Below are 72,089 nucleotides of genomic sequence, written 5' to 3' on the forward strand. Positions count from 1 at the left end.
TCATTTAAAAAACCCAACACCTATCCGTCAGCGCCCCTACAGAGTGCCCGAGCGGCTGGTGGAGCCCCTCAACCATGAAATCCAAACCATGCTGGATCTAGGAGTGATTGAACCCTCAAACAGTGAGTGGTGTAACCCCATTGTCCTCGTTCCTAAAAAAGACAACACAATAAGAGTATGTAATGACCTACGCAAAGTGAACGCCGTTTCTAAATTCGATGCTTATCCCATGCCACGTATTGATGAACTTCTTGAGAAGCTCGGCAAAGCTGTGTTCATCACCACCCTTGACCTGTGTAAGGGATACTGGCAAGTCCCTTTAGAGAAGGAGTCAAGGGAGTACACTGCCTTCCGTGGACCAAAGGGTCTCTATCATTACACGGTTATGCCGTTCGGACTACATGGAGCCCCCGCAACATTTCAGCGGCTAATGGATCGCGTTCTGCAGGGGTGTGGCCAGTTCTCTGCTGCCTATCTCGATGATGTGGTGGTTTTCAGCACTTCCTGGAAAGACCACCTCTCTCATCTGCGTCAAGTCCTGCTCCGGATCCGTTCTGCCGGGCTCACTCTTAACACCCAGAAATGTGAGTGGGCCAAAACTGAGGTGTGTTACCTAGGTTACCATCTTGGCAATGGGCAGATACGTCCTCAGGTGGACAAGGTGAAGGCAATCCAAGACAGTCCTAGACCGCGGACAAAGAAGCAGGTCCGGTCATTCTTGGGGCTTTCCGGGTGGTACAGAAGATTTGTTCCCCACTTCTCTACCATCACAGCTCCTCTTGTCAAGCTGACAACCAAAGCATCCTCTAATCCAGTCAAATGGACAGACACATGTGAAACTGCCTTCACGAATGTCAAAACTATTCTATGCTCTTCTCCGGTCTTACAAAGTCCTGACTTCAACCAGCGATTCCTTGTTCAAGTTGATGCCTCTGGTGTGGGCCTTGGAGCCGTCCTAGCCCAAGGAAAGGAGGGCGAGGAACAACCGCTTCTATATCTGAGCCGTAAACTGCATCCCAGAGAAACTAGGTACTCTGCCATTGAAAAGGAATGTCTTGCCATCAAGTGGGCATTGGACAGCCTACGTTATTACCTTCTGGGACGGACCTTCGATCTGGAAACGGACCACCGGGCATTGAGCTGGATCAACTCCATGAGGGATAAGAACTCCCGTGTCACCAGATGGTACTTGGCGTTACAGCCTTATTGTTTCAACGTTACACATCGAGCTGGCAAAAGTAACTTGCTAGCTGATTACCTGTCTCGTCTCCCTGGACTTGCTGTCGCTGGAGAGGAGGGAGGTAATGTGACAGTTTGACCCCACACTGTCACTGTTTGACCTTTGGACTTCCTCACAAACCGTGCACATTTGTTGGGAAGCTCAACATGGACACAAACATTCAATCTTGTTAGCCAGTGAAAAGCATGTGCTCAACAAACAAATTGTTACCTGTCACTCACCATGGCTCTGAACTATTGACCAAAAGAGTCAGGGTGGGGTTGAGGGCTTTATATAGGTGACCACACCTGCATTCACTAATTAGGCCAAATTTGGGTCGAACCATGATCTTCAAATGCTGGGTGTTACAGAAGGACACTGGACATTTAAAAGTTGTGTTGTCTAAGCCTGAATATACTGTGTACGAAAATGACTGCTCTACACATGCAAAAGTACCATGTGAATACTTTTTAGACATGTGATGGTTATTTATGGTGAAATTTACAAAATAACTGTTTTCTTAATTTCCCCTGTCAAATTGGTCCCAGCTAGTGGGCGGGGCTAAGGGCTATTTAAGTTGGAAAATGCCGTTTTTCTGACAGTCTGCTGTCGGTCACTGCCAGAGGAGGTTCTCTGTCCTGAGTAGGAGTTTCGGTCTCCATGCATTAAACATCTACTAAGATTGTGGGTGCTTTGTTTTTTCTGTCGTTGTTCACCTTTTGACACTTTTTGGGATTTCAATAAATGTTTGTAAACTCTCACCAACTGCGTGCCTTGCCATCCTTGATTTGAAAGTCTGGTTTGCAAAGGTTACATTACCTTCACCCGAGCCTGGGTGTGACAGGCTGTCTTGGTTGACAAGACTCTGCAGCATCGCGTGGACATCGGGGGCGGTACCTCTGGATTGGCAGACCGGGGTGGTGGTTCCTCTCTTTAAGAAGGGGAACCGGAGGGTGTGTTCTAACTATCGTGGGATCACACTCCTCAGCCGTCCCGGTAAGGTCTATTCAGGTGTACTGGAGAGGAGGCTACGCCGGATAGTCGAACCTCGGATTCAGGAGGAACAGTGTGGTTTTCGTCCTGGTCGTGGAACTGTGGACCAGCTCTATACTCTCGGCAGGGTCCTTGAGGGTGCATGGGAGTTTGCCCAACCAGTCTACATGTGTTTTGTGGACTTGGAGAAGGCATTCGACCGTGTCCCTCGGGAAGTACTGTGGGGAGTGCTCAGAGAGTATGGGGTATCGGACTGTCTGATTGTGGCAGTCCGCTCCCTGTATGCTCAGTGCCAGAGCTTGGTCCGCATTGCCGGCAGTAAGTCGGACACGTTTCCAGTGAGGGTTGGACTCCGCCAAGGCTGCCCTTTGTCACCGATTCTGTTCATAACTTTTATGGACAGAATTTCTAGGCACAGTCAAGGCGTTGAGGGGATCCGGTTTGGTGGCTGCAGGATTAGGTCTCTGCTTTTTGCAGATGATGTGGTCCTGATGGCTTCATCTGGCCAGGATCTTCAGCTCTCACTGGATCGGTTCGCAGCCGAGTGTGAAGCGACTGGGATGAGAATCAGCACCTCCAAGTCCGAGTCCATGGTTCTCGCCCGGAAAAGGGTGGAGTGCCATCTCCGGGTTGGGGAGGAGATCTTGCCCCAAGTGGAGGAGTTCAAGTACCTCGGTGTCTTGTTCACGAGTGAGGGAAGAGTGGATCGTGAGATCGACAGGCGGATCGGTGCGGCGTCTTCAGTAATGCGGACGATCCGTTGTGGTGAAGAAGGAGCTGAGCCAGAAGGCAAAGCTCTCAATTTACCGGTTGATCTACGTTCCCATCCTCACCTATGGTCATGAGCTTTGGGTTATGACCGAAAGGACAAGATCACGGGTACAAGCGGCCGAAATGAGTTTCCTCCGCCGGGTGGCGGGGCTCTCCCTTAGAGATAGGGTGAGAAGCTCTGCCATCCGGGGGGAGCTCAAAGTAAAGCTGCTGCTCCTCCACATCGAGAGGAGCCAGATGAGGTGGTTCGGGCATCTGGTCAGGATGCCACCTGAACGCCTCCCTAGGGAGGTGTTTAGGGCACGTCCGACCGGTAGGAGGCCGCGGGGAAGACCCAGGACACGTTGGGAAGACTATGTCTCCCGGCTGGCCTGGGAACGCCTCGGGTCCCACAGGAAGAGCTGGACGAAGTGGCTGGGGAGAGGGAAGTCTGGGCTTCCCTGCTTAGGCTGCTGCCCCCGCGACCCGACCTCGGATAAGCGGAAGAAGATGGATGGATGAATGGATGGATGGAATTATGTGATAATGTTCATCAGTCAACGCATTGGTGTAAATTTTCAATACATCAAAATCTATTAAAAAAATATATATCTAAATTAAATTACAGGATTTTATTTATGTAGTTTGATCATTTTCCTCGACTGATGTACTAACATCATGTGGTTTATTTTGTACATATGTAGCATCATCTACAAAGATACAAAGAATTGCTATTGCAACATCCAGTGGACACATTTAGAACAGCAGTTTTTTTCATTCAAAAATGTCAGGTTCATTTTTAGACTTAGCAAACTCATCCCACAGGCCAAATAAAACCTGTTCGCGGGCCTGATCTGGCACTCGGGCCGTACGTGTGACACCCCTGCTCTATGCGCTTGTTTAGGGCCACATGATCATGTACTGAGCTTTTATAAAGATTTTTTTTTCTTTCATTTAATTCCATCAGTTATAAAATACGACGTCATATAAGGTAGGATCAAATACATTTTGCTGTCAACGTTAATAATATGTTTGTTTGTATCAAAATAGGAATGTGTAACACAGCCTTTACACACTCTTGCAAAAATTTAAAACGGTTCATTCCTTCTAGTGGTGGCAAACAATTAACTGTTTACTTAACACAGACGTCATAATGTCATCAAAACTCACATTCATGCATTAAAAACACCATCATTTGGTAACCAAGATGAGGTGATAGAAGAAAGATACAAATATTACCTGTATACATCATTTTGTTGGACAAAGTTTACGTTTCACTTTTGCACCACATAAGTGTGGTGCGTTCAAGGAACCATGATTCAAGTTTAAAACAGTTATCACTAGTTTTTAGAGACAGGGCAGACTAAACCCCCAGTTGATGCACTAATAATAATCTATCCATCCATCCATCCATCCATCCATCTTCTTCCGCTTATCCGAGGTTGTGTTGCAGGGGCAGCAGCCTAAGCAAGGAAGCCCAGACTTCCCTCTCCCCAGCCACTTCGTCCAGCTCCTCCCGGGGGATCTCGAGGCGTTCCCAAGCCAGTCAGGAGACATAGTCTTACCAACATATCCTGGGTCTTCCCCGTGGCCTCCTACCTGTCGGACGTGCCCGAAACACCTCCCTAGGAAGGCGTTCGGGTGGCATCCTGACCAGATGCCTGAACCACCTCATCTGGCTCCTCTCGATGTGGAGGACCAGCGGCTTTACTTTGAGCTCTCCCCGGATGACAGAGCTTCTCACCCTATCTCTAAGGGAGAGCCCCGCCACCCGGCGGAGGAAACTCATTTTGGCCGCTTGTTCCCGTGATCTTGTCCTTTCGGTCATAACCCAAAGCTCATGACCATAGGTGAGGATGGGAACGTAGATCGACCGGTAAATTGAGAGCTTTGCCTTCCGGCTCAGCTCCTTCTTCACCACAACAAATCGATACAGCGTCCGCATTACTGAAGACGTCGCACCGATCCGCCTGTCGATCGCACGATCCGCTCTTCCCCACTTGTAAACAAGACTCCGAGGTACTTGAACTCCTCCACTTGGGGCAAGATCTCCTCCCCAACCCGGAGATGGCACTCCACCCTTTTCCGGGCGAGAACCATGGACTCGGACTTGGAGGTGCTGATTCTCATCCCAGTCGCTTCACACTCAGCTGTGAACCGATCCAGTAAGAGCTGAAGATCCTGGCCAGATGAAGCCATTAGGACCACATCATCTGCAAAAAGCAGAGACCTAATCCTGCAGCCACCAAACCGGATCCCCTCAACGCCTTGACTGCGCCTTGAAATTCTGTCCATGAACGTTATGAACAGCATCGGTGACAAAGGGCAGCCTTGGCGAAGTCCAACCCTCACTGGAAACGAGTCCGACTTACTGCCGGCAATGCGGACCAAGCTCTGACACTGATCATATCTTATTATGATTTTAATCATCTACTAATAGTAATCCTACATTAATCAGGTGTTCTCTATTTTAAACTACGAAGAAAAGAGAAACTTGACAGATTCACAATAATATTTAAAGGGGAACCTTATCACAATTTCAGAAGGGTTAAAACCATTCAAAATCAGTTCCCAGTGGCTTATTTTATTTTTCGAAGTTTTTTTCAAAATTTTACCCATCACGCAATATCCCTAAAAAAAGCTTCAAAGTGCCTGATTTTAACCATCGTTATATACACCCGTCCATTTTCCTGTGACGTCACATAGTGATGCCAATACAAACAAACATGGCGGAAAGAACAGCAAGGTATAGCGATATTAACTCGGATTCAAACTCGGATTTCAGCGGCTTAAGCGATTCAACAGATTACGCATGTTTTGAAACGGATGGTTGTAGTGTGGAGGCAGGTAGCGAAAACGAAATTGAAGAAGAAACTGAAGCTATTGAGCCATATCGGTTTGAACCGTATGCAAGCGAAACCGACGAAAACGACACGACAGCCAGCGACACGGGAGAAAGCGAGGACGAATTAGGCGATTGCCTTCTAACCAACGATTGGTATGTGTTTGTTTGGCATTAAAGGAAACTAACAACTATGAACTAGGTTTACAGCATATGAAATACATTTGGCAACAACATGCACTTTGAGAGTGTAGACAGCCCAGTTTTCATCAATTAATATATTCTGTAGACATACCCTCATCCGCTCTCTTTTCCTGAAAGCTGATCTGTCCAATCCAGTTGGAAATGCATCTGCTTTGAGTGTCGCAGGATATCCACACATTCTTGCCATCTCTGTCGTAGCATAGCTTTCGTCTGTAAAGTGTGCGGAAAAAACGTCCAATTTCTTGCCACTTTCGCATCTTTGGGCCACTGGTGCAACTTGAATCCGTCCCTGTTCGTGTTGTTACACCCTCCGACAACACACCGACGAGGCATGATGTCTCCAAGGTACGGAAAACAGTCGAAAAAAGGGAAAATAACAGAGCTGATTTGACTCGGTGTTTGTAATGTGTTTGAGAAAATGGCGGATTGCTTCCCGATGTGACGTCACGTTGTGACGTCATCGCTCCGAGAGCGAATAATAGAAAGGCGTTTAATTCGCCAAAATTCACCCATTTAGAGTTCGGAAATCGGTTAAAAAAATATATGGTCTTTTTTCTGCAACATCAAGGTATATATTGACGCTTACATAGGTCTGGTGATAATGTTCCCCTTTAAGTGAATAATGGCAGGTTATATGATTCACATTTAGATACTTATCATAAAACAGTGATATTAATGACCACAATGGGGTCAGAAACCACATTTTGTTTAGGGTCACACAACATCCATGTTGACAAACATGAACTGAGACAAGCAAAGTCACGACAGGCGACGTCTAACAGAGTTGCAAATGGTAGATGTATTTATGTTGTGTGCAGAAGAAGCTGCAGTGAGGTAGTTGACTTGTTCCTTGTTGGCCTACGCACTCGGAGTGAAAACATGCCGCCGCCTCCTCCTCGGCTTTGTACATGAGCGCCTTCCTTTGTGGCGCTGTGCTCAAGTAGCTGGCTTTGTACAAGGGCAAACAAGCTGCAGACCACGAAGAGTGGCATTCATTTGTCTTCTCCCTCCTCTGCGGAACACTGCAGCGTGTATCATTGCACACAAATACCCACCTCGTGGTGATACATGGCAGATAAGACAGGTGGTTTTATGAAGGGTGGTAAATATGTTTGGCCCTTTCCATGATCATATCTTGGAGTAAATGCTGCTGCAAATGCAAATGTGTCCACTAACTCATGCATTACGGCGACATGTGTGCTGTGGTCTGGTCATTAGCGCACGTTCCGTGATGCGAAAAGATTGTTATTGCTACTTAAGCTGGCAAATCACAACACATCCTACCTTGGTGTGGTTGGCCGTGTATATCACATTTTGATATCACTTCGATACTGCACTAAGAAAATCCAGGGCCGGAATCGTCGATATTAGTACAGTTTTACTTACATTTTTCAATATCAGTGAAGGAATTTGTGACTTTCCTGTTAATTTCTTTCTCACATAGGCGCCAATGCCAAGGAACGCATGAGGGATTGATGACGACTTTCGTTGTTTTACTTAATTTTTGATTAATCAATTCTGGTGCTAATTTAGTGACACATTTGATTCATTTTCCATACTATCCATCCATCCATTTTCTACCGCTTATTCCCTTTGGGGTCACGGGGGGCGCTGGAGCCTATCTCAAGAGTCAGAATTACAAACATGGTTGTATTAAGCCCGCTAACAAATTCACGACCTATTCTTCATGACTTTGACCACTCTGTCCTTAAACGAATGAATGCATACTTACTCAACACCATACATGTCGCGCTAAGGGTGGCAGTATGAACAACGCCAACACTGTCATAAACATGTGCCATATAGTGAAACCCCATTAAACAACAATTACAAACACATTTTGGAAGAATATTTAAACACTACAGAACAAATTCCCAGAGTTCCCTGCAGCACCAACTCTTCCGGGACACTACAATATAAACAAACGCCATTGGTGGATCTACACCTAACATCCACTGTAATGATACCACATTTTGATTGATTTATTGAGACTTTTATTAGTAGATTGCACAGTACAGTACATATTCCGTACAATTGACCACTAAATGGTAACACCCGAATAAGTTTTTCAACTTGTTTAAGTCGGGGTCCACTTAAATCAATTCATGGTACACATATATACTATCATCATAATGCAGTCATCACACAAGTTAATCATCAGAGTATATACATTGAATTATTTACATTATTTACATTATTTACAATCCGGGGTGTGGGATGTGGAGGGGGAGGTTAGGTTTGGTTGATATCAGCACTTCGGTCATCAACAATTGCATCATCAGAGAAATGGACATTGAAACCGTGTAGGTCTGACTTGGTAGGATATGTACAGCAAGTAGTGGACATAGAGAGAGAGATCAGAAAGCATAAGAACAAGTATATACATTTGATTATTTACAATCCGGGGAGGTGGGATGTGGAAGCTCATGACCATAGGTTAGTTTAGGGTTGCAGTTGCCTGGAGGTGTTCTTTTAGTGCGGTTTTGAAGGAGGATAGAGATGCCCTTTCTTTTACACCTGTTGGGAGTGCATTCCATATTGATGTGGCATAGAAAGAGAATGAGTTAAGACCTTTGTTAGATCGGAATCTGGGTTTAACGTGGTGTTGTGGTTATGGCGGTCATTTACATTATGGAAGTAGTTTGACATGTTCTTCGGTATCAGGGAGGTGTAGCGGATTTTATAGACAAGACTCAGTGTAAGTTGATTTACTCTGTCCTCCACCCTGAGCCAGCCCACTTTGGAGAAGTGGGTAGGAGTGAGGTGTGATCTGGGGTGGAGGTCTAGAAGTAATCTGACTAGCTTGTTCTGGGATGTTTGGAGTCTAGATTTGAGGGTTTTGGAGGTGCTAGGGTACCAGGAGGTGCATGCGTAATCGAAAATTGGTTGAATGAGAGTTCCCGCTAGAACCCTCATGGTGCTTTTGTTGACAAGAGAGGAGATTCTGTAGAGAAATCTCGTTCGTTGGTTGACCTTTTTGATTACCTTGGTTGCCATTTTATCACAGGAAAGATTAGCCTCTAGAATGGAACCTAGGTAGGTGACCTCATCTTTCCTGGTGATAACAATGTCACCCACTTTTATAGTGAAGTCACTGACTTTCTTAAGGTTGATGTGGGACCCAAATAGGATGGATTCTGTTTTACCCAAGTGTATGGATAGCTTGTTGTCAGCGAGCCAGGTGCAAATTCTACAGAGTTCAGCACTGAGGATTTTCTCCACCTGTGACTTGTCCTTGCCGGATACCAGCAGGGCCGAGTCATCCGCAAACAGGAACAATTCACAGTCGCATGCTGATGACATGTCGTTTATGTATAGTAGGAACAGTAAAGGCCCTAATATACTGCTTTGGGGGACTCCACAGCTTACTGACAGGGGGGGGGGGACACACGGTGCCATTCACCTCTACCACCTGTTTCCTCCCCTCCAAGTAAGATTGCATCCAGCTCGATGAGGTTTTATCAAATCCGATTGCTCTGAGCTTATCCAGCAGTATGGCGTGGTCAACGGTGTCAAAGGCCTTCTGAAGGTCCAGCATGACCATGCCGCAGTATTTGCCCGCGTCCAACTCATGTTTGATGTGGTCGGTCAGATAGAGAAGGCATGTGTCAATATATATACGTACAATAGCGTATCTAGTCGATAATACTATGATTACATCAATATTTTTTAACATCCCGAAATCTTTTTTCATTTTTTTAAATGTATATTATGTTTATAAACTCAGAAAATATGTCCCTGGACACATGAGGACTTTGAATATGACCAATGTATGATCCTGTAACTACTTGGTATCGGATTGATACCCAAATTTGTGGTATCATCAAAAACTAATATAAAGTATCAAACAACAGAAGAATAAATGATTATTACATTTTAACAGAAGTGTAGATAGAACATGTTGAAACAGAAAATAAGCAGATATTAACAGTAAATGAACAAGTAGATTAATAATTAATTTTCAACCACTTGTCCCTCATAATGTTGACAAAATAATAGAATGATAAATGACACAATATGTTACTGCATATGTCAGCAGCTAAATTAGGAGCCTTTGTTTGTTTACTTACTAATAAACGATCGGCGCCTAAGGTGGTTGCCCATGAATATACGCTGAATAAAACATATGACAAATATTTGGGGCAAACCAAAAAAATTATATTTAGGAACTTATATAATGACACTACTGCATTGAGAGTAAACATACACAGTACGAGTGTTGCATTAGCTCTGTGGTGACTCCTGCAGCATCAAAAGAGAACTGACTACTGTGCATTGTACAGGTAAAAGCCAGTAAATTAGAATATTTTGAAAAACTTGATTTATTTCAGTAATTGCATTCAAAAGGTGTAACTTGTACATTATATTTATTCATTGCACACAGACTGATGCATTCAAATGTTTATTTCATTTAATTTTGATGATTTGAAGTGGCAACAAATGAAAATCCAAAATTCCGTGTGTCACAAAATTAGAATATCACTTAAGGCTAATACAAAAAAGGGATTTTTAGAAATGTTGGCCAACTGAAAAGTATGAAAATGAAAAATATGAGCATGTACAATACTCAATACTTGGTTGGAGCTCCTTTTGCCTCAATTACTGCGTTAATGCGGCGTGGCATGGAGTCGATGAGTTTCTGGCACTGCTCAGGTGTTATGAGAGCCCAGGTTGCTCTGATAGTGGCCTTCAACTCTTCTGCGTTTTTGGGTCTGGCATTCTGCATCTTCCTTTTCACAATACCCCACAGATTTTCTATGGGGCTAAGGTCAGGGGAGTTGGCGGGCCAATTTAGAACAGAAATACCATGGTCCGTAAACCAGGCACGGGTAGATTTTGCGCTGTGTGCAGGCGCCAAGTCCTGTTGGAACTTGAAATCTCCATCTCCATAGAGCAGGTCAGCAGCAGGAAGCATGAAGTGCTCTAAAACTTGCTGGTAGACGGCTGCGTTGACCCTGGATCTCAGGAAACAGAGTGGACCGACACCAGCAGATGACATGGCACCCCAAACCATCACTGATGGTGGAAACTTTACACTAGACTTCAGGCAACGTGGATCCTGTGCCTCTCCTGTCTTCCTCCAGACTCTGGGACCTCGATTTCCAAAGGAAATGCAAAATTTGCATGGTTGGGTGATGGTTTGGGGTGCCATGTCATCTGTTGGTGTCGGTCCACTCTGTTTCCTGAGATCCAGGGTCAACGCAGCCGTCTACCAGCACGTTTTAGAGCACTTCATGCTTCCTGCTGCTGACCTGCTCTATGGAGATGGAGATTTCAAGTTCCAACAGGACTTGGCGCCTGCACACAGCGCAAAATCTACCCGTGCCTGGTTTACGGACCATGGTATTTCTGTTCTAAATTGGCCCGCCAACTCCCCTGACCTTAGCCCCATAGAAAATCTGTGGGGTATTGTGAAAAGGAAGATGCAGAATGCCAGACCCAAAAACGCAGAAGAGTTGAAGGCCACTATCAGAGCAACCTGGGCTCTCATAACACCTGAGCAGTGCCAGAAACTCATCGACTCCATGCCACGCCGCATTAACGCAGTAATTGAGGCAAAAGGAGCTCCAACCAAGTATTGAGTATTGTACATGCTCATATTTTTCATTTTCATACTTTTCAGTTGGCCAACATTTCTAAAAATCCCTTTTTTGTATTAGCCTTAAGTAATATTCTAATTTTGTGACACACGGAATTTTGGATTTTCATTTGTTGCCACTTCAAATCATCAAAATTAAATGAAATAAACATTTGAATGCATCAGTCTGTGTGCAATGAATAAATATAATGTACAAGTTACACCTTTTGAATGCAATTACTGAAATAAATCAAGTTTTTCAAAATATTCTAATTTACTGGCTTTTACCTGTATATATACATACATATATATATATATACATATATATATACATACATATATATATATATATATATATATATATATATATATACATACATATATATATATATATATACATATATATATATATATATATATGTATATATATATATATATATATATACATACATATATACATATATATATATATATATATATATATATATATGTATATATATATATATATATACATACATATATACATATATATATATACATACATATATATATATATATATATATATATATATACATACATATATATACATATATATATATATATACATATATATATATATATATATATATATATATATACATATATATATATATATATATATACATACATATATATACATATATATATATATATATACATATATATATATATATATATATATATATACATATATATATATATATATATATATATATATATATATATATATATATATATATATATATATATATATATATATATATATATATATATATATATATATATACAAACATATATATATATATACCGGTACATACATATATATATATATACATACATATATATATACATACATATATACATATATATACATATATATATACATATATATATATATATATATATATATATATATACATATATATATATATACATATATATATATATATATATATATATATATATATATATATATACATATATATATATATACATATATATACATATATATATATATATATATATATATATATACATATATATATATACATATATATATACATATATATATATACATATATATACATATATATATATACATATATATATATATATGTATATATACATATATATATACATTAGAGATGCGCGGATAGGCAATTTATCTCATCCGCAACCGCGTCAGAAAGTCGTCATCCATCCGCCATCCACCCGCCATCCACCCGATGTAACGTTTGATCAAAACTGCATCCGCCCGCCATCCGCCCGTTGTTATATATCTAATATTAATTTTAAAAAAAAAAAAAGGGTGAAAACTACGCGAATTGCACCTTGTGCAGACAAAATTTTTCGATCGGACACGGAGGAATTAGCGATGTAAAAGACCACGTTGGGACAAAAAAACACAAGTCTAATGCCGTTGCTAGCGATACAAGTGGAAAACTTTCAACGTTTTTCGTCGCCCAAACAGATTCTTTGGATGTGATAAATGCCGAAGTTTTATTTACGGAGGCAATAATTGAGCATGGACTTCCAATCGCACTGGCTGATCACATGGGACAGTTAATAATGTAATGCAACCTTTAAAAATCATTACGCGGTGATCGCGATCCCAAAAATAAACTTTTCTTGCATGATAATGTCCAGAAAATTTCGCTTTATATTACTATAGAGTCCTTTTAACGAATGAGTTTGATGGTTTATCACAAACCTTAAATGAAATTCCATGGCCACCGTCCTGCTCTCTATATCAACCAGGGTGAGCCCCACCCCTTTCATGAGCGCACTGTGCGCGGAGTGACCCCTGTTACGCGCCCCCGGCAACAGGGGTGGCAAGCAGGTAAGCTGCGCGGGCGGAGCGCGCGGAGTGACCCATGTTACGAGCCCCCGGCCACGGGGGTGGCGGGCAGGTAAGCTGCTTACCTGCTGCGCGTGACGCCGGCCGCGGCGAAAGCGGACGAGGCGGGGTGTCGGTGCGGTGGGCGCGGTAGTGACCCTGGACGTGCGTCGGGCCCTTCTCGCGGATCGCCTCAGCTACGGCTCCCGGTGGGGCCCTCTCAGGGGAAGGGGCCTCGGTCCCGGACCCCGGCGAGGCGTCCCTTCTCCGCTCCGTAAAAGTGTCCATCTCTTTTCTTTTTTCTTCTTCTGTTGTGGCATATGCAGCAGGTGCCTGCTCGTTTTTCGTATGTGGGTAACAACATTTAACTATGTATATATATTTCCGAATTGGTTTAACTGCCACCCGCAAAAAAAAAAAAAAAAAAAAAAAAAATCTAATTAATCCGCCCGACCCGACCCGCGAGCGGATAAAATCTTATTTTTTTTAATTTCATCCGCCCGATCCGCGGATAATCCGCGGACTCCGCGGTTGTGTCCGCAAACCGCGCATCTCTAATATACATATATATATATATATACATATATATATATATATAACGAACATTGGACACAAATTCCTCAACCTGATTGACAAACACTTTCCCAAAGACAACAACCTAAGAAAAGTATTCAACAAGAACAACATCAAATTGAGCTACAGCTGCATGAACAATATACGACAAATCATCTCAAACCACAACAAAACAATTGCAAATGAGCCGTCGACCCCCAGTCAGAACGACTCCAAAACCAACAAAGCATGTAACTGTCGAAAGAAACCTGATTGCCCCCTCAACGGGGGGTGCTTACAAACATCAGTTGTCTACCAATCTAAGGTAATACGCAAGGACATTAACACATCCGACACATATGTAGGATTAACCGAGGGTGAATTCAAAACCAGATGGAACAACCACAAGGCTTCTTTCAGGAACAAAAACCTGCGAAATACCACAGAACTCAGCAAACACATTTGGGACCTCAAAGACAATAATGTTGAATATTCAATAACATGGCAAATTCTTGCATCCAGCACACCTTACAATAGTGGTAATAAAAGATGCAACCTATGCTTGAAAGAGAAACTGTTTATTATTTACCGTCCAGACCTGTCATCCCTCAACAAGCGCAGCGAAATTGTAACAACATGCCGCCATAGACGGAAACACCTCCTAGGTAACACATGAGCCAATCACCACGCCCCTAGGCCAGCCTGTACCCACCCACTCTGTGCCCTATATAAACCATGGTATGCGAATGCTCCCATTAAAATCTCCTGACGATTGAGGGTACCCCCCCTCATGAAACAGGCCTGTAGAGATGAAATAGTCTTGTGATTTTTTTCCCCACACATACATATATATATATATATATATATATATATATATATATATGTGTGTATATACATCCTATCTTGACAATTGTATTGTACCATATGTCCCGGCAAGAAATCTGCGTTCAAAGAACTCCGGCTTATTAGTGATTCCCAGAGCCCAAAAAAAGTCTGCGGGCTATAGAGCGTTTTCTATTGGGGCTCCAGTACTCTGGAATGCCCTCCCGGTAACAATTAGAGATGCTGCCTCAGTAGAAGCATTTAAGTCTCATCTTAAAACTCATTTGTATACTCTAGCCTTTAAATAGACCCCCTTTTTAGACCAGTTGATCTGCCGTTTCTTTTCTTTTCTGCTCTGCCCTCCTCTTCCTTGTATATATATGTATACATATATATATATATATATATATATATATATATATATATATATATATATATATATGTATATATATATATATATGTATATATATATATATATATATATATATATACATACACATATATATATACATATATATATACATATATATATATATACATATATATATATACACACATATATATATATATATACATACATACATATACATATATAATAATCACAATATATACATATACACATGTATATATATACAGTATATACACACATATGTATATATATATTATATATATATACACACATATATATATATACATATATATACACATTATACATATATATATATTGTACACATATGTGTATATATATTATATATACATATAAATATAATATAGATATATAATATATATATATACATATATATATATATAAATAAATGTCCTAATTGTGTAAAATAAGAACATGGATTCAGTTGAGCGTCACTGAGCAAACAGGTGGTAAATGCTGCCACCTTGCGGAAGAAAAGCAACAAGACACCCAATAACAGCTTTTCATGCACTTCTTTAATATATCAGTTTTTCATATTCACAACAAATACATTAAGCTCTTTCTCCTTATAATACAGCCTTGAATATTCCAGGGTTTTATTTTTTTTGTCCTTCAAGTGTGCCTTTCAAAAAAACAAAAAAAACAAAAAAAAAACTTTCATTCGGACATTTGTGTTTACATGTAAGTCTCCATGCCTTCCTAGCAAACTGACAATATTTTTTCTTTAGTATGTACACTATTTACAAGTGAGAGGAATGACGTAAACAAGCAACAAAAAGGAAGGAAGTTGGACATGAAAGTTTTCTGTTATATGAAATGTACTTCATTTGTTAAGGTGCATGCGTAGAAAAAAACACAAATCCAGAACAATAATAATAATTATAATAAACATAACTGTGGCAAGCGGAGAGCATTGGAGGTCACTTTTTAAGCAATTTATAAGCAGTTGAAATAGGAAAACAAATCCTTCATGACCAAGAGTGTGTCTTGTACTTCAATATGTACGCTACATATAGTACTTAGTTCATACATACATTTCAAATCCGTCACAATATGTATCGCTTCTTCACCTTCTGCTTTGTACATTTTTAAAATGGCGACTATTGAGGGCACTCAAAATGCTGAGTAAGCACAGAAACAAAGCATTCCATAATTACTCCTGCACTTTGTGTACTTATTTACCATTAGAGCAGGGGTGTCCAAAGTGCGGCCGGGAGCCAATTGTGGACCTCAGCTAATTTTTAAGTGGCCCGCGGTACATTCTAAACATACGATTCGAAAGACAAAAACAAAAAAAAACATTAAAAAGTGGAATAAGAAGCATGCAAGTGAAATGTATCGAGACACAGTTGAATGTTGACACTAATAACACAAAGTTGCAAAGCAGGATATTATTTTCTGTAAAAAAAAGGCGTTGCTGAAAAAATAATAATACATCAAAATCAGTGTTGGAATGCATTATTAACCTATTGACCTGCCTCTAATTACTTCACCTCAAATATTCCACTTTGAAATATTTTTTGGGGAAAATGTGTAATTTTATGTTCGGCATAATAAAAAAAAAACATTCTATGACAAAACTAACAAAAGATCCATAAAAAACAAATTTAAAACAAAACAAAAACCTAATAATCGACGGATAGATCTGAAGTTGATTTAGAATAAATAAAATAAAGAATAACTAATGATTTATTTTTAACACTTTAACAAATTTCAGTGGGACTTTTTTTAAACTGCTAATGCTTAAAAAACAATGTTGAATCAAAATCAGTGCTGTAAACTCATCACCCTCAATAGTCGCCATCTGGTAGCTAAAATCCGCACATCGAGGAACCAGAATACTTACTGAAATGTACATTAGGAAGTATTTGACTTGAGACACACCCCTGATTTTTTAAAGTGTGGTAGGAGTCCCACTGGTAGTACTTAGAACACCCTTTTTTATTATAAAAAACAAACAAAAAAGAAATATTGGACATACACATAATGGAGTGATTGCACACATACAAATAACTAAATATTTGCTTCAATTGAATTAAAAATGAAATGTTTCAAATCTCAGTACAAGTCACAAATTCCAAGATCAACGTGATGGTCAGCAGAGGTAGCAAAAAAACGGTGTTACTAGCAAAGCTAAATATTACTTTGTGTAAAAAGTTGAAAATGATACAAACTCAGCCTTCTAATTAGCAGCTCCGAACAATCTATTCAATAAAATTCTCTCTGCACTATATATATATATATATATATATAAATATATATATATATATATATATATATATATATATATATATATATATATATATATATGACAATGAAGCCTGTTTTTAGTCAAGTCTTTTCATAAAATTACACAGTTCAGTGTGAGTTTATGTATACAATAAAGTCCTTCTGAAAATAGCCTAAAATTCATTTGAAGGTTTAACCGGCTTATAGTAAAAAAAAACAAATATCTTCATCGGCTCTGAAATGTCAGGACCATGTCAAGTAACTCCACCTGTCCTTCATAAATGAATATTGTCCAGATGTTCAGTGACTGGATCATATTTAGACAACATAAAGATAATGTAGAGATGTACAGTATATATCAAGTAGTGCAACCTGAACATCTCAAAGTGTTTGTAAGCGATTTAAAAAGTCTCCCGCACGTCTATTTAGCTTCTTCAACCATTTTGCTGGAAAGCCTAAATGTTCTGACTACATAGAGGATCATTAGGGATGCTCCAAAAAAATCCATCACATCCGAATCACGATTGTTATTATTCTGATTTTAAATTTGCTGTTTCATAACTTTCAAAAATTGATTGTGGGAAAAAAAAACTTTTTTTCTTTTAAATAAAAATACATTTTTGTAAAATGTTTTTAGGCCATCTCTTACACCCCGTAATTGATTCTAACCCTAATCAGGATTCTTATTTATTACGATTCTAAATTGATTCATTATTTTCAATCTATTCTGAAACGAATCGTCACCCCAAAAATCGGAATCAAATCAAATCAGGAGTTGTTGCAAGACTCCCATCCCTAATGATCATGGTGTCAGCGTCAATGAGACACTTTGATGCTATGTGCAAACATGAACATGTACATGTACTGTATGGGTTACTGAGACAGCGAAAATATAAAGCTGCTTGTTCAGTGAGTTTAGCGGGAGAGAATTTGTCGCATTAGAGTATTGTTTATGAAATGATCAATGCCATATGCTGTTTTTGGGCTCCATTTCAGGGAGTGTAGTTGGAATCGGTACGTTCAGCTTTCAGCTACGTAGACATGCGTTTGTTGATCCCGACCAATTACCATAGCAACACAGACAGAACCCAGCAGCCAAACCACAGTGTGCGGTTTTAAAAGGTTATGTTCAACCAGCATAATGAAATGTCCCCAAAGTAGCACAATAGAATGATGTAGTTAAGCAACGTCACTGCATCTAATTTAAAACATGTACAGTAGGTCCAGATTTTGGGGACAACAACGCTATGCTAATTTTTTTGGACTATGAATCAGCAACATAATGTAAAAGGAGCCTTCATGAACGCTTTTCAACAACACAACTAATTCAGTGAAATCCACTGTATTGTCTAAATTGTTCTACAAGAGCGTGTGTCCTCGAGATTTAGCAAGAAAGCTTCATGGTAAAGTAAAAGATGTCTGAATGTAAAAAAAAAAAAAGAAAACCTAAGTATCACAGGTCTGTACAGAAAAAGGCAAAAAAAAAGACAACAAAAGGGAGTAACACCGCATCTTGGAGCTGGACAAGGGACAAGGCCCAGCAATGTCAACGCCTTGACTCAAAGAGAACCAATGATGATTCTAATCTATTTCCTTGTGGCCCAAATAATGTGTTGGATATGCTTTGTTGGACATTTTGCGCCACGCTCACTTTATAACCCCTTTTTTTAATCTGTCTGCAAGCGGTTTGTTTGTAGCGGCGTTCCATTTTCCGATTGCAAATAAATCCATGCCCCCCACCCCCAAAACATACTTTGTTTAAATACATCTCTTAGAGTCGTCATCGATATTTTTTTTCCTGACACGGTCGAAAATAATCTTCATAAGCATTACGTCGATTCACCCGGTCACAACATGAGGTAAACCTGCACACTTGCCGACGGAATTCAAACTACACGAAAAAGGGCGAGTAGCGCTTTACTTAATATCTAAATAAGTGTTTCCCACTCGCTGGGACGTCACGAGGCAGCCAGAGAAAAGAAGCATTCGAAACTGCGTGCTAGCCCTCGCCAAAATGCGTGAACCGTATGATTTGACACCTTACCATTGTTCACCACGGGTATCCAACATAGTGACATGTATAAGTCATCATAGGTGACACATGCACTAGGTGTGGGCTGACCGATCCAAAAAGATCAGTGTCTGATCCATACCACGGTGATAATATTTTCCAGTTCTCTCTATGTTTATTTTCACGATAGTGTCTCGTTGTTGACCTATTGTTGATAGTTCATTTTTTGAGGAAATGTCAAATAAAAAAGAATCAGTAACTGCAATTCTGGCCGTGTATTTACTTAGTATTGGATCGATACCACAGTTGGCAGTATCGCTACTGTGCAGGTTAGGCTACGGATTTGTTGCAATGATGCTGCGTAAGTGTAGTGTACACAGGCCGAGGGGAGAAAAACTCACACGGGTTGCTCTTCTCCACAAGAACAATGCCTGCTTGCTCCTCAAGTCTTTAAAAAAATCCAGAGGCAAAAAAAAAATAAATAAATAAAAAATCAAAGGGACAAGATTTTTCCACACCTCTCATGCTCAATAACTGCTTCCAGTTTAAAATGGAATGTGGATCATTTGTGTAGCTTCCATCGCAGGAAAAAAAGCAGCTTTTGTTGGCAAATCAGCTCACTAATGATTGCCCTTCAAAAAGGCATCAGCATAAAAAATGGTGGCAAAAAAACAGCTGCTGATGGAAAACAAAAACCTGAAATTCCTAATTTATGTTGAAGCATGACAAATTTGTATCCATATATATATATATTTATAAAAAAATCTATCTTTCAAGTCAAGGCTGGGAGGTAATCCCACTTCTTGACTCGACGCAGGAACGACGTCGAGCCAGGCCTGACAGAGGGCTCCCTCTACAGGCCTCCTTACGTCCCACGGCCCGAAGGATGGCGTGCCTTCTCTTCCTCGCCCGCACAGGAAATGAAGGGCGGAGCCTCTACCTTCCAAAGCTCCTCACCGCATCACATCCGTCTCCTTGGGCAGGCTGGTCGACCAGGGGAAGTATGCCCCGCCTTTTTCTCCAAACGGGATGGATATCTTCGTGCTTCGTCTTCAAGTATCTTTTTGTGTGTGTTTCTACGTGTTTTTTTCCTAATTCTGGTTGCCTGTCACTTTGGCTAATTTGCCGACTAGACAGCGTTGAGGTGTAAGGAATCCCGTCATTAGGTCGATAGAGGAAGAAAACGGCACATTCTTTTAAGACTATATAGTTTTTTTCCAGTGATGAATTAAATCCACCGCGAAGAGCAGTGACGGCGGATGGAGTGGTGGCGCACAGCACTTACTTAAATGCTGAAAACTCTCCTAGAAAATTGAAAAAAAAAATGCCATGTAAGCACCTTTGTGAGTAATGCAATCGTTTCACAATGTCTTTTCTTTGCTTTTTATTTGACCCACCGTAGCCTCCTGCCTGGATGGGGGTTTTGGGCGAGGCGCAGGCATATAAACTGAAGTCCTCCGTCTGAAAGCCTGCTCGGTTTAGCGAAGGCTCTGAGGCGCTGCGGTGGATTTTGGGTAACGAGCGAGCCAGCAGCTCAATGGACGCAAGGATCTGAAAATGTTCAAAGTCAGTATTATTCAAATGACATTTTATATTTTAGCAGGAATAGCCTTCCGCCCGAATTCTTCTGGGATAGGCTTCAGCCCGCCGCGACCCCGAAAGTGACAAGCGGTAGAAAATGGATGGATAGTATAGTAGAACTCGCTGCACACTCCTAGGGCCTAAGTCGGGCATTACATGTGCTCCTTTTGTGATAATTCAGTATGATGGGTAGCAGTCTGAAATTTTTCCTTTTCATTACAACATTGTTAGAATAGGATATACCGTATTTTCCGCACTATAAGGCGCACCTAAAAACCACAAATTTTCTCAAAAGCTGACAGTGCGCCTTATAATCCGGTGCGCCTTATATATGGGTTAATATTAATATTAATTTTCATAATGTTTAGGTCTCGCAACTACGGTAAACAGCCGCCATCTTTTTTCCCCGTAGAAGAAGCGCGCGGTGCATGCTGGGATATGTGACGTTTCATTTCCATTTGTGTGTTTATGTAAAGACCCCAAAATGGCTCCTATTAAGTGTGTTGTCTGTCTAATTATAAATAATGCAGACGAGGCATGTTAACTGAGTTCTCAACGTTTACTCACAGCGTGCTCATAACCACACTCTAACTGCCAGCACATACAACAACGCTTCTCAGGGCTACCGCGCATGCTCGTCACTATCGTTGCATGCTGGGTAGTGTAGTTCTTATATTTTCTAGCTCATAACATCACATTAAGAGACACGCTTACGCGCTTAATTCAATACTCGCCGTCATTCCGGGTGGATTGACAAAAGACCTCCAGCCGCTAGATATTGGTGTCAACAGGGCATTCGAAGCTAGACTGCTTACTGCGTGGGAACAATGGATGACCGAAGGCGAACACACCTTCACTAAGACAGGGAGACAGCGAGACGGAGCCGGCCATTTTGGATCCCACATTCGCCCAACTTTTCAATTCGGACACCGAAAGAGAAGAATTCGAGGGATTTATGAATGAAGAATAACTTCAGAAAGTGAGCGTTATGTTTATTTTGTGTGTTGTGACATTAACGTTCGAGCAACATTATGTTGCTATTGCTCTGCACTATTTTGAATTTTACTATGTTTGTGATTGCACATTTGCGTACATTTTGGGAGTGAACAGAGTTGTTAGAACGCTGGTTTTTAATATATTATTAAAGTTTGACTGACCTATCTGACTGTTTTTTTGATATTCCTTTAGCGCAGTTAGATGCGGCTTACAACACGGGGCGCGGCTTATAGGTGGACAAAGTTTTGAAATATGCCGTTCATTGAAGGCGCGGCTTATAACCCAGGGCGCCTTATGGTGCGGAAAATACGGTACAAATAAAGTTGACGTCATCTTTCCCTCTATCACCATTGACTTCCATTATAACTGCTATTCCTGGTATATTACCATGCTTTTTTATATTACTATGCTTTTTTATTGACGACCAAATGAATGTCATTATTTCCAAATAAAAACAAAAAAATATTGTTTTGGTGTGATTGCACCCCTTAACCACCAATTGGTGCCAAAAAAAACAATGCATAATTCTCAGAGCATTGATGAGCGTAAATGTGTTAAACAGCCATTAAACCGCTGAAATGCAGTGAAAAGATCCTGGGCAGTTATATATAACATGGCAGATATTTATAAAAGACTTGTGAAGTCAAACTTAAACAAGTCATGCCTGCTTTTTCTGTCATTCAACTTTCACTTACACTTTCATTCAATATTTTGCATTTTCCCATTATTAAAGAACTGCTTTTTTTTTTTTTTGACAAAACGATCATAAAACATAAAAAAATTTAAAATAATAAAAACTTTGTATCAATAGATATATCTTAAGTTGTTGAAACATTTCAAGCATTTGAAGTAACAAAAAAAAAAAATTCTGATTTATGACACTTACGAGTGAATCCTACAAGTGTGTTTGCAAAGTTAATCTTAAGCTTGCTCAAAGGTAAAATCAGTTGTGCCCTGGTCCACCTTGATTTTGTACACAATGCATCCGGAAAGTATTCTAAGCACTTTACTTTTTCCACATTTTGTTATGTTACAGCCTTATTCCAAAATGGGAATTTATTCAATTTAGTCCTCAAAATTCTACATAATATACTGCATAATGACAAGGTGAAAATGTTTTGTTTTTAATAGACATTTTTGCTAACTTATTAAAAAAAAAAATCACATGTATTCACAGACTTTACTCAATACTTTGCTGATGCGCCTTTGGTAGCAATTACAGCCTTAAGTATTTGTGAATATGATGCCACTAGCTTGGCACATCTGTCTTTGGGCAGTTTTGCCAATTAGTCTTTGCAGCACCTCTCAAGCTCCATCAGGTTGGATGGGAAGCGTCTAAGCGCAGCAATTTTCAGATCTCTTCAGATGTTCAAGCGGATTCAAGTCTGAGCCACTCAAATACATTTACAGAGCTGTCCTGAAGCCATTTCTTTGATATCTTAGCTGTGTGTTGGGGTCGTTGTCCTGCTGAAAGATGAACCGTCGCCCAAGTCTGAGTTCAAGAGAGCACTGGTGCAGGTTTTCATCTGGGATGTGTCTGTACATTGCTGCATTCACCTTTACCTCTATCCCGACTCGTCTCCCAATTCTTAACAGCATGAAGCTGATACCACAATTTTTCACTTTTGGAATGGTATTGGCCAGGTGATGAGTGGTGCCTGGTTTCCTCCAAAAATGACGCATGGCATTCACGCCAAAGACTTCAATCTTTATCTCATCAGACCAGAGAATTTTGTTTTTCAAGGACAGAGTCTTTTGGTTGTTGGCATACTTTTTACTAAGGAATGGCTTCTGTCTGTTCAATTTACCATACAGGCCTGATTGGTGGATTGCTACAGAGATGGTTGTCCTTCTGGAAGGTTCTCCTCTCTCCACAGAGAAATGCTGTAGCTCTGACAGAGTGACCATCAGGTTCTTAGTCACCTCCCTGACTAGGGCCTTTCACCCCCAAACGCTAAGTTTAGACAGCTGGCTAGCACTCGGAAGAGTCCTGGTAGTTCCAAACTTCTTCTATTTACAGATGATGAAGTCCACTGTGCTCATTGGGACCTCGAAGGCAGCAGATATTTTTCTGTACCCTTCCCCAGATTAGTGCCTCCAGACAATCCTGTGTCGGAGGTCTACAGATAATTCCTTCGACTTCATGCTCAGTTTGTGCTCTGCAATGCACTATCAAGTGTGGTACCTTATATACCGTCAGGCATGTACCTTGCCGAATCATGTCTAACCAACTGAATTTAACATAGGTGGACTACAATTAAGCTGTAGTAACATCTCAATGATGATCAGGTGAAACAGGATGCACCTCATCTCACTTTTGAGCTTCATGGCAAAGGCTGTGAATACTTAAGTAAATCTGATTTTAGTGTTTTATTTTTAATACACTTGCAAAAATGTCTAACACTGTCAATATGGGGTATTGTGTGTAGAATATTTAGGACACAAATTAATTTATTCCATTTTGGAATAAAGCTGTAACATTTGGAAAAAGTAATCGCTAAAGTCGACGTCAACATACCTGTATATGGTCGATTGCTTATGTTGACATAAAGTTTCTGCTAATATGCAAGCAATGGCTATTTTATTGACGTGAGTCAAGTTCAAGGGATATCGACAAAACATTTATGTGATTTTCTTTAAAACAAGAATGTATTAAGAGGTAAGAAGGAGGTGGTTTACTTTTCCCTTACCTGAGGAAAGAGTGGTCGTTCCTCCCTCTTCTTCTTCAAGCAGTCAGCCATTAGTCTCTTCATTGCCTTTGGGCAGTTGCTACGCACTTTGCTGAGGTCAGGGGACAGATAACATCGGCCCACCATAAATATGATCTGCAAGGGGGGTACAAAGCAATGGCATCAAGAGCTACTACACTTGTGTCCCTTTAACTCCAAGTCAATAATAATCACAATAATCATGAGAAGTAACCAAAGGCAAACTTTAGTATTGTCATGTATAAAGCGCAGAAAACCAAAATATCTCCACAAAACATACAAAACAAATGTCAAGCATGGAGAAGACAAGATGATAATGTTGTGGTTGGAAGTGTGTGAATGAAAAGCGTGTTTTAGTTTTGTCTTAGTCTTACAAACGTAATTGGATAAAAATAGCAGCAGTGTCATCAGTTGTGGAATGTTCTGGATAGCTCTTTATAACTTTAATCCAAAATGATGGAACGACAAACTTCTATCCACATAGCGAATACATAGCGGCCCAATTCAACTCCCTGATTTCAAATGTAAATGTGACAACAGCCAAGCTGGGATTGGACGTGTTCATCTGACCTGGTCTCTGTTGTTGATATTGGAGTAGGGCAGCGCTCCTGACATGAGCTCGTACAGCACAATGCCAAAAGCGTAAACGTCAGACTGGAAGCTGTAGGGGTTTTTGTCCTGCAGCCGGATGACCTCTGGAGCCTACGAGAGAGACACATTGGTTGTTACCCCAAATATTAAGGAATATTTATGGAGATTAAAATATATATATAGCCAATATTTAGAACTAATATTTGCAAAAAATAAAGTTTTCCAGTTTGAACGTTAAGTATCGTATCTTTGCAGTCTATTCAATTGACTATAGGTTAAAAAGTATTTGCAAACCATTGTATTTTGTTTTTATTTGCAATTTACACAACGCGCCAACTTCACTGGTTTGGGGTTTGTGTATATGTATATATATATATATATACCGTATTTTTCGGACTATAAGTCGCAGTTTTTTTCATAGTTTGGCCGGGCTCCAGTGCGACTTGTATGTTTTTTCCTTCTTTATTATGCATTTTCGGCAGGTGCGACTTATACTCCGGTGCGACTTATAGTCCGAAAAAAACGGTATATATATATATAAACACACATACATACACCTACTACAAAGCAGTTGTTCTTAAACTTTTTACACCAAGTAACACCTCAAAAATATTTTACTCTGCCGCATGTTTATTTCATACTTACTGTTCGCTATTACATCACTGTTTCTCCTAACTTATATTAGGAGGGCAATCCAGTCTCCCAGCGGCACCCAGGTAAATCAAGTAAATGTATTGGTTTTGTAGCTCCAGATCACAACAGCAGTAATTTAACAAAATGTATTACATAGAACAGGTGTCTACAAACTACAATTATCAGTCCAATGCACCAGTCTACACATCGACACATCTCTATACCCACTGTATATAATTCTAATAACTAATACAGTTCTAGTGTTGCTGTATACCATCACAGCAGGTACCTTTGCCGTACCCCACTTTATGAATCAATGCTCTAAAGATTACCATCCACAGTATGGAGCCAGACAGCTGTTCAAATTGGTGGGAGCCACTCCATCGGGACTTGACTGTGGCCAGGCCAAAGTCACCAATCTTCACTGTCAGATCCTCATGGAGGAAAATATCTGGGAAGGATGTAGTCAGGGAAAATGGTATTTATCATAACAATACGACATGTTCTGATGTAGCGGGGATGGATAAAAAAAAACTATTCTGAGATCTCTTTGACTGAATGGTCATGGAAGGGATACTGTTGCTCTTCAGATCGCGGTGGATGATGGACTTAGCGTGCAGGTAACTGAGGAGGAAAAAACAATATTTGTACCAGAAGGTGTATAGAATGTGGGTTTTTTTTAAAGGAGAAGTGCTCACTCCATGCCCTGAGCGGTCTGCCTGGCGATGTCGATGAGCTTGATCATTTCAAACTTGGTCTCGATGATGTGCAGGTGGTGGTACAGGCTGGAGCCTTCACACCACTGGGTGACGATGGCCAGCTGAGGCTTAGTGGTGTAGCCCATGAACAGCAGAATGTTTACATGACGCGTTTTCCTGATACACAAAACATAAAAATGTGGGTAGGGCATTTTTTCCTAACAACTAAAAAGTAGGATGCTGTGCTGTAGCTTTTTAGGTTACCTGAGGACTCCCACTTCATTCTTGAAGGCCTGTAGCTGCTGAGGTGTAGGAGCGGTGACATTCAACATTTTCACCGCCACATCACCTAAGAACATCAGGACATTGTTGGTGAGGATATTTCCACTCATTGTGTGGGACAATAAATTGCCATCAGACCACACAGAGCTCTGTCAAGATTGGCACTAAGTGGCCACAATTATTATGTGCGCTATTGGGATCCACTAGATGTAACATACATCGATACCTAGAATGGAGTGCCGACACCCACTCACCCAGAAAATAGGGGAAGAGTGAAAGATGACTTACTATGTGGGCAATGACAGACTGCATGCCAAATGGCGCACTTCCACACTTACCTATATGTATACTGCGTACTTAGTTCTTGAGAGCACATTTTGACAGTGGAATGGTCAACTCCAACTCCAACCCAACTCCAATGGTAATTGGACACTTTAACTCTGAGCTAACAGGTGCCATTATTTCCCATTACACTACATAAGCAAGATGGTGACTATTGGAAAGTAGCTTACCACCACCAGTTGTGAATGAATCATGGGTTCTCACTTCTCTGTGAAGCGCTTTGAGTGTATAGAAAAGTGCTATATACTGTAAATCTAATCCATTATTATTATTACTATTATCATTATTATTATTGGGGGTGCTCCAGAGCTGTGAATAGAAAGAGTATGGCCAACTCGGTTTCAGAGTTGGTCCCAAACATGGCGCCCTGTCGTCTCGTGAGGGGCTTTTGACCAATCATTTAGGAAATCGTCTGGCCACATTCTCTCTGATTGGTCAAAAGCCCCTCACGTGACTACAGGGCGCCATGTTTGCTTCCAACTTTGAAACCCAGTTGACCATACTCTCTATACACGGCTCTGGGGCGGTCATCGTCAAGCACTGCACACCCACCATTTTTGACTGTTTTGAATGCAAAATCCAGGCATTTCATTTTGCCATACTTCTCTGCGTAAACCCATGTATGCACTCAGAAGACTGAGTGTAAGTGCGGAAAGGGGGAATCAATATACAGTGTAGTGAAGTGAAGTGATTTATATTTATATAGCGCTTTTCTCTAGTGACTCAAAGTGCTTTACATAGTGAAACCCAATATCTAAGTTACATTTAAACCAGTGTGGATGGCACTGGGAGCAGGTGGGTAAAGTGTCTTGCCCAAGGACACAACGGCAGTGACTAGAATGGCGGAAGCGGGGATCAAACCTGCAACTCTCAAGTTGCTGGCACGGCCACTCTACCAACCGAGCTATACCGCCCCAATAGTATAATGCTGTGACTAGGGTTGTTTTGATCAGGGTCTTACGTTGCCTATTCAGATACTGATCATTCATGAGTGAGATCAGCCGATGTCAATACCAAGCACACGTAATTTCTCTTTTATTACATACAATTGTTTGAGCAAAACAAAGTGATTAGTAAACCATAACTAAACAAAGTCAAAAACTATTATCTACTACTACTAATCCAATGTTGTTTGCCCTCAAAGTCCTCCTGGGTCCAGGGAATTATTCCTTAAACTTAAACATTTACAAAAACCATTAAAAATTATTTTGACAAAAAAAATATAATCACTCTAACATTGATTACCGTATATAATGATAGTACCCTTGGTATCAAGACCAGCAATTTCTGGATAGAGCTGCCCTCTTACGTGTCATGTGAAGAATGCAGCACTGCTGAAACACCAACAGTCTTTGTTATATTATCCTCTCTCTAAACTTTTATGAATCCACCTTCTTGGTAATAGCTGCTTACTTTCTTCTGTAATGCAGTTACACTTACACTTCTTGACAATCCAATATTTACGTACTTCTTCTTCATCTGTTCACTACTTTCACTGCCACGGTTTGCTTCTCAGCCGCACTGCATTTTGACGTACTTCTCAGAGTGAACTTAAAAGACTCAGTATGGAAGTGCACAGATAGAGACACCCCCGTAGAATGCATTCTTTTATTACCGGTATATTATTATATTGTTGTCTGGAGAGGTTGCCATTACAGAGGTATGTCGACCATCATGTGTTTTTAGTCCACTCATGTTATGAAATAGGTAGCACATCTCAGTACTTTCCTATTTAGTCATTTGAGTGATCGAGGTGTATTTACACTGTGAGGTACAATGAAATGCAGTGCATTGTCAGTATCCGGATGTTGAACACAAAATGGCCAAGATGAAGCTTGCTGGACACTCAGCGTGTATAGAATACATAGTACAGTAGATCCCTGCCTTCTATGGGGGTCCGCTTCTGAACCCACATATGGCAAAAATGTGTGAGTAATTGAGACGCCCAAAATAATGACAATTTTTGACTCACAAATTGCTGTCCACTTTCCAAACTTGCCTGCAATTGCTCACTTGCAAACAGTACCGGTTCAAGCCATATATATGTCTCACTCACTTATTGTAAAGTATATAATGCCTAGGTACCCACCACTAATAAATAATTATGTAAGATAATCGATGAACGGAAAGATTTGTTAAGCTTTGGCAGCGTCAGAGAAAGTTATATGTATGTTTTACTTTTGCTTAGCCTCACACAGTCATGGTGCATTCAGGCATGGTCGAACAAAGTGCAACATCTCAACACTTAGAGAAAAAACATTATCAGTAAAGCCTAAATACAAACATAAAAATTGTGGGCTGGTACAGTACATAAATGCTGTAAATTGCACCTGTATTTTTATATATTATAAATTATTGCCGACCTAGGATAAATTAGATATGTTTTCTGTGGAAAAAAGCCTATTTTGGAGAAGAAACTATAAATAATAAACATCTTTATTAAAAATCTGCATTGTGAAAGTGTGGAGCCGCTTATAACATAGTAAGTGTAATGATGGAAGTATTCAATTTGAAACAGTCTGAGTTGAGTAAGACTAGCGCTCTCCTTTTTGCCTTGATTGCTGGAGGACACAATTCATAAGCAACTGACTGATTGAAATTTTAAATATCATCTGATATCCATCCATCCATCCATTTTCTACCGCTTATTCCCTTTGGGGTCGCGGGGGGGGCTGGAGCCTATCTCAGCTACAATCGAGCGAAAGGCGGGGTACACCCTGGACAAGTCGCCACCTCATCGCAGGGCCAACACAGATAGACAGACAACATTCACACTCACATCCACACACTAGGCCCAATTTAGTGTTGCCAATCAACCTATCCCCAGGTGCATGTCTTTGGAGGTGGGAGGAAGCCGGAGTACCCGGAGGGAACCCACGCAGTCACAGGGAGAACATGCAAACTCCACACAGAAAGATCCCGAGCCCGGGATTGAACCCAAGACTACTCAGGACCTTCGTATTGTGAGGCAGATGCACTAACCCCTCTTCCACCGTGCTGCCTGATATTAGAATGTTTAATTTAACAAAACAGTTAACATCCAACAGGTTCAGTGATATCTTAACAGTTATAGTGCAAAGTGTTATTTTTTTATACAGCTCTGTACTGGTTTTGTGCAAATGAAACCAATCTTGAGTTCAGGACTGGATTCTGTAAAATGCAAAGCATATTTACTGAACAAAACAACATCCATCCTACCATGCCACTTTCCCTTGAAGACCGTCCCAAAGGAGCCTGAGCCTATCCTCTGACCCAGAGTGATCTGACCCTCTGGGATTTCCCAGTCATCACTAGAGTCCCTCCTCCCCAGTGTTTTCTGTGGAACAGAACAGGGAGTTAGCACATGCACACTCAATCAAGAGAGGACATATTTTTGGTATTGTTGGCCGATTACCATCTTATTGCGGTCCTCAGATGACGAGGACGATTTACGCTCTCTCTGTGGGCACGGCGACTTCTGGGGAATCTTCACGCTGGTCAGAGAGCCAGGTAATGAAGCAGGGGGAGTGGCTGACAGTCCGGTGGTGGACCCTGACGGGGTGGGACGGGGGGTGGTGGTGAGAACAAACAAGAGAAGAAATTATGACAGGTTGGCAGACATCAGGTACAAAATAGCATTTTGACCTTTTGACTGTGTGTTTACATACAAGTGAAAGGAGAGGGCGCGCTTGATTGGATGGCAATATTCATAACTTCCCAAAATACACAAACCACCAAAATACACGCATACTGTACATACTTTACTGTTGTAGTTTATAATGTATAAAAACCCTAATATCAGATGTAATATATAATAGTAATTTTTAGCACGCACACACACACACACACACACACACACACACACACACACACACACACACACACACACACACACACACACACACACACACACACACACACACACACACACACACACACACACACACACACACACACACACACTGCTGTTTGTACATGGTAAGCATACCATATAAATGCAAACAATGCATCACGTTTTAAAGATAATATTTTTCTAACACTAAATTGCACAGAATGCAAGAAAAATTATATTTAAAATACAATCCACTAATAACAGTTTTTATACTTGACTGCCGGGGATTTTAACCCTCAGGGGAAATTTGATTTTAATTACCTTCAAAGACAAACAGGACATAAAGGTGCCTTTTCAGGGCGTGAATAGATTTTGGATTACATTTCTCAATAAACTTCCGTCCAAAACTAAAAATATAATACCGGTATATAAAACATAATTTTTTATATTTATACACTTAAATGCCTTTTGAGCTTGGATAATGTCACATAACTAATGATATGCAACTTTATATTATAAACTGTAACATACACTTATATATAAATAAACTATAAATGAAATGTATAATATATATATATATATATATATATATATATATATATATATATATATATATATATATATATATATATATATATATATATATATATATATATATATATATATGTATAAACTATAAATGAAATTATAAAAACAACTTTCCTGTTTGGTATTTTTGTTTAGGGCTGAAGGAAAAAAGGGAAAAACAAATACAAAATACAAAAAAAATGTGTATGCCCTTTGAAAAATGAAGGACTTAAATTTCCTGTTTGGCTTTGGGTTATTATTGAATAACTGCCAGTGTTCTGTACACCTGTGAAAGAATTACACAAACAGTTTTGCATTTAACATGAGAAAAAAAGTCACAAAAAAAAATCACAAAAAATGTTTTACCAAAAAAAGACAGCCTTTGTCCCCAGAGGGTTATCCAACATTTAGTTGTGTTTATATAGTTCAAAATCAAAGCCATCCATGGACTATGGATGACCTAAACTTGGCAACCATCTGTACTCTGAATGATTAAATGATAAAAATCACCATGTGCATAATGAAAAGTGAATAGAGCCAAATCAGCATAATGGTGTAACTTGCAGGTGTCGTCAAAGAACATGAGGGAATTGTGATGGGTGGGGACACAGTGGATGAGACACAGGGCTAAAAGGTTGGTGTTTATGTGTGAGGGGGTTGAGAGTGAGAGACAAGCACACACAGAGGGCCTAACTACCTCGGAACACAGGCTCAGGCTCAAAATCAAACACTATGTCATTGGGATAGGAGTATAGAAGGGGGCTTGAGGTCCGTGTTCGATGCTTCCTCAAGCAGCGGGCAGGGTGGGTCGGGGGGGCTGCAGGGCAAAGAGAGACAGACAGACCATCACTGCTACTCACCCTGCCCCTCTCACCCACAGCTACAGCTTTTGGATGGAGCACTCTCCAAAACATACCACATCACAGAGTGTTAGCCGGCTAACCAGCTATCGCTTTATAAATCATTTGAATTTGTTGGAATGAATAGAAACAATGCATCAGTCCAAAGCATATTTAGGTATTAGTGTTGATCAATACAACTACAATATACAATTGTATGTTGCATAAAGAATATGTATAGCTATAGCACTGTATTGGATCAGGCTTGCTCTTGTTTTTTAGCATATTTGAAATAAAAAAATATATCAAATATCAAAATATCATATCAATGAGTCATTTTGAAATCAAAGCCTTGGATTGAACTAAAACATTAACTTTATCATGAGGAGCTTAAGTATGACTCAATTTAAAGTAAAACGAGAGGTGACGTCTGTTAACAATTAATAGTCAACTTTGTGTCCTCACAGCAGCTCTCAATCAGTGGCCGTGTTGTAGGAATAACAGTTTAGCTTCTCGGGTCACAACACACACGCACACACACATACATACATACATACATACACACGCACATAATAGGAAAGACCAGAGTGCACACAGACGCGGGATGGTGAGAAAAAGCTCAGAATGTGCTTGGATTCTTCCAAAATGATTCCTTACCTCCATCAGACCTTGCCAAGCCCTGATCTCGAATCAGGTCCTGAAAAAAGGAAGACAATGCGCATTAAATAAATGACACGTCTTTATTTTGACTGGAGATGTACGACCAGGCTGCTAGAGGACAACAAACGCAATGCAGGCCTGCAAGGTTTAACAACAGAGTACAACAGAAAAAAAAATCTAACTTTACGTCGGCAGGCCCAGTCTTTGGGGCTGTGCCAGTAAGTTCACATTTCACTGACAGTAATAAGCAGACTGAAAATCTACTTTTTCCACAGTGGGTTGCCAGTGTGGAGCCCTCAGTTGCGACGTCCTGACGACCAACCGGCCTGCGAGCCTCAGCCATACACAAGACACATTACTATCAAGACATACTGCAATGCCGTGTCACATTGAAGACACAAATACACTGATAAAAAGGCAGAAAAAACATTACTTACCACTAAAACGACATCCGCCATCTGTCAGAAGGACTAAACAGAAAGGAGTCTCTACCGTAAAATCCGGCCTATAAGCTGCTACTTTTTTCCTACACTTTGAACCCTGCAGCCTTTTAAGATGGAGCAGCTAATTTGTGGATTTTTGCTCGCTTGTGGTTATAATAAAAACTTTAAAAAAAAGTTTTACCGTATAACTAAAATAATTTATACTTACTAAACCGTCTCAAGTGTGATGTATGAAGGAGTGTTTTCATGCATTGTTTTATGGCTTTCGTAATGTAATGACGCTAGCGTCGTTAGCAGGCACGTTTACGAGTGTCTGTGTTAGCATTATTAACTTACGACATTATTTTTCTATTGTTTTAGTTTCACAAATTCCTTAGTAAAATCTCCAAGACGTCACCGTGGAGTTATTGAGTCTGTTTAGCTGATTTACAACTATTTTGTAAATATTGGACCAAATCTGTAAGAAAAAATCCCAAGAAACAACACTTTCGAAAAAATACAAATCCCAACTCAAGTTTCCTAACCAATGTGACAGTGTAGAGGGTAACAGATATAGTAAACTCAAGTATATCTAAAACATCCACTGATAATAAAGGAATTAATATGAAAACTTAAAAAAGGCCATCAGAGAAATATCAGTAACTTATCATTTCAAACGGGAAAATTCCCAGATAAAATAAAAAATGCCCAAATAATACTGGTTTTCAAGACAGGAGATAAACATAAATTCAGCAACTATAGACCAAATTGTGGAAAAAATATTTAACAACAGATTCGACAAATTTATAAACAAGTATTAAGTACTGTCAGCTAGCCAGTGTGGATAAAGAAAAAATATCTCAACCTTAATTGAAATACCTGAAGGAATCACTAACACAGTTGATCATTAAAAATGTGCTGCTGCGGTTTATAGAGCTATCAAAACCATTTGAAACAATCAATCACAATATCCTAATCAACAAGTTAGAATGATACGGCATAAGAAGTTTGGTTTTGAAATGGGTGAAAAACGACTTCATAGTAGCAATAGTAAGCAATGCTTAAGCCTAGGACGGTGGTGAGCAACCTGCGGCTTCTTAGCGCCGCCATAGTGGCTCCCTGGAGCTTTTTCAAAAATGTATGAAAATGGAAAAAGATGGGGGGGAAACTATATCTCGTTTTAATATGGTTTCTGTAGGAGGACAGACATTACACAAACCTTCCTAATTTTTGAAAAGCCAAATGTTTAATATGTTTGTGTTTATGCTTCACTGATGAGAGTACGGTATTTGGCGAGCGCTGTATTGTCCTACTAATGTCGGCGGTCCTTGAACTTACCGTAGTTGTGTGGACTGTGACGCAACAGTTTGTTTAAAAGTATAAGTTTCTCCGACGCTGCCACAGAAAGACGTGTTTTATGCCACTCCATCTTTATCTAATTTTGTCCACCACCGTTTATATGCTGTGCATGAATGCACAAAAGTGAGCTTTGTTGATGTTATTGACTTGTGTGGAGTGCCAATCAGGCAAATTTGGTCAGTGCATGACTGCAAGGTAATCAATGCTAACATGCTATTTGGAATAGCTGTATGTACATATTCCATCGTTTTCCTTTACTTATGTCCTATTTGTATTTAATATATATTTGCATGTCTCATGACACATAATCTGTATGTAATATTGGGTGCATTTCTGATAGTTGCTTGCCATGTTGCTCCAGACCACAGCAAATGTTACCCAACTTGCCAAAGATTGCAATAAATAAATCCATTAAACGAAGACAGCCTGCCGTTTCCTTTAAATTGGACATTCAAAGCCAGCAATTTCCAGGGGTTATCACACCCTCTGAGAAGCTTCCGTTTTACTAATGTTTTCCAATGTTGTAAAAATGTGTAGAATAAATATTACATTTCAACAATTTTGTCGAAAAAGGTTTGAGTTAGCCTGCGACACAGTCATTTCGATAGTAGACTATTATAGCTAATATAGACACATCATGCGTTTCCTTCATTATAACACTTATACGAGGCGTTTAATTTTTTGCGGCTCCAGACAGATTTGTTTTTGTATTTTTGGTCCAATATGGCTCTTTCAATATTGTGGGTTGCCGATCCCTGTCCTAAAAGATTACACATCAGAGCGTTTGGCTGTAACTTGTGGTGTACCCCAGGGGTCAGTTCTGGGACCAAAACTATTGAATCCATATACTGTATGAATGAAATCAGTAAACCCACAAAAGACCTCAAGTTAAAATTATTTGCAGATAAAACGACTGCATTCTGCTCAGCGGAAAACCTAAAGGAAGTAATAAAAATGTATGCTGTCGAATCCGATACGATTATTCATAAGTGAGATTGGCTAACATCAATACAGTAAATTGTTCCATTTATTCATTGTGAGTGCTCCGGCTGCACAATTAATCAACATCAAATCGACGTCTTACTCTGTGCATTGCTCTCAGAACCCTTCTTTATTATGCATTTTCGGCCGGTGCGACTTATACTCCGGAGCGACGTATACTCCGAAAAATACGGTAATATTTCAGCTTGAAATTGGATGGGCAATATTAGTTAATCAAAACGGTACACGAGCGAGAATGCCGTGATCACGGGATGGCAATAGACAAAAAGACAACATCCGACCTAGTTTTTCCCAGCTGGGAAAAAAATGCACTTTGACATTCAGTTTTTACTTACCGGTAAGTAAAATTTTTGATTACATAAATTAGTCTATTTAATTTTTTGTTTGTTTATTTAGAATAACAAAGTTATTTAACTTCCAATTACTGGTAAGCAGTGTTGGGTTAGTTACTGAAAAACAGTAACTAGTTACAGTTACTAGTTACTTTATTTCAAAAGTAACTCAGTTACTAACTCAGTTACTTACACCAAAAAGTAATGCGTTACTGTGAAAAGTAACTATTTAGTTACTTCTTCTACTTTTTTTTTTTAAAGCTCCCATTAATGCCCTTTTAGCCTTCATTTTAGTACTGTTATTGCACTGGAGAATAATACAATCTGTTGATCAACTTGACATACATTTGCATCACTGAACTCTGCTAAGCAATGTGCTCTACATACAACACACAAAGACAAAGATATGTTTCAAAGGGCCAATTTATTTCAGGCCAGAACAAATTGACAAAACTATTTTAAATAGCTGCAACATAACATACATAAGTAACAAACAGCATAATAACACTAACACTAACACTAACACTAACCACGTTAAACCCAGATTCCGAACTAATAAAGGTCTTAACTCATTCTCTTTCTATGCCACTTCAATATGGAATGCACTCCCAACAGGTGTAAAAGAAAGGGCATCTCTATCCTCCTTCAAAACCGCACTAAAAGAACATCTCCAGGCAACTACAACCCTAAACTAACACCCTCCCTTCCACATAATACCTCTTCGGATTGTAAATAATCAAATGTAGACACTTTTTCTTATACTTTCTGATCTCTCTCTCTGTGTCCACTACTTGCTGTACATATCCTACCAAGTCAGTCCTACACTGTTTCAATGTCCATTTCTCTGATGATGCAATTGATGACTGAAGTGTTGATACCAACCAAACCTAACCCCCCCCCCTCCATATCCCACACCCCGGATTGTAAATAATGTAAATAATTCAATGTATATACCCTGATGATTATCTTGTGTGATGACTGTATTATGATGTTAGTATATATTTGATAGTATATATCTGTATCTGGACCCCGACTTAAACAAGTTAAAAAACTTATTTGGGTGTTACCATTTAGTGGTCAATTGTACGGAATATGTACTGTACTGTGCAATCTACTAATAAAAGTTTCAATCAATCAATCAATCAATCAACAACATAGCTGTAAAGCTGGCTTCACCTAAGGAAGGCACATGTGACATACACAGAGCCTAACCAGGCAGATTTGAATTGTTGTTTTGGGCAGTAGACGGGATCTTTGATCCAAGACAACTTACATTTAACTAAAATGTTCTTTTCTTTGTGCTCGACAAAAGAAAAGAAGTGAGAATATCTCATACTTGCCAACCCTCCCGAATTTCACTGCCTCTCCCTGGGACAACCATTCTCCAAATTTCTGCCGATTTCCAGCCGGACTTAAGGCACGCCCCCTCCCGGTCTGTGCGGATCTGAGTGGGGACAGCCTGTCGTCACGTCCGCTTGGCCAACCAAAAAGTAACCACAGAACACTATACCGTATAGGCGTATAGTGTTCTGTGGTTACTTTTTTGTTGGCCAACGGTTGTATTGCGCACCCCCCTCCCCTCCCCTCCCCTCCCCTTCCCACACTCAGACACACAGTCACACGCACACACAGAGAGCGCAGAGGAAGAATCAGAAGCACGTCTCTGCTTCGCTGGAATAAAACACACTCAGATCCTCAGTTTCTAGCCGATACTACATAAAAAGTAACGTAAAATAACGCAGTAACGCATCATGTAGTAACGGTAACTGAGTTATTGAATATAAAAAAATAACGCGTTAGATTACTAGTTACCGCCGAAACTAACGGCGTTACAGTAACGCGTTACTTTGTAACGCGTTAGTCCCAACACTGCTGGTAAGGAACAAACAAACTTGGGTCACTTTAAGAGATATTATAAGCATATGGTAGTCACTAAGTATAACAAAGAAGAACTGTTTAAGAGCCGTGCTAATAATATCAGCCACTTTCATGGGACAGGAGTAGGATCAAATAAGCTATGCTTCTTCATAACTCCTTTTTGGACTTGTTGAATTGTTAACATGACATCACGTCCGACAAACTTAATTTGCGTTGTGGTCAAGCCAGCGTCTGTTCTCAATCTGTACTAGACTCCATTTAGCCTTTTTTGGAGAAAAAAAAAAGCCCTACGCTTGTGTTGTTTTCAGCTGTAAAAAACATGCAAATCACGAAAAGGATAAATGTTTCTTCAGAGTTTCTCGAGAGGTAATCAAGAAGGGGGAAGAGAGCAAAATTACATCAAATGACACTAATTCAGATTAAGTGAATTATTTTGGACTCTTGCTATTTTGGAAGTTTGGGAAATTTAACTTTGGACAAAAGTAAGTTTTGTAAATATTTTAGAGTTGAGCACTCACGTCAATGTTGACAGGCTCAATGGTGTTGATATGGACGTTGGGGGCCGACGATGAGCGGTCCCGCTGACCAAACTGGTTGCGGTGATCCTCCTCGCTGGCCCGGAAGTTAGGCGGGATAGGTATGGACTTGGACGGAGACAGAGTGGTATGGCACATAGACCTGGAGAGAAGATGAGGTTTGTTAGTAAGTACAGTAACTGTAAATAAAAAAACAAAATGCCCAGCTGATTTTCATTCGACAGTACATTGGCAGTTCTAATGGTGAAGAACACAACACACAATCATTTACAACAACGGGAATCAAAAAGCCCTTTTAATACAGTATTTAACTTTCTGCTGATCAATAAAAGGTGCGAAGCTCACCCAGTGGAATCGGATGGGGGGAGTGATGGATACACTTCGGACACGGGGGTGGTTCCCTCTGAAGAGACATCCTCCTGGGTGAAAGGATGATGCTCGAAGAACTTCGATACTAACAGCAAGCTGCACAACGATAAGCCAAAGACAAAAAAAAGGTCAACCATGTGATTGTAAAACTAAACAATATTTTTGAACAGTGCCAGTTAACAGTTTAATGCTATGTAGTTTCTACAAAGAAAACAGATGCAAAAATATTACATTATAAACCAGTATTAAAAACAAGTCATTTTAAATAAAACTCTGTTACCAGTGTTTTCTCTACCATTATATTAGACCAAGAAAATCAAGTTGATTTAAAACTATTTATTTTATTTTATTTTCTGTTTTTGGCATATACATTTGGTATATGCATTATTATTTTATTAAACAAACTTAATTGCCTTAATATACTTACCTAATGTACATAAAATGTGTCTCTTTGTGATATGTTTACAATATTTCATCTGCTCTCTGTATTGCAAGCTTGGAGGAGCGACTGCATTCATTTAATGACGAGTCTTGATTTTGGCTTTGTGGACTAATTTGGAGTTTGCAATTGCTTTCCATTATGAACGATGAAATTTATGTGTGGAGAAGCAATTGCAATTCAGTTGGCTACGCTAAATGGAACTTTATAGGCGCAATTGCATTAGAGTCAGCTGTGCTGTGCATGTGTGCTGAAACACTGAATGACATTGAATGTGTTTGGCAAAGTCAACACCTTCCTCAAAAATAAGGAAAGTTATCGTGTTGACATCTCAAGTACAGTAGTAGTACCTCAATTTACAAGCTTATTTTGGTTCTGTGATGGAGTTCTTAACTCAAAACACTTGCATCTCGAATCAACGTCTCCCGTTAAAATGCATTAAAAACAGTTTAACTGGTTCTTCCCCCCCCCCCCAAAAAAAATTACACTTTAACATGCCTTTAAAAAAGAAAACCTAACTTTTAGACAATAAATATTGTATAAAAACAATACAATAGAATGTACTTCTAACAACTAGCTAATTAATTGTATGAAGTAATGTCATAATGTACAGAGGAGAGTAGACTTCTACGGTGTCTGTATGTTTTTGAGGATTTCATTCTTTAATTCAATGAATATCATTCACTTTTTCACACTCACTTTCTTTCTTTCAATAGTTGGAAAACAATGTTTTGTCGACTTTCTACCTGAAAGCTAATGCTAGCAAGTAAGACCACGTTTCGAGTGGATCTTACAGGGTTCACTGTGGTGTTCGCAACGGCAACTAAAGGCGGGGGTGTTTGTTACAAAAATGTTTGCTTGCAACTTAAAGCATAACAATTAGCCAAGAAACAGCTCTTATCTCAAAACACTCTTAAGTTGAGGCACCACTTTGCATACGCCAAATGTGATTGTAATACAGTTGGAATACCAAAAACAAGCCAGCTCTACAGGTACCAGAGCATGCAAAATCTATCTATATCTAGACTTACTCTAGCTGGTCGTAGTTAACACACATGAGGGGAACCTCAGTACTGCAGCGTTGGTGGAACTTGTAGCCACACGTCTGACAGCGGAACCCCTGGAAAAGCAGCTTTCTGCAGAAGTCACAGAAGGCCAGGGTGAAGAAGGTCTTCCTCACCTGTCAGACACGTGGGAAAAAGTGAAATAAAAAGTTTACTTCATGAGCACCAGCAAAGGGACTGAACAGCATATGTGACAGATTTGTGTGAATATGGTTGTATAAGTCCCCGTGAAACTTGGCAGAGTTGCTTTTTGCAATTTTTCAATGAAAATACTTTTACTTTAATGCATGTAAATGTAAAAAAAATGTTGCGTTCATTGACTCACATACAGCTTGGCGGAGACGTCTCATAGGAGGCCTTAATTTAATGACATTATATTCCCATATGCAGTAACTCACAAACTCGCTCCCAACGCTTTCAACTCAGCAAGCATTTATTGTTTACTCTCAAGGGACAATACTGTAGACTAGTATATAACTTAAAGCAGTCAGTATAAATCTCATATTAGTTTAAATGTACTGTCCGGTGAAAATAACTTAACACAGAGCCATTATTGTCTGATGTTAATGGAGTGATGAATGGAGTCCATCCATCCATTTTCTACCGCTTATTCCCTTTGGGGTCGCGGGGGGGCGCTGGAGCCTATCTCAGCTACAATCGGGCGGAAGGCGGGGTACACCCTGGACAAGTCGCCACCTCATCGCAGGGCGTGATGAATGGAGTTTAAAACAAAATTAAAAAAGGAAAACGGCAAAGACCAAGCCAGACCAAAAAGTTGTAGACAACAAAAACGTCCTCCACATAACATTCATATTTTATCCTGTGCAAAGGAACTTGGTTACAACATGTCGTAAGATTAGACAGTTTCATTTGCCTGACAGACTGATATTCAAACAACTCATATTTTGCTGCTATGTCATAAAAAAAACTAACAATGAATATATTCTAGTCTAACGCTATAAATCTCATACTTCATTTTGAATGAGTGGTACTCACAAAGTTGTGCGTGGTGAGAGGCACATTCTCCAACACTTCAACATGCAACTCCTCCCCTGTCAGCCAGGAGATGTCTGTATCCCAACCAATAGGTTTCTTCTCCCTGATATCGGTAGAAAGAGTTATGAAACATGAGAAAAAGAAAGTCTGCAAACCCGTGTCTGCTGTTCATACCACCTACTGTAAACAAAAGGGACGAGTTAATCTGAAATATTAGAAAAATGCAGAAATATACGTTATGAACTTAATTTAAAAAAAAAAACATCAAACCATCAAACATATTGGACTTAAAATACTGATACTAAAAAAAAATTTCACACCATGAGAGCGGAACCTGCTTATGTCAATACCCTTAGAATAATTGGCTGTCTGGCTGACATCGACATAAGCGGTTGTTGACATAAGCAACATCGGAAATAGCCATTGCTTGTACCTTTATTTGTGACTTTGGCCAGAGACATAATGAAAATGGGCGATAAAGTACTTTTGAACACACAGGTTATTGATAGTGTGTTTTCCTCCATTTGTACATTTTCTGTTTTGTTTTAATATGATATTGTACACTTTTACCTAAGGGAGCTATATTGTTTGTCTTGAAAAGGGATGTTACAATTAGAATTTTATCAATAACAATATTGATATTCCTTACTGATATTTCACTCACTCACTCATCCCATGGTCTAGGAGGCCGTAGGGGTGTCATGGTGGACGCTTGGGCAGTCAGGGATCTCCAGCACTCACGATCTTCTGCTGTTCGTAGCAGGGTTTGGAAGCTGCAGCCAGTCTATTGATGTTATGTATCTTGCCGGCCGGCCGTTGTTTGAAAGATAAACCATCTACTAATTGCTAGTTCCGCGCAACACCCGTTCCGCGTATAAACGTCTATTCTTGTCTCCAGTTACCGGTACGTAAATAACGTAACAAGCGCGTGACTCTTTTCACGGACAACCCTGGCTCGTGTTGTTTTAAAGACAAAAACTGTCAACTAATTTTTAATTCGGCGCGATAACCGGCTAGTGTGTCTACACTCGATTAACCTAAAAATTCATAGCTGAATCTTGATTGAGGGGGCTGTAACCGCCGTAGCCGAACCGGCCACTTCTCGAACCGGATATCTGGTCATTTCTAGGGTTTATCGTAAACAACCCTAGAAATGACCCCTATAGGTCTTTATTTTGACAAAAGCGGTCAAAGTAAGCAGGCACTTTTCAGCAATAAGAGCCCAAGACTTGAGGTTGTTGATATAAGCAGGACCAACTCAAACATATCACACACACCATATCGAACACTGGGACCAGGCTACTCAGTGCGAGGTCTGTAACACAAGCATGTGTCTCCAAGGCAACAGCCTATATTACTGTTACAAGAACTGTACTGCCAATCATTTGTATGGCTCTAATCTTTACTTTTTGATCTTTTTTTGCAGGTAAAATACATTTCTCAGTTATATATTTACTTACCCGTCCTGTATCCTGTAGACCCCACAGCATTCTGGGATGAGTCCTCGCATCATTAGAGCTTTCTTTAGCGAGTCTCGCACGGTCATCCCACACCGGGCCGGTACCTGAACACAGCATGGAAGACTATTTTCTTACATACTGTCTATTCAAACATAATTACAAATGTAACTGACGGTGAGAGTGACCAAGTTTCTAGTTTCAAATTAGTAGAGTGTATTTCATATTACAGACAATTTACTCCATTTATTCTCAAATTGTGATAAGTAAGTTTCATTTAGTGGTCCTCAGAAAACCAAATCCAGCCTAGGTAGGCTCCAGCTCACCGGTGTCCCTAATGATGACAAGCGGTACAGAAAATGGATAGATGAACACTCTATACTGGATCTCATGAAAGGGAAAGAGGGTCACCTAGATACCCTTATTCCCCAAATGTCTCACTCTGATCAAATGCTCCAAGACAAAATTTACTCTTAAAAAGGAAAAGTTTCACTTTATTATAGACAATACAGTGAAATCCAGAGCAAAGTCTGTGTCATTAGTCTGCCGTGATTATCAAGCCAAATGACACTAGTGCGCATGCGCCTGACTTCGCGTTGCCTAAAATGCATTAATAAATTACGGTTTTTAGGTAATTAAGAAATTAGACTGTGTTACTAACCGTCTGGAATTTTAGTGCAAATTAACACTGTTACGTCCCTCGTTCATTAACAAGTAAAAAGTCAAGGACGGTCACGGCATGTTCTTGCCGCCGATGTTGGTCAATCACAATACACAAATGACCACAGGCTGCACTTCGAACACCCCTGGTATAAAACATGTTGTGTGTATGAGAAGGTAACACATACCACTGTTCTTTGTTTATTAGGCAGGAAGACCCGAACGATGGGCTTCTGTGGCGATCGAGGGTTGGCCCGACTGGCATCTGTGGGGGTTTGCAGTACTGCCAACGTGTTCGGCGCCGTGGGAAACGCCTGAGCACCCTCCGCCACCATATACCCTCCCATTTTGACTTCCAGGAGCGGCGGCACAGGTGTTGGAGAGCAGGAGAGGTCTGTGCCATTGCCCATGGCTTCTAGCAGCTGCTGCTCCCTCTGCTGCAGGGCGTCCAGCTTACTAGTGTATTCTTCATAGGCCTACGAGGGGATCGGCGAACACACACACACACACACACACACACACACACACACACACACACACACACACACACACACACACACACACACACACACACACACACACACACACACACACACACACACACACACACACACAGAAAGTACATCTTTCGGCTCTATCAATGAACATGTAGCAAAAGGAAACGAAATCTCACCTCTAAATATATAGAGGGAGGATTGTGCTCGCCTCCAAACTTGTTTAGAAGAGCCTCCAAGTGTTCTTGGGTCAACTTTATCATCTGTTTGATATTCCAGATCTGTGAAAAAAGAAGACAGTAATTGGAATAATTCAGCTATACAAACCCTGTTTCCATATGAGTTGGGAAATTGTGTTAGCTGTAAATATAAACGGAATACAATGATTTGCAAATCCTTTTCAACCCATATTCAATTGAATGCACTACAAAGACAAGATATTTGATGTTCAACTCATAAACGTTGTTTTTTTTTGCAATTCATAATTAACTTAGAATTTCATGGCTGCAACACGTGCCAAAGTAGTTGGGAAAGGGCATGTTCACCACTATGTTACATGGCCTTTCCTTTTAACAACACTCAGTAAATGTTTGGGAACTGAGGAGACACATTTTTTAAGCTTCTCAGGTGGAATTCTTTCCCATTCTTGCTTGATGTACAGCCTAAGTTGTTCAACAGTCCGGGGGTCTCCGTTGTGGTAGTTTAGGCTTCATAATACGCCACACATTTTCAATGGGAGACAGGTCTGGACTACAGGCAGGCCAGTCTAGTACCCACACTCTTTTACTATGAAGCCACAATGATGTAACACGTGGCTTGGCATTGTCTTGCTGAAATAAGCAGGGGCGTCCATGGTAACGTTGCTTGGATGGCAACATATGTTGCTCCAAAAGCTGTATGTACCTTGCAGCATTAATGGCGCCTTCACAGATGTGTAAGTTACCAATGTCTTGGGCACTAATACATCCCCATACCATCACAGATGCTGGCTTTTCAACTTTGCGCCTATAACAATTTGGATGGTTCTTTTCCTCTTTGGTCCGGAGGACACGACGTCCACAGTTTCCAAAAACAATTTGAAATGTGGACTCGTCAGACCACAGAACCCTTTTCCACTTTATATCAGTCCATCTTAGATGAGCTCAGGCCCAGCGAAGCCGACGGCGTTTCTGGGTGTTGTTGATAAACGGTTTTCGCCTTGCATAGGAGAGTTTTAACTTGCACTTACAGATGTAGCGATCAACTGTAGATACCAACAAGGGGTTTCTGAAGTGTTCCTGAGCCCATGTGGTGATATCCTTTACACACTGATGTCGCTTGTTGATGCAGTACAGCCTGAGGGATCAAAGGTCACGGGCTTAGCTGCTTACGTGCAGTGATTTCTCCAGATTTTCTGAACCCTTTGATGATATTACGGACCGTAGATGGTGAAATCCCTAAATTCCTTGCAATAGCTGGTTGAGAAAGGTTTTTCTTAAACTGTTCAACAATTTGCTCACGCATTTGATGACAAAGTGGTGACCCTCGCCTCATCCTTGTTTGTGAATGACTGAGCATTTCATGGAATCTACTTTTATACCCAATCATGGCACCCACCTGTTCCCAATTTGCCTGTTCACCTGTGGGATGTTCCAAGTAAGTGTTTGATGAGCATTCCTCAACTTTATCAGTATTTATTGCCACCTTTCCCAACTTCTTTGTCATACGTTGCTGGCATCAAATTCTAAAATTAATGATTATTTGCACAAACAAAAATGTTTATCAGTTTGAACATCAAATATGTTGTCTTTGTAGCATATTCAACTGAATATGGGTTGAAAATGATTTGCAAATCATTGTATTCCGTTTATATTTACATCTAACGCAATTTCCCAACTCATATGGAAACGGGGTTTGTACATGATTTGAGTTGATGCTCATAGAAGTGTGTACTTTTGCAGATGAATAGAGAGACTGTCTATAATTTCAGAAATTATATTATATAATCTTCAACTGAAAAATGCTTTCCATTCCAATCTTTAGGTGGCAATAGTGTGCACTCAGAAGTAGGGATGATGTTTTTTTAAGAAATGATCAATGTCGATGCCATTATCGAATCCTGTTATCAAACAGATTCCTTATCGAATCTCTTATCGAATCCAGATAGGTTGTTGTGTGTGCACTGAGTTCCAAAAGCCATAGATGTTATGTGACTGCTGTTTATATGAAGGAAAGGCGGACGTGACTGAGGACGGCATGCGGACGTTAAAGGGTGAAGGTTTCAGGTGAGAGAGGACGCTAAAGGCACGCCCCCAGTGAGTATATAGTGCTGCTATGTGCGTTGTAAATAAAAAACTTGCCGACAAACACATCACCAACATGGACGAGGTGCCGCTCACTTTCGACATCCCGGTGAAGCAAACTGTGGAGAAGAAGGGGACCAGCTCGGTAGTGAATCGATACGCACAACGGGGCAAGAGAAGTCGGCTTTTACTTTTTCCGATGAGCCCCACGGCAACGAGACTGCCTTTGAAAATGACGAGAGGGAATCTGGCGTGTTTGATGGAGAACTTGCCCAGCTGTGCATTTCGGACACAGAAGATGAGGACTTTGATGGATTTGTGGATGATGATTGATCAAAAAATAATGTGAGTGCATTGATAAATACTTCAATAAAGTACAACCGAACTCAGCTTTGCTCTTGCTGCCTTTTCAATACAGCGTCCATGCATGCTAGCATATGTTTTAAGCTAGCGTATGTTTAACCATGCCTGTGCCCAAAAATACGCTGCGCCTTATTTATGCATTAAATACAGAAATAGCACCCGTAACTGACACGGCCCCTTTTAATACGGTACACCCTATGGTCACGAAAATATGGTATAGTGGCTTCGATAACGTGAACCGGTTCTCAAAAAGGGATTTGAATCCATGGAATCAGTTCTTTTCTTATCAAAGCATCGGGAGAACCGTTTTTCGAACATCAACCCTACTCAGAAGTGGGGCACCAAGATGCAGACATCAGTCAAATGAAGGATCCCTGTGTTTCTCCAGCCATTATGACATAATATATTAGTAGGGGCAGCCATACAATATACTGTTTGATAACCTACGTTTACAATTCCTATATTGTGATCACATTAATTACACAATGTCTTAAATTTAATTTTAATTAACCATCAATCAATCAATGTTTATTTATATAGCCCTAAATCACAAGTGTCTCAAAGGGCTGCACAAACCACAACGACATCCTCGGTACAGAGCCCACATAAGGGCAAGGAAAAACTCACCCTAATGGGACGTCGATGTGAATGTGGAGTTATTTGGAGTCTTTCTATTGCTTTCTGTAGATAAGTCTATGCAATGCAACTGTGGAGGGGCGAGAAAATTACAGTCGGCTACGCAAAAGGTTTAAACTAAGGTTGTTCCAATCAGAGTTTCACGCTGCCAATTCTGATACCGATTATCCATGAGTGAGTTCAGCCGACATCAATCACATGTATTAACTGTAAGAATACCAATATCAATGACAAACCGCGGTAAAACTCATGACGGTTAGTTAGTATAACCGTTTCAAATTAAAGTTATCGTAAGACTGTGATTGATAACCACATATCGATACATCAATATGATACTGCTCATTTTCTGTACAAGCAAGCTAGTGTGCTAATCACTAGCTATCTTAAATGCTAACATAAATACAAGACACATTAAAGTATTTCCCCATTCCAAAAGTCAAACCTCAATATAAAGTTGTAACAACACATTGCTGTCCAAGGTATTTAAATGTGCAAACTGATCCTACTGGCTGTGCTCCCTTATGACAGTGAGATATAAAGAGCCATACACGGACCAAGGGGCAAACCTTCTGTTACCTTAACACAGACAGTTTTTCCCGGGGCCCCAGGATGTCAAACCAACAGCTGAGTAGCACAACCAACATTTTAAAGCGCACACAGAGATGTATAAAGCTTGTGAATGCTGCTACTTGCATCTTTTGGGATGTTGCTGATGAAATGTAAAAAACGTATATTTTTTCCGGACTTAATTCCTAAGCTTGGAACCCTGCAGCTTATACATAAGTAATCTATGTTTTTTTTTTGCCAACGGCCATAATGTTTTGTATACAACAAACTATTATAGTAGTAACACAGACACAGAGACTAAAAAGATGAGTTATTAATTGTGCAAAGGCACCATCTTTTGGACGGGTTCACTCACTGCTGGTTGAAAGTCGACAGTACTTCCTTCTGTTTCATGCCTCGAACCAGAAGTATAAGTGCCATTCCGTCTACTCGTCGTCCACAGCGTTCCCACTCGTATGATTTCTTCATTAATCACTCCAAGCAATGTTTGTAAGTTTTACAATATTACCAAAACAATTCATACTTAAACAGTCACATGTTTGATAGTCGTGTTTTATGCATATTTGCTATTGTAATGTAATTAAGCTAGCGTCGTTGGCATTAGCTAATATGCTAACACGTTGACAAGTGTCTATGTTAGGACTATTAAGTTAGTATGTCAATCTTTTTGTATTGTTTTAGTTTCGTAAATTCCTTTGTAAATTTAACAAAACGTCAACGTGGCGTTACTGAGTCAGTTTTGTTTAATCAGCCGGTTTACTACCGTGTCTCAGGCACCGTTTGGAAACCATTAAGGATTGTAAATAACCATTTTTTAAATATTTATGTGTAAATATGTAATTTTACAACGTATACTGTATTTCTGCGGTGCGGCTAATACATAGAAAAAAAATTCCTTCTAAAATGTAGTGGGTGCAGCTTATATACTGGTGCATTCTATAGTCCAAAAAATACAGTGCATATGCACTAGATCACTTTAGTCTTTCATAATTTTTACTTTTTTTATTGCAAACTGAAGGCGAAACATCCAACATTCTGGTTTCAGGGTAAGTGAATGAAACACATTATGTTTCCCTTGAGGGACTATTATTGATTAGTAATCAAATCTGACATTCATTCATGAGAACACCATGACATCATCCACAACTGACCGGCATCCATTAGAGAATGATGGGACATCATTCAGGCTCATCCAGTTTCAAGCCAGCGTTTCGACTCAATGAAACCACAGAATATCCCAGGTACAGAAGTTCATGGGATGGAAACAACGTCACATGCTTAGTTGTATGACTGCCAAAATTCACTCCATTCTCTTTTTATCTGTGTGTTGCAGGAATGGTATTGAAATATTTGCAACGCACTTTGCATTTTAGTACAAGCTTTGTTATCTTCTCTGTTTTGATTTCCACAGCTACTCAGAATTAGTTAAATTAATTGAATTAAAAAAAGTGCTCTGCTGGTTTCCAACAAGCACCTCCAGTGATTGGAGACACACTGTAGCAACTACACCACCATACAAACACAAATAAAGTGGTGTGAGTGGTAGTACAAGAGACAGAAATATGCAAATCTGGTAACAAATGGAGGAAGAATTAATACCCAAGAAAAACAGCATGGGGTCCATCGTCTGGCGGTGGTTTGGCTTCAAGCGGGAAGATGTTGAACAGACAACCACAATATGTCAAGTATGCGGCAAAAGTGTTTCTACAAAAAGTAGCGGCACTACTAATTTGCACCATCATTTGAAAAGTCACCCGCTAGAGAATAAAGAGTGCTTGAAACTCTGCATGTCAACATATCCGGCCGGTGCCACACCAACAAAATGCCCAAGCAACCAGCACTGACCCAATTTAGCCTGGCGTCTTCCATTTCCACATCAACATCGTATGAAAAATATAGTCAAAAACAGGAGATAACGTTCGCAGTAACCTACCACATAGCGGAGAACATACACAATTTGATTTCCTATTATGCAGCTAATTTTTATTTTACAGTTTTTTAAATAAATTGTGTGACATCATGCACAAAAGTGCACTTTATTTGTTTTAAAATATTGTAGTGGCGTTCTGTACAAAAAGTGCACTTTAATTTAGTGTTGTTTTGATATGTCATCTTAGTGACATCATGCACAAAAGTGCACTCATAGCTTGCTTTAAAATGTCTCTGACAATCTTGCACTTTGTTTTTAAATTACATGAAGGTTTGTGCCACTGCTTAATAACTGTTTAGTAAATACAGTTTTGGTAAATTGACTTAGTTGTGATTTCCCTCTCTGCATGAATGTTTAAAATGAGCATATATTAATGCAGAATGAACAAGAATGTTTTAATGTAGACACATTGAATCATCATACTGGTTTGATTATATGCATCAAGTGTAAATTCAATGTTAAAGCAAAATATCGAGATATATATTGTGTATCGTGACATGGCCTAAAAATATTGAGATGTTAATAAAAGGCCATATCGCCCAGCCCTACATCAAATATTCACTATTTACTTTATTACATGCTGTAAAAATAGTCAATGACACTCCATTTGTGTAATTATTAGCCTCAACCCGAGTGAATCAAATGCTCATACTAACATGCTAATGCTACATCTGAAGTGTTTGTGTTGCCGCAGTGAGATAAACATTTATTATTTATATATTGTTATTTACAGCTGAAATGGACCTAAAGGATTCGCCTGACCTTCATGAATTCATCATTTACTTCGGGGACAACTTTCGAATTGTTAGACACTGAGGACAAAAGACTGAACAATTATCAATCAATCAATCAATCTTTATTTATATAGCCCTAAATCACAAGTGTCTCAAAGGGCTGCACAAGCCACAACGACATCCTCGGTACAAAGCCCACATACGGTTTAGGTACACTTTATTTTTTAAATCCTATTGTTTTGTATATTATTGCTTTCTATTTAATTTACGTACACTTTAGTAAAAGAACTCTGACCTAATAGTGTCTGTTTATTTACATAGTATCAGTGTAGAAATACCGGTATACTAAACCATTTCTCCATACGTCATCAGCCTGATTTGTATAACCTACCCTGAACTGTGAAAGGCGGTGGAAACATAAACTACACACTTCTACAGGAACCTATAGTTAACTTAAAGTTCCTGAAATTTTGGTGGAAAAAGGGCCTAATACTTATTTTACATTTAAATACCGCCTTGCTAAAACTGACTGTTTGTGTCGCATACACACACTCACACACAAACACACACTAATAGAATGACATTGATAAAGACTTTCCATTTGAGGAGATTGCACAGGACAGTGTTTCACCCTTATAAGGGCCGGATGATGAACTATTACTATTACTCAACGGGGTGTTGAAAAGAAGGATGTTTCCTGGTATTGTCTGCTGCTCATGCCGTCGGCAACTTTCATAAAACTTGGTCAGTGGCTTGAAATACAGGTTATGAATATTTGCTTTTTCAAAGTGTGAGACAATGGAACGTGGGGGGCCTCCTCATAATGTCATTTCAAACACACTTAAAGGGGCTGTTTGCAATTTGCTCACATTTACATTTTCCATTGGCTAGCTTCTGTTACCATTACTGATTTAAAGTTAAAGTTAAAGTACCTATGATTGTCACACACACACTAGGTGTAGTGAAATTATCCTCTGTATTTGACCCATCATCCTTGATCATCCCCTGGGAGGTGAGCAGCAGCATTGACCGCACCAGGGAATCATTTTGGTGATTGAACCTCCAATTCCAACCCTTGATGCGGAGTGTCAAGCAGGGAGGTAATGGGTCCCATTTTTATAGTCTTTGGTATGACTCGGCCAGGGTTTGAACTCACGACCTACCGATCTCAGGGCGGACACTCTAACCGCAAGGTCGCAGTGAAATACAAAATTAAAATGTAAAATACGTTTTAGGCCCTTTTTTTCACCAAAGGTTCAGGAACTAAGTTAACTATAGGTTCCTGTAGAAGTGTGTGGTTTATGTTTCCACCGCCTTTCACAGTTCAGGGTAGTTTATATAAATCAGGCTGATGATGTATGGAGAAATGGTTTTGAATATTTCTACACTGATACTATGTAAATAAACAGACACTATTAGGTCAAAACACATTTGTGTAAAAACATTATTTTGACAATTACTATGTTGTGTAGTAAAATGTTTTACTGGCCCGGAAATAAATTATTGGTGTTTAGGGCGGTCACACACTCCATCTCATCAACACATACGCGCAGGCAGCGCGTGCATACATACAGTACAAAAGCAGTCCAAGGGAAGCAACGAATAATTTGCTGTCATGTTGTTATGATAAAAAAAAAAAACTTTTCAATGACAGCTAACCAAATCACTGTTATTAGCTAACAACACCCAAAGCTAAAGCACGTGCATGTGTTATGTACGTACGTACGTACGTACATAGCACGTGCATGTGTTATGTACGTACGTACGTACGTGGTTACGTCATTATTTCCTAGAAGCCGGAAGAGCGTGGTATAAACTGTGTAAAATACATTGGGCATCTGTGTAAATGTTCCAAACAGCCCCTTTAATTTGTGAAAGACAATACTTTTGGACATAGCAGCAGGGTAGATTTGCGGTGACGAATGATGGATACATTAAATAAAAACTGCACTTTAAAAAAAAAATTCCCATCATCCACAATCCAATATGAACAGACGCCTTTCTGTTTTGTGCATTCAAGATAGCAATTCAAGTTTTCACTAACAATGCAGATAAGGTCTATGAATGTTCTCATTCACTCGGGTCATTGTAATCCCTGGGCATTCCATCGATCGCAACTGGACTGTTTGGTTTGTTGCAGAAGAAGTTTAGCCTCTCTTCCGAGTAGGCTTCATCAGTTCATGCTTATTGACTTAGATTGGTCAGATCTAGTCTAGCGGCTGATGCCAATACCTCAGTAGGCTTCATCAGTCCGCGCTCATAGACTTAGATTGGTCAAATCTAGTCTTGCACTTAGTTTGGTCAGATCTAGTCTAGCAGCTGGTGCTAAAACCCCAAATACTTATATTCATAAAAAAATGCAGGTAATGGTAATCCATCTCTTACTCTTCTAAATCCCACCAAAACAATCCACTAAACTCAATTTAACATGGCATGACTACATTATAACCACGTTATAGTGACATTGTTATTGCTGTATCTAACACAATGGAACTGCCTTTCTGGCGTAATGACACAAGGCCTCATGCCAGTAGCGGAAGAGTTACTGGAGCTGCTGCAGCTAAATCACCTTTAAGTTTGAAAAAGTTAATGTTAGATTACAAATCGTGCCTCGTACACGTATAGAAATTCCACATGCTATGCTAAAAATTTGGACCGACAGAAGCAGTGCATCCTGGCTCTAAACTTACGACCAACAGCATCCCTAGGAAGACCAAAGTTCTTGTCCAGAAGCAGTTGCAATTCTATATGGACTTGGATTTAAAGTCAAGTACTTACATATTTTAAGTGGTGATAGGGAGCACCCTAATTCCTAGACTTTATAGTACTGGTTGATCAGATTAACAAATCCACGGACCAAAATTGAATGTGGGTTAAGTCATCTCCTGTGATTCTATGCTCGAAAGAACAGAGAAGTGAAGCTAGTGACACACCAGAGGTGCCATATTTGGAGAAAGAGAGAGACACGTCGTAAAAAATACAAGTGAGACATACAGAGAAAGGGATAAACAACACAAATAGAGGACAGAGAGACAATATATTATAAATTCAGACCGCTGTCTACTAGGAGAAAAGTAGACAGAACTTTCACCCAGAGTGCACATACTTAGGTTCATTCTTCCCAAAGCACCAAACCAGTGCAAGGGTTTCTTACAAAGATGACAACATACGTTGTGACAGCTCAATATGAAGGACGGACAACAACCATGAACTCTAAGAACACCCAACTTTGTCTACCCGTCACCAACAGTTGTCAAGAGTTACAAGACAGATCACACTTTTGACTGTAATAATAATAGCTGCACATGTTACATCCTGTCAGACTGCTCTTAACAAAAAACATAAGCGAGCAGGAGCTTACTTGGACTGTAAAAGTGACAATGTGAAACGCCACTATGAGACAAAGCACACCATTTTTAACCAAACTTGCACACTTAAAACTGAACTGACTGCACAGGAAATTTGAAGTCTCAGAGCCCAATATGAACTATCACCTGAATCCTGACCCATTCATTCACAGCTGCAAATAAATGTTCCCTCATAGTTTATTATATTTTGTTAGTCTTTATTTTTACAATTTTATTTTGAAAATATGTTTTTATTTTATAAAAAAAAAAATTAAAACAATACATTGGGCAAAATATTTCTGAATTCACAATTGCTTAAACCAGTTTGGATTGTCAGTTGTTGATTACATATTAATAACACGTATAATCATAACCTAATTTAAACTATAGCAGGCATTCACTTCAGGAAATTGTCTCTAACTGGGCGTATTTAAATTTTACTTGAATACCCCTGCGCTGAGCCCTAAATATAGGCCCTTTTCTCAGGGCATTCAATCGGTCGCAACTTGACTGATTGTTTTGTCTTAGAAGTAGGGTTACAAAATTCCGGGAATATTCAAAAGTTGGAAACTTTCCATGGGAATTAACGGGAATATATGCAATGTGTGGTGTATATGTATGCACTGGGCAGTGTGCGGTGTATATGTATGCACTGTGCAGTATGTGGTGTATATGTTTGCACTGTGAAGTATGTGGTGTATACTGTATGCACTGTGCAGTATGTGGTGTATACTGTATGCACTGTGTAGTATGTGGTGTATACTGTATGCACTGTGCAGTATGTGGTGAATACTGTATGCACTGTGCAGTATGTGGTGTATGTATACTGTATGCACTGTGCAGTATGTGGTGTATACTGTATGCACTGTGCATTATGTGGTGTATACTGTATGCACTGTGCAGTATGTGGTGTATACTGTATGTACTGTGCAGTATGTGGTGATACTGTATGCACTGTATAGTATGTGGTGTATACTGTGTGCACTGGTGTATACTGTACATATGCACAGTACAGTAGAGGTGTATGTACAGTGCATAGATAAAAGTACCATGTGCAGCTGCATTGCACTGCACGACTTGAGTTAGCTTCCACTTCCCTAGATCACCATCACTCATAGGCGCACAAACAAACGCGCACGCACGCACACACAAACACACGCACACACTGGGTGGTTCGGTGCGTGTAGATGCACCAGGATTGGGGGGACGCAGTTAATTGCGTGTCTTTGTTGTGTCAACAGCGGCGTGCGTTGTGCGGTGGTGGCGCACCAGGCTGCAGCTGCAGTGAGCCAAGCCGAAAAGGAGTCAAGCAGGCCCCAAGTAAACACCGACCCCACCGGATAAAACCTCCCCCGTCAAGCCACCGCATGCCCCCGCTTAACACAAGCCGATGTCGGTTTGTTTTCGCCGAGCCTCTGTACCGCCTCCATCCGTGAAAGAGCCGGTGTTTCCGGAACATCTCCATCCAATTCCCCCCGCTTGGAGCACCGTGTGTCCGCTCTCCCCTTTCCCCGTCGCGCCGCTGTCCGGTTAAGCGCCTACCTCCTCATCCTGCGGACCTCCAGGGATCTCCACCGGACAAGAGGAGTCCAGCGCAGTGCCCAGCTCCCCCAGGGCCGGCTCCATGCCCGGCTGCCGCTCGGAGGTGTCTCCGTTAAAGACGGGCGGTGGGGACTCGGCGCTGCTCAACGCCGCCATTTTGAAGTGTGAGAAAGTGAGTGGAAAATAATAAGGAAACAGGACGGACAGTAGGGGGCGACAAAGACACCACCTACTATTTATACCGGATCACGTTATTACATTATATTGTACACAAATGTATAATACAATTGACAACCCATATTATCTTGTCGTTCCTATATTTCACTGCTCTAATATAGTTACATAGATCATTGCTATTGGGTGGGCGATACTGCAAAATGTAGTACTACCAAATCGATACAAAGTTGATACACTGGAATTAGTTATGCTGATATTGCTTTGTCAGTACTACAAAGAATTAGTACTTGACTACAATACTAAATTGATAGGACATTTCAAGGATACACTATTTTAACCTGAAATTAAGTACAGATACTTCCAAACAGGGGCGCCGAAAAGGGGGGGTAAAGGAGACGGATTCTAGGGGTCCATGATGGAGGGAGGCCCAGAGAGGCCCCTAATGATGATGAAATTATAATACAGAAAAAATAATGACACTGTGTCGGGGGCCCTGTAAAGATTCTTTTCATGGGGCCCAAAATCCCTAGCGGCGCCCCTGCTTCCAAAGACATGCACCTGGGGATAAGTTGATTGGCAACACTAAATTGGCCCTAGTGTGTGAATGTGAGTTTGAATGTTGTCTGTCTATCTGTGTTGGCCCTGCGATGAGGTCGCGACTTGTCCAGGGTGTACCCCGCCTTCCGCCCGAATGCAGCTGAGATAGGCTCCAGCACCCCCTGCGACCCCAAAAGGGACAAGCGGTAGAAAATGGATGGATGGATGGATAGTTTCCATACCTAGAGTCACTATATTTTAGAGCAGGGTTGTCAAAGTCAAGGTCCACGGGCCAAGTCCGGCCCCCGAATAAATTACCTGTGGCCCCCGGGATGATATTTAATTAGTATTAGAACCGGCCCGCAGGCCACAGCCGCCTGCTGCTGTTTTGCACGCACCAATACTCCATCCGTGTTGGCGCTAGGAATTTTTAAAATGGGGTTCCAGGGACCCATAAAGTCATAAACATGGGGGTCCCACAGTCAATTTTTGGGGTCCCACTTTTTTTTTGAAAATAAATGGTAAATGTATGCATTATCCTGTTGTATCTCACATTCTATATTATGTTTTGGAAAAAGGTAATAAACTATACTTAATTCATTAAAAAAAAATAATACAAAAGAAAACATTTTTATGCATATGTAAATGTATTCAGTTATAAACATTCATTCACTTTTTTTCTATCCTTCACGGATCGAAACTTTACCACTGCCGGTATTTTTTTCTATATTTTTATTGTAATATTTTCAGAATGTCCAAAGACATGCACCTGGGGATAGGTTGATTGGCAACACTAAATGGTCCCTAGTGTGCGAATGTGAGTGTGAATGTTGTCTGTCTATCTGTGTTGGCCCTGGGATGAGGTGGCGACTTGTCCAGGGTGTACCCCACCTTCCGCCCGAATGCAGCTGAGATAGACTGCAGCACCCCCCGCAACTCCGAAAGGGACAAGCGGTAACAAATGGATGGATGGATTTTCAGAATGTGTTTGTTCTATTTTTGGCCAAAGTAAGACAAAGACAACAATCTGAAGTTGTCTTTATTTTTTAGTTTTAATGCCATGATTTTAATAGTCCGGCGCGCATGTGCACATATTTTCCTCCATGCGACCCCTGAGCTAAAATGAGTTTGACACCCCTGTTTTAGAGGGACCGTGTTGAAGTTGTTCATTTTCCTAAATGTGCACAGTTCCTATGTAGTAGTAGTTGTATATGGTGCTTAACATGTTAATTATATCCCTACCCAGTGGGATGTTTATGCCTGAAATTAACAGTAGGGCTGTGCAGGTGAGTCCAAATATAATGATAACAAGGGTAGTATTGGCATCGGTAAGATTGGTATTTTTCAGTTCTCTTCTATTTATTATCACACATACCCGTGTTGGTCATATTGTTACATTGTTGATAGTTATATTCCAGTGACGTGCCTTTACGCCAGGGATTGATGCCTTTGGAGTTTTTTGTATTTGTTTTAATAAAACTAAGGCCCGCGAAAATGTGCGGCCCGTCGGCGTCTTCAATCTGGCCTGCGAGATGTCATGAGTTCAACCAGGAATCCGTATCCTGTATTTTGATCATTTTAAGCATTGCGAATTGATTTCATTTTTTTTTTTTTTCAACATCACTGATTACTACTCACAGCAGACTTCATGAGAGCCAACATACATAATAAAACATCACTTACTGTACAATGTCTTCTGTCATTAGGTACCCGACTGACATGATGTTCATATATTCCTGTTCAGAATATATGAATTTATTACGTGGACCCCGACTTAAACAAGTTGAAAACGTATTCGGGTGTTACCATTTAGTGGCCAATTGTACGGATTATGTTCTGAACTGTGCAATCTACTAATAAAAGTCTCAATCAATCAATCAATCAAAAAGATGAAGAATGACTCATGATCTCCACGAAGAAAGGGGGGGTGGAACCAAGCGTCTTTGTGTATTGTTCTCGCCATTTTGGGTCTAAATTGGATGCCAAAGTTGACCAAATTGTCGGATTACTTCCTCATCCTTCTATATACTATCCAGGTGAGAGGCATGAAACGAGGCAAAGGAAACGGGGAAGCAGCTCACAAATCGATCGTGTCAACATTGGCACACAGGCTTCCCTATAAATAGTTTGTCTGCATTAGCGCTTATAATAACCATACCACTTATACTTGGTTAATATTGAAGTCATGAAATATAAATGTAGTATTGTTGGCACTTTTTGTATATTTTTTTATTGGCTTTTATGGGCGGAATAGAGGACTGCCCATTGGCTCCATTGTAAGCGGATTTTTATTTAAGTGTATGTTCAAGTTAGAATCCATTACAAAAGAAAATACACCCGTTGTCATGTCTTTCATCGTAAACCAGGGATAGGCACTATGGACCATGGGCCACATCCTGCCCGCCAAACAGAACAGAAGTGAGCAAAGATCTGTTTTGAGAATTACCACCACACAACTGACAAAAAAAGAGTGATCAACAACACTGCTTCCATTAAAAAGAGAATGAAAGTGTTAACCCTGTAATACCATTTTTATGTTTCTTTGATGTTCTGATATTAAATTGTTGAAAATAGATGCATTATATATCAATAGCCCATGTCTGAGAAGTCTACTCTTAGTTCCAACAGATATATTATGCTTTAAAGTGCACCATGTGCTCGCCCGGCCCTCCTGTTAAATGTTGAAAACTAATGTGGCTCCTGAGCCAAAACGTTTTCCCACCTCTGTTGTAAACCCTCCATCCATCCATTTTGTACCGCTTGTCCCTTTTGGGGTTGCGGGGGTCCTGGAGCCTATCTCAGCTGCATTCGGCGATAGGCAAAATTCCCAAAAAACTGCAGCTTCCGCTTTAATATAGACTCTGTTTTAGACCAGTTGACCTGACGCTCCTCTCCTGCATTGAGAAGTTATCAGGTGGCCACGGACAATTCCTGGAGAGGTACCAGTCGGGAGGTTGCGCTAGCTGTTCAAAGTCGTGACCCGGGGTGGACCACTCTTCTACAACCCTCTGATAACCTTGCAATGGACTGGACTCTCACATTATCATGAATAATTTAATAACTGTACATGAACTGAACTTGGCATCTATTGCAGCCTGGGGGGTGTTTTTATTTTTTCTTCACATTTTGGGTTTTTTCTTGTCCGGATGTAGGTTCAGTTTAGGGGACGTCGTTGTGGTTTGTGCAACCCTTAGAAGCACTTGTGATTACGAGCTATATGAATAAACTTTGATTAATTGGTTGTTCATGCCTCACCAGTCTCCCACGACTGCACAGCCCTTTTATATTCATATATAATCATATGGTTTCCAGACAATATGTTGATTTGGGGTATTTGAATGAGAGGTAACCTATTTTTTTTGCACAATCGACTTTATTTCATACAAACAATTGCATGTAATAAGAGTAAGTGTTATATTTTGTTAGTATCCTTCCAATGATAATTTTAAACACATTAATTTGTGTTTTGTTTGCCTATTTGTTCTGTATTTTTTTTGCTAATATAATTAACAAATTTTAAGGCAAAAATAAGATTATTCAATGATAATTTAGATATTAGAATTGGAGCTGGGCAAACTGGTCCTGTATTAACTTGATAAAAAAAACAGGTATACATTTTTTTCTCTACTTTCTGTAATGGTTTAATACATCAGTATTTAGTTTTACTTTTATTTTTAATGATACAAAATATTTGTCCATGAATGTTTTATATTTACAAAAACAAATGTAAAGTACAGCATCATTTCTTCATGAAACATTTTTGTATGGTGAAACAAACCATTCATTCGGGAGGAGCTCAAAGTAATGGAGCTCCTCCACATCGAGGAGCCAGATGAGGAGATTCCCCCGAACGCCTCCCTAGGACAGTGTTTAGGACACGTCCGACCAGTAGGAGGCCACAAGGAAGACCCATGACAGCTTGGGGAAACTATGTCTTCCGGCTGGACAAAGTGGCTGGGGAGAGGGAAGTCTGGGCCTCTCTGCCTATGCTGCTGACCCTGCGACCCGACCTCAGATAAGCAGAAGATGGATGGATGGAAAACAAACACCACATTTTTTTTGCCGCAGAAAACATTTACAAAAGGGACTCATTGTTTATTTTTTACTGTAATCAGCATTTTCCTTTTCATAACCATTAACAAACTTGTTGATGAAGTCACAGCATAAAACAAATGACTGTGTGAATAGTCCTGTTTTAGGCATGAATGTTGCGGCTCATTTCTTCTTGGTTGCTCTCTTGCCCTCTCCCTTCTTTGGTACGCCTTTCCCTCGCAGCTTCCTCAGGCGACGCATCTCCTCTTTGAAATCCTCATGCTCATCCCTACAAACCAGTGAAAGGAGACGTGTAAACAGATGTTTAAACGTTTAAAGGGGAACATTATCACAATTTCAGAAGGGTTAAAACCATTAAAAATCAGTTCCCAGTGGCTTATTTTATTTTTCAAAGTTTTTTTCAAAATTTTACCCATCACGCAATATCTCTAAAAAAAGCTTCAAAGTGCCTGATTTTAACCATCGTTATATACACCCGTCCATTTTCCTGTGACGTCACATAGTGATGCCAAAACAAACAAACATGTCGCATAGAACAGCAAGCTATAGCGACATTAGCTCGGATTCAGACTCGGATTTCAGCGGCTTAAGCGATTCAACAGATTACGCATGTATTGAAACAGATAGTAGTGTGGAGGCAGGTAGCGAAAACGAAATTGAAGAAGAAACTGAAGCTAATGAGCCATATCGGTTTGAACTGTATGCAAGCGAAACCGACGAAAACGACACAACAGCCAGCGACACGGGAGAAAGCGAGGACGAATTTGGCGATCGCCTTCTAACCAACGATTGGTATGTTTGTTTGGCATTAAAGGAAACTAACAACTATGAACTAGGTTTACAGCATATGAAATACATTTGGCAACAACATGCACTTTGAGAGTGCAGACAGCCCAATTTTCATCAATTAATATATTCTGGAGACATACCCTCATCCGCTCTCTTTTCCTGAAAGCTGCTCTGTCCAGTTTTGGAGTTGATGTCAGCAGGCCAGGGAAGCTAGGGTCGATATTCTCTTGATCATCTTCGGTGGCATAAGGGACGGTGTGAGCCAAGACATCCAGGGGGTTTAGCTCGCTCGTCTGCGGGAACAAACTGCCGCCATTGCTTGCCGTGCTACCGAGGTCCTGTGTCCCTGAATTGCTCACACACTCCGGCAGATTCAATGGGGGTCTGGCGGCAGATTTCTTTGACTTTATCGTTGGAAATGCATCTGCTTTGAGTGTCGCAGGATATCCACACATTCTTGCCATCTCTGTCGTAGCATAGCTTTCGTCGGTAAAGTGTGCGGAACAAACGTCCAATTTCTTGCCACTTTCGCATCTTTGGGCCACTGGTGCAACTTGAATCCGTCCCCGTTCGTGTTGTTACACCCTTCGACAACACACCGACGAGGCATGATGTCTCCTAAGGCTGCAGCTAACGATTATTTTTCTATCGATTAATCTATAGATTATTTTTTTCGATTAATCGGTTAATCTATAGATTATTTTTTCGATTAATCTATAGATTATTTTTCCTTTTACCGATTATTTTTTTTATTTAAAATGAAGATGAAAAAATAAATGTAGGCCAGTTTTTTCAAAAGGCATGGCTTTTATTTACAAACAAAAAAGTATGGCCACTCAGTCAACATTGACAACAACATGACAAAATATTCTGTAACAATGTAAACATTTAACAAAACTAAAAGTAGCTTATTTGCTTTTAATGTGCAAATATAAAAGTAAACATCCAGTGCAAATCTTAATATTCTGCAATAGTATAAGCATTTCAAAAGTAAAAGTATTGCTTATTTTGCTTTAAAATGTGCAAAAATAAAGATAAACATCCAATTAAAAAAAGTGCAAAACGGAAATATTCTGTAACAACAGTGTAAACATTTCAACAAAAGTAAAAGTATTGCTTATTTGCTAAAATGTGCAAAAATAAAGATAAACATCCAATACAAAAAAGTGCAAAACGAAATATTCTGTAACAACAGTGTAAACATTTCAACAAAAGTAAAACTTTTGCTTATTTTGCTTAATAACACAACAATGATAGTATGATTAAAGTGAAAGTTAATTGTTCGTTTGTACATAGTATACGTAATTGTTAATGTTGTAAAAGGTATTTGCACAACTAATTAACGTTAGCGTTAAAGAGGAGCGCGTCTTTGTAAACACTGAACAGGCACGCCAAACGCTCCTCTCAGAGCGAAACGGTGCTTTAGTTTATGAATTTACAACGCAGATACAAATGACACATTCATGTTTTTGTGTAATGATGACAACGTATACTCACGCGGACGATTGACTAGTTGATGGTGATGGCAAGAACGCTGCCGTTGTGCTGCTATGATAGGCCATTTCCGCTCGACACAGTGTGCATACAACAACATTATTAGCAGAGGTGGGTAGAGTAGCCAGAAATTGTACTCAAGTAAGAGTACTGTTACTTTATTACTCAAGTAAAAGTAAGGAGTAGTCACCCAAATATTTACTTGAGTAAAAGTAAAAAGTATGTTGTGGAAAAAACTACTCAAGTACTGAGTAACATAAACACACATATCATATATATATATATATATATGTGTATATATATATACACACACACACACACACACACACACACACACACACACACACACACACACACACACACACACACACATATATATATACATACATTGATATATACAGTATATAATTTATATTTATTTATTTTGCCGTTTTTGTTTACATGTTAAAGGTGTTTTAATGAATATACATGCATGTTTAACATATAGATTCCTTTCTTTCATGAAGACAAGAATATAAGTTGGTGTATTACCTGATTCTGATGACTTGCATTGATTGGAATCAGGAAGTAGTGCTGGTAACGTCCATGTTTTCAAATGGAGGAGAAAAAAAGTTCCTCCTTTCTGTCTAATACCACATGAAAGTGGTTGTTATTTGGCATCTTATTTGTCCACCTTCCATATTCGTTTTTATACCCTTTACAAGAAATACATTGGCGGCAAACTCCGTAGCTTGCTAGCTTGTTTGCGCTGGCTTTCGGAGACTCTTATTTTGAAAGCGCAGGCGCGATGGAGCGGGACTTTTATTGTGAAGACAGGAACTGTGCAGTCAGTCTTTACGGTTGAAATAAAAAAAGGGTCTTTTTTCCTTCACACTTTTGATTGATTGATTGGAACTTTTATTAGTAGATTGCACAGTACAGTGCATATTCCATACAATTGACCACTAAATGGTAACACCCGAAGTTAGCTTCGAGCCAGTCAGGTCATGTGACCCCTGGCTCTGTTTGATTGGTCCAACGTCACCAGTGACTGCATCTGATTGGTGGAACGAAGTGAAACGTCACCAGTAAGGCAGGCACTATGAAGGTCTGTCTGACAGACCAAAACAAACAAAGCGTGCATTAACAGATCGATAAAAATTAGTAGCGAGTAGCGAGCTGAATGTAGATAAAAGTAGCGGAGTAAAAGTAGCGTTTCTTCTTAGGCCGTTTATTGAATTACTCCCACACTTTTGACGTGCTTTTTTCCCCTCGCTCGCACCGCTCGCATCGTCTGCTTTGCGCTCCGCCATGACGGTAGTGTGACGTAAATATGCGACGCGTCGACGAACAAAAACGTCCTCGACGTATTTACGTAACCGATGACGTCGACTACGTCGACGCGTCGTTTCAGCCCTAATGTCTCCAAGGTACGGAAAACAGTCGAAAAAATGGAAAATAACAGAGCTGATTTGACTCGGTGTTTGAGAAAATGGCGGATTGCTTCCCGATGTGATGTCACGTTGTGACGTCATCGCTCCGAGAGCGAATAATAGAAAGGCGTTTAATTCGCCAAAATTCACCGATTTAGAGTTCGGAAATCGGTTAAAAAAATATATGGTCTTTTTCTGCAACATCAAGGTATATATTGACGCTTACATAGGTCTGGTGATAATGTTCCCCTTTAAATAATTGGTATCAGTTTGCAGTAGAACAGACTACAATTTCCTATACTTATTTCACAACAAATACATTTGGACAGCCGCAAAATAATTGTGTGCAACAGGAAGTGTGTCTTGCATCATGCATTAAATCAGTGGTTCTTAACCTGGGTTCGATCGAACCCTAGGGGTTCTGTGAGTCGGCTTCAGGGGTTCCGCAGAGCCTCCGCCGCGGAGGTCAAGACACACCCGACTCATCGTGTAAATAAAAACTTCTCCCTATCACCGTATTATGGATACCCCCAAATAATGTTCCCTCTAATTTTCCATCTGATTCGCAGGTGTGTAATTTGTTGTGAGTTCATGCACTGTGTTGGTTTTGTTCTTTGAACAAGGTGATGTTCATGCACAGTTCATTTTGTGCACCAGTAAAAAAAACATAACTTTGTCTTGAATTTGAGAAAAAAAATATTTTATTTTTCACTAAAGAAGGGATCGGTGAATGCGCATATGAAACTGGTGGGGTTCGGTACCTCCAACAAGGTTAAGAACCACTGCATTAAATACAAGTGGTCATAAAAGGCGCAGTATTTGCCATTTGAGCAGCGATCCAGCCATACAGGGCACAAGCGCGGCGTGTGCATTAGCACCACTGTGAAAGGTGAAGTGTGGAAGCGTGGAGAACAACTCCATAAGCATGCCTAGCGATAGTGCTAAGACAGAGCATGTAGACATTTTCCTGTCATTTTTTTAACAGCCCGAGGTTAGTTTGCGGACCACTGCAAAACATTTGCTGGGCCAGTGGCACATTGCAGAGTTAAATTAATAATTAAAAATAGAGCAAAAAGGAAACATATAGCTAAAAGACAATGTAATGATAAAAAGCTGAAATGTTTATACTGATAAGTAACACAAATAACTGAAATATTTGTCTTTAAATACATGTACAGTGGTACCCTGGCCAATATACAAAACCAACTTTTCTGAACTGATGGTCATGTTTTTGTGTATTTGGGATCTGCATAAGTCACGAAAATTTGAAATCTAACCGTGGAGACATTGTGGAGGTCTATATAAAATAGGCTTGCCTTCCTTCATACTTCCTCCATCGAGCCGTTTGGAATTTGCTCTGTCCTGTGCCGTCAGCGGACATCTCTATATATGCGAGAATATACCCAAAGATCTTTGCGCGAGTCTGCCATTGTAGTCCGACGCTGGAGTCAAGCTCCTTTTTTCGCTATCCTCTCTTATTGTAAGGCAGACTGGCTCGTACATGCACATGCATCCTCTGCTGTTGGCATTTCTAATACAAAATAGCGTACAGTTCTAACTTACATCTGTCAATATACGCCAACACACAAAACTACTACCGTATTTTCCGCACTATTAGCCGCACCTAAAAACCACAAATTTACTCAAAAGCTGACAGTGCGGCTTATAACCCGGTGCACTTTATATATGGATTAATATTAAGATTCATTTTCATAAAGTTTCGGTCTCGCAACTACGGTAAACAGCCGCCATCTTTTTTCCCCGTAGAAGAGTAAGTGCTTCTTCTTCTACGCAAGCAACCGCCAAGGTAAGCACCCGCCCCCATAGAACAGGAAGCGCTTCTTCTTCTACTGTAAGCAACCACCCGCCCGCGTAGAAGAAGAAGAAGCGCGCGGATATTACGTTTCATTTCCTTTGTGTGTTTACATCTGTAAAGACCACAAAATGGCTCCTACTAAGCGACAGGTTTCCGGTTCATGAAAAGACGCAATCTCTCCATCCGCACACGGACTACTATTTCACAGCAACTGCCTAAAGACTTTCAAGAAAAGCTGGCTACTTTCCGTGCATATTGTAAAAACAAGATAGCTGAAAAAAAGATCCGGCCAGAGAACATTATCAACATGGACGAGGTTCCACTGACTTTTGATATTCCTGTGAACCGCACTGTGGATACAACGGGAGCACGTACAGTGAATATTCGCACCACAGGGAATGAGAAGTCATCCTTCACTGTGGTTCTAGCTTGCCATGCTAATGGCCAGAAACTTCCACCCATGGTGATATTCAAAAGGAAGACCTTGCCAAAAGAGACCTTTCCAGCCGGCGTCATCATAAAAGCTAACTCGAAGGGATGGATGGATGAAGAAAAGATGAGCGAGTGGTTAAGGTAAGTTTACGCGAAGAGGCCGGGTGGCTTTTTTCACGCAGCTCCGTCCATGTTGATATACGCGCCCACATCACGCTGGTTTTTAATATATTATTAAAGTTTGACTGACCTATCTGACTGTTTTTTTGACATTCCTTTAGCGCAGTTAGATGCGGCTTATAACACGGGGCGGCTTATAGGTGGACAAAGTTTTGAAATATGCCGTTCATTGAAGGCGCGGCTTATAACCCAGGGCGGCTTATGGTGCGGAAAATACGGTACATGGCTGACGAGGAGAAGACACTTGCCAAAGTGGAGGCACGTAAATAAGACTGCATGGCGCATCTGAAGAGACAGTCAGAAAGCGACTTGAAGATGGTCTGTAAAACATAATCTATGCAAAATTTTGACCAAAAACCACAAGACCACAAGATATGGTTTTAGATGTAGAAAAATCATATGACCCTTTTAAGCTTGACCAAAGCAAGTTTTCCAATAGGAAGGAAACCATGTAAATCAAAAAAATCCATTCCACCACAAAATATGTTAACACAAAGCACTCTTATTATAGAACAGTTACAACTTAACAGGTTGAAAACAATGATTATTATCAAGGCTTTTGTCAGGCTGATTAAAACAATAAATACTAATCAAATATACTAAAAAAGAAGACACTCATTAAAACTGATGCAAGTAAATTTACATATAATCCACAGTACTAAAATGCATGAATTCTAACTAAATTACTAATAACATCCATCCATCCATTTTCTACCGCTTGTCCCGTTTGGGGTTGCGGGGGGTGCTGGAGCCTATCTCAGCAATAACATGTTTCTTAAATACGGTAAACTGTCAAAATTAAAGTGCAAATTAAAATACAGCTTCACCACTTTAGTCAGAATTTTTGCACTTAAGAAACTATGATTTTAACTTTAGACTTTGTTTATCATTACTGCCACAAGTGGTGGAAATGTGTATTACGACTGAGTACTGCTGCGGTCCATATGGACTACAGCTGAGAAATAGATATTTTTTGGCAGCCCTGTAGGAGGAGCTCGAGGCCCCATGGTTAAGAGACACTGCTATGGACTACAAGGAGCTAGCAGCTACAAAACAGACACACATGTAATAAGTGTCCTTAATAGAACAATATTGCAGTCTGAAACACCACACTTTAACATAAACAAGTATCAAATAGTCGCATACTACTTACACATACAAAGTCTACAGTAACAAACATGTCCGCATTATCTAACTTACTCTGTCATTGAGTTTAGCTCTAATAACTGACCACTAGATGACGCCAAAAACAAATTATTCCACTTCCATTTAAAGACTGAATTAGTCTGTAATAAGTTGAGTTTTTCATATATATTTGATTGTTCTGTAATTTTACTTGATCAAGCCTTTTCCAACATTGTACACTACAAAATATGAGTATGTACTAAGATTTTTGCTGATATCATATCTGATTTTTATCAGTATTCCCCAATAGTCAAGGTTCCAATACCGATATTGCATCAGAAGTTAAACAAAAGTTGTATCGGGACAGCAACACTTGCTAAAGCTTTTCTCTAGCTCAACATCACCACCTACAATTATAAACCTTAAAGAGGTTATATCCTGTTAATTTCACTTTTAATATAATATTGGATCTCATTGGCATACTTAAGTTTATTTTCACAAAATACTCCATAAATATCAAGGTTGTGTAATGTCAGTAAATAGATGGGTATTGAAAGTGACTTTTGTTGTCGCAAAGACCATAATGTTCCATTTGTTTGTCGCGCTGCCTTTTCAAGCTATTTTAATTTAGGATACCTACATGACAATTCCATTAAACGTTTTAAACTAAATATCCTCTGGCATATGTCACCTAATTACATTTATCCAACAAAGCCAAAATGGTTGTCACAAAATGCAAATTACCTGAATAATCCCATGAACCTGAGCTTCTTGGTCATGGCGTAGTAAACATTATGTAGTGGGTACCAGTCATACACATCCTTCTTCTTGGCGAAGGGAGGCTCCCGGAACAGATCAACCACCTTCATGGATCTGGAGTCTGTGGTACGCACAACATTCCCGAAGATCTGGGCGCTCAACCGGGACATGCGCAGTGCATAATTGGAAAGACCGGGCATACCTGCTGACAGTAGCAGACAGAAGTGAAAATGAGAGGGGAAGAATTTAAATAAATGCTGAAATAATTACTGCTGGGCCGATAAAATGATATCAATATTTATTGCGATAGACAGGTATTCAATATCAATAAAAAATGTGTTCGATAAAATGTTTGATATTTAGAATTTTTGGGGAGTCTGAAGAAACATGAAAGAATGAAGCCTGGTTGGTTGCATGAACAAAGGCACTCGCGGGCTGTAACAGCAAAACTGGAAGTGATCTGTGAGCAATGGGAGGGACACGCTAGAACAGCCAGCCAATCGCGTAACAGTATTGACTATCACGTTTGGTTGTGCCATCTTGCTGCCTCGCCGTTGATTCTCTGCATGGAGTGAGTGTCACTACTCGATCGGTACCGGAAGAAGCAATCGGTACACGCATGCGCGAAGATCACATTACTTCCTGGACTTGCACTTTGTTACGACAGAGCCTTGCGACGTCCTTTTCCATGATATTTTAATGTTTAGCATAAGAAATAGCTTAGGAGTAAAAAGGAACAATAATATACACATGAACAAGGGGTCGATTTAAAAAAAAACAAAAAAACGAGTATTAGCCACTGACTCCCATCGTTAATGGTTTGTTTGATATACTTTTTTAAAATGTGGATTTTTTTTATTTATTTATTTTTTAACAAGGCACTTACTGTAACATACATATATATCTGGGCCTGGGTATCGGTACTCCATACCTTTCAGGTATCGACCGAAACAACCCGATACCAAGTAGTATCGAACCTGCGTCCGTCAAACGATACCTGCAATCGTTTTTTTTTTTGTACCCAGAACAAGAAAAAACTGTCTATGGTTTTGCTCGCAGCCAATCACTGCAGACGTTCGATTCAATGTGCCATGTGATTGGTCCACCGCCGCAACAACAATAGGCGGTAAAGCGGTTTGAAGAAAGTACATAATTGACTGTTCATCATTCCAAGATTCCGGCAGCAAAACGGTCAAAGGTATGGTTGTACCAGACGCCTGTGGCGCCGGGTACAAATAAATGCATACAATGCGGCAAAATTATTTCAGGGAAAATGGGGAATACCAGCAATACGATTAAACACCTCATCAGGCACGGAGCAAACTTAATGGTGGAGAACTGTACTGTGTTTAAAAAGACGGCTTCTACACCAGCATCGTCATCATCTCAACAGGACACTGCTCAACCGTCAATAACTTCAGGTAATATATAAATGGTTACTATGTTAACAGTACTCATCCTTTGTGTGTTAAAACATGTATTGTCAAGTAAATAGTTTTGGGCATGTGAGCTAATGCTAGCTTAGCTTGCTCGCTAATTACACAGCCAAAATACTTTGTTGTACATGTTTGTACAGTTTAATAAATATTTGAGCACTTAAAAATCTTGAATGGGGAGGAGTGGTGAAAATTACGCAACCCACTGCATTCTTTTCACATGATTAATATCAAATTAAGTACTCGGTATCGGTATCATTTTAAGGGTACTGGTATCAAACATTTTTAAACGATACCCAGCCCTAATCTGCAACCTGACAAAAAGTAGACTTTTAAATGATCAGTATTGTGAATAGGGTTGCAAAAGGGTGGAAAGTTTCCGGTAAATTTCCGGAAACTTTCTGTAAATTTACCACGGGAAGTTAAGCTCGGGAAGTTTGAAAATATTGACCATTTGATTATTATTATTATTATTATTATTATACCTACTCAGTGGCCTAGTGGTTAGAGTGTCCGCCCTGAGATCGGTAGGTTGTGAGTTCAAATCCCGGCCGAGTCATACCAAAGACTATAAAAATGGGACCCATTACCTCCCTGCTTGGCACTCAGCATCAAGGGTTGGAATTGGGGGTTAAATCACCAAAATGATTCCCGGGCGCGGCCACCGCTGCTGCCCACTGCTCCCCTCACCTCCCAGGGGGTGATCAAGGGTGATGGGTCAAATGCAGACAATAATCTCGCCACACCTAGTGTGTGTGTGACAATCATTGGTACATTAACTTTTTAAAGTTGGACACAGTCCATGGGAATTAATGGAAATTAACAAGAAATTTGGGGTCATTTATACTAATCATCATATACAGACAAATATTTTGTGGTCATAATAAGCAGACATGCATGCAAACATTTGTAATACAAATGTATTTTTGTGAGCAGAACTTCAAACATCAAAAAACTGTTGATTGAATAAAATAAATGCCCCCCCCCCCCCAAAAAAAGTCCCATTCAAAATGTAAAATGAAAGCATTTAGTTAAGCTTCTCAAGCCTCTGTTTTTTCATTTATTCTTGTAAAACACAAATGCAATGTGTCACACCCCGCCTCAGGTGAAGGTAATGTAACCTTTGCAAACCAAACTTTCAAACCAAATATGGCAAGGCACGCAGTTGGTAACAGTTTACAAACATTTATTTACAACCCAAAGTGTCATGAGGTGAACAACAACAAGAGGAAACAAAGCACCCAAAATCTACAATTGTAATATACTATTGACCCCACTGTCACCCCGGTGAGAGTGGTCAAACTGTCACACAATGCCACACACAGATATAAATAGTCGGTAAACAATTGAAGTAGTCTTTAAAAATATTTTACTGATGGACAAATGAAATAGGCTAGATGAATAAATGAACACTCAATCAGCATGCTAAATCAAACTATAACCTACATTCTTGTATGACAACAGAATGGATAACAGAACAGAAGGCAGAGGAAAGTATACGTTTTGATTTAGTATTTGATAGTTGAACTTTACAGATCACAAAAAAGGTAAATCGGATCGCTAACGTTGTTAGCATAAATGAATGGGATTTAACAGAGAAAATTAGCATCACAGCTAACAAATACATATTTTCGGTTCATTATGAGACTGTGGTGGTACATAAACCTAGCTAGCTAAAGATATTGGCCCCAAAATCATTTAACTTGAGTGGAAGTCTGCTGGAGTAGTCTACAGTCATACAGTAACAAGCAATTACACTTCTATTAAACTTACCGGTAAATACCATAGATCAAATATCTTTACCCCAGTAATATCATCAAAACTTACCTGACTGGATGAAGTCCTTGGGCTCAAATACTAATGTGGCTTCAATAGCCCTGCTGTAGTGTGTAGCATGCTGGGAATTAAATGTGCATGTGGAATAATGCTCTGCACATGTGATGGAGGAATGCACAGTGAAGGGTTGAAATTCAACTGAATTTGCAAAAAAATCAGGTTGTTTTAGCTAATCATGCTGCAAGATCTAGCATGTTGCATTCAATGTTTATTCCCATTAATTCCCATGGAAAGTTTCCAACGTTGAATATTCCCGGAATTTTGCAACCCTAATTGTGAATATATGTATTTGATGTATATTAAGTAGTAAAAAAAGACTGATTTATTTCCCATTAAGGCTGTCGTTCAGGTTTCTGTATGGTTTCAAAATAAATACTGCATTCTTAAGCAATGTTTCGTTTTATTTTGTATGTAATCGTGTA

General features: G+C 39.9%; 3 protein-coding genes across 9 annotated transcripts in view; 1 reads left to right on the plus strand and 2 right to left on the minus strand.

The window, feature by feature from the left end:
• The window catches only part of LOC140678812 (uncharacterized), a 4,397-nt gene extending 2,535 nt beyond the window's left edge, over window positions 1-1,862 (plus strand). The window contains exon 1 of the mRNA XM_072913187.1: window positions 1-1,862. This exon is cut by the window's left edge and continues 2,535 nt beyond it. Within this exon, the coding sequence (XP_072769288.1) occupies window positions 1-1,318 (1,318 nt within the window). The 3' untranslated portion in view covers window positions 1,319-1,862.
• A 13,898-nt stretch (window positions 1,863-15,760) lies between these two features.
• braf (B-Raf proto-oncogene, serine/threonine kinase) lies at window positions 15,761-55,811 on the minus strand. Of its 2 annotated transcripts, XM_061960695.1 has the most exons (20): window positions 55,622-55,811; window positions 44,400-44,501; window positions 43,915-44,202; window positions 43,070-43,173; window positions 41,610-41,712; window positions 40,581-40,729; window positions 39,087-39,206; window positions 38,724-38,883; window positions 33,210-33,249; window positions 32,411-32,530; window positions 30,730-30,866; window positions 30,534-30,651; window positions 26,976-27,060; window positions 26,712-26,888; window positions 26,591-26,637; window positions 26,346-26,464; window positions 25,360-25,491; window positions 24,772-24,906; window positions 20,902-21,055; window positions 15,761-20,808 (listed from the first exon to the last, which is right to left on the minus strand). In XM_061960695.1, the coding sequence occupies exons 1-20, from the start codon at window positions 55,775-55,777 to the stop codon at window positions 20,786-20,788; spliced, it is 2,469 nt and encodes an 822-aa protein (XP_061816679.1). In that variant the 5' UTR covers window positions 55,778-55,811; the 3' UTR covers window positions 15,761-20,785. The 2 variants fall into 2 exon arrangements, with proteins under 2 accessions (XP_061816679.1, XP_061816680.1); XM_061960696.1 differs by lacking the exon at window positions 32,411-32,530.
• A 4,173-nt stretch (window positions 55,812-59,984) lies between these two features.
• mrps33 (mitochondrial ribosomal protein S33) overlaps window positions 59,985-72,089 on the minus strand; it is a 14,830-nt gene continuing 2,725 nt past the window's right edge. Inside the window, exons 2-3 of one of the 6 annotated variants that reach the window (XM_061959035.2) lie at window positions 68,381-68,597; window positions 59,985-60,656 (exon numbers count right to left, since the gene is read on the minus strand). In XM_061959035.2, the coding sequence (XP_061815019.1) occupies window positions 60,551-60,656; window positions 68,381-68,597 (323 nt within the window). In that variant the 3' untranslated portion in view covers window positions 59,985-60,550. Of the gene's footprint in view, window positions 60,657-68,380; window positions 68,601-72,089 lie in introns of all 6 variants that reach the window. The other 5 variants (XM_061959034.2, XM_061959038.2, XM_061959040.2 and 2 more) reach the window with 5 other exon arrangements.

This window comes from Nerophis lumbriciformis, linkage group LG05 (assembly GCF_033978685.3).
Source record: "Nerophis lumbriciformis linkage group LG05, RoL_Nlum_v2.1, whole genome shotgun sequence".
Taxonomy (NCBI): Eukaryota; Metazoa; Chordata; class Actinopteri; order Syngnathiformes; family Syngnathidae; genus Nerophis; species Nerophis lumbriciformis.

What these genes read in the sequence shown, in the direction of transcription:
- braf (XM_061960695.1), bottom strand. Translation starts at nt 55,777, where the DNA reads ATGGCGGCGTTGAGCAGCGCCGAGTCCCCACCGCCCGTCTTTAACGGA. An exon ending in CTCTCACCACGCACAACTTT is followed by an intron (nt 40,730 to 41,609) that starts GTGAGTACCACT and finishes CGTGTCTGACAG; the next exon opens with GTGAGGAAGACCTTCTTCAC. An exon ending in AATGAAGTGGGAGTCCTCAG is followed by an intron (nt 26,889 to 26,975) that starts GTAACCTAAAAA and finishes TTTGTGTATCAG; the next exon opens with GAAAACGCGTCATGTAAACA.